The sequence below is a fragment of the Vicugna pacos genome, chromosome 15 (assembly GCF_048564905.1).
Source record: "Vicugna pacos chromosome 15, VicPac4, whole genome shotgun sequence".
NCBI classification, from domain to species: Eukaryota; Metazoa; Chordata; class Mammalia; order Artiodactyla; family Camelidae; genus Vicugna; species Vicugna pacos.
In genome coordinates this window covers 3,411,007-3,482,899 of record NC_133001.1, presented here as the reverse complement: position 1 = coordinate 3,482,899, position 71,893 = coordinate 3,411,007, and the positions used below count along the sequence as shown (strand labels likewise).

Here is a 71,893-nt window from a genome sequence, read left to right as displayed (position 1 = left end):
CCCCTCCTGTTGTTGCAGCTACCCTTGTTCAGACCCTTAATCACCTTCCTGATGGATTACAAGGTCAGACCCTCCACTGGTCATCGCCCTGCCTTTAGCTCACCCCTGCTCTGACTGGTCTTTCACATTGTTGCCTGAGGTATGTTTCTAAAGAAACACTTTCATTGTATCATTTTTTTCTGCATAGCTTTATTGAGATAGAATTCATGTACCATAATAGTCACCCTTTTACAGTGTATAGTTTAGTAGTTTTTAGTATATTCACAGAGTTGTGCAACCATCACCACAATCTAATTTTAGAACATGTTTAACACCTCAAAAATAGGAGGGAGGGTATAGCTCATGCTTAGCATGCACAAGGTCCTGGGTTCAATCCCCAGTACCTCCTCTAAAAATAAAAAAGTAAATAAACCTTATTACCTCCCCCAAAATAAATAAATAAATAAGTAAATCAAAAATAATCTCTGTACCCATTAGCAGACACTCTCCATTTTCCACTCCACCCCTTCGTGACCACTTTGCAACCACTTCACCCTTTAGACAACCACTAATCTATTTTTCATCTCTAGAGATTTGCCTATTTTGGACATGTCATATAAATGGAACCACGTAATGCTTGTCCTTTTGTGTCTGGCTCCTTTCACTTAGCATAATGTTTGCCAAGATTCACCCATGTTATAGCCAAATTATAATTCCGTGGCATGGATATACCCATCATATTACCTTGACAGTCCCCCACTGCCTGCAGGTTGACAGCTAGCTACCTTAGCCTGGCGCCCAGATCTTCCACAGTAAAAAGTTTGCATGCCAAACCATCTCATGCCCACCTATCTGGCCTCCCCCACTTCCAGTCCTTTTTCCATGTGATGTAATTCCATACCGTAGACAGAAGAATCTTCCTAAAGTGAAAAACTGACTTTGCTACACTGCTGCCTAGAAACTTCCAGGTGAGTATTCCATCGTATATATATATACACACACACACATACATACACATTGTGTGTGTGTGTGTGTGTGTATATATATATATATATATATAGTGTGTATATAAATGTATATGTGTGTGTGTATGTGTGTGTATATATATATATATATATATATATATATAGTGTGTGTGTATGTATACATATCACATCTTCTTTATCCAATAATAAAAAAAAGCTTCCAGGGGACTACATTGCTGATATGATTAACCCCCATGGTCTTTGTGTGGCCCAGTGGCTCTCTCCAGTTTCCTCTATGTGCAAACACACACACACACACACACGTGACCCATCATGTCCCACACAGAACATGACTTTTCACTCCTCTGTGCTTTGCACATACCTTTCCATCTGCCTTGCATGCCATTCCTCACTCTGCACTCCTCTCATCCCCAGATACCATAAAATGACACTTACTCTTCAAGGCTCTGTTCAAATATTCACCTTCTCTGAGAAGCCCTCCCTGGCTTCTTAGGCCGATAGCACTTTGTCCAGTTTGCTGTTTACCACTACCCTTAATGTTAAGTCAACCTTTGCTTACAGGCCCTTCTCTCATCCACTCCTCAAGAAAGTAGCTGTCCTTGGATTAAATACTATCTTTTCTAATCCTTGCGGCAACCCTATCTGGTAGTACTATCATGATTTCCACTTTAGAGGTAAGAAAACTGACGTTTGAAAAGGTAACATGTCCAAGGTGACAGGGCTTGAAGGAGCAGAATCAGGACTGAAACCAGGTCTAACCCATCCTGTTTACTGTACAGGTTTCAGATCCCATGACCTAAATGTTGAGGGATCCAAGCGGGCTTTGTGATTTAACCTCATTCTTAGTTTCATGTTCTATTCCCTACCCGCCTTTTCCTTTATTTTGATTTCCTTACCCTTTTATTTAAAATTGAAATTTATCTAGTGGTATTGCTCATGTATTTCTGGCCCTTCCTGGAAAAATATCGGCTATGTGTAACCGATAAACAGTGCACGTGGCCCCTGGTAATTCTCTCTCCGACCCCGCCCTCCCGCCTGGCAGGGACCAGGGCAGCGCCTCACCGATGAATGAGGGCTGGAAGAGGGTCTCGGGGCAGCGGAAGCGCTCGTTGCCGATGGTGATGACCTGCCCATCGGGCAGCTCGTAACTCTTCTCCAGAGAGGAAGAGGAGGCCGCTGTGGCCATCTCATTCTCAAAATCCAAGGCCACATAGCACAGCTTCTCCTTGATGTCACGCACGATTTCCCGCTCGGCTGGAAAGAGTAGGAACCACAGAGAGCAGATACTCAGTTCTGTTAGTTTGATTGTCCCACTGTGATGGCCATGAAAACATCCCGCTTACTTCTCCTTTGGACTCAGTCTCAGGATGAATGTTAATGCCTTCATTCCTCTTTCTAAAGTGGAAGTTCAAAATCTTGCTTCCCACGGAAATCTTTGCAAATGCTTTTCATCTTGCTCCCATCACTCTGCCCTGATGTAGCTGCAGCCTCCCTGAGGGCCTGGCAGGACACACTTCCCCTCTGGGTGGAGGCTTAGATGCCGGGATCATATAGAATCTAGGAAGACCCCTATTAAGCATTCTTCCTGCCCAGGGGGCTGCTTCCCCTTAGAAATTCAGGCTTTATTTATTCCATTTGTCCTCAGACAAACCATAAATGCCCCCTAAATAATGGAAGGCACCACCAAATCCTTACCACCATTCAGGCCCATAAAAACTTGCTCTGATCCTAGTGTGGACGTAGATAGAGGTGGCAGGTCCCCGGAGAGGGAGGGGGTGCTATGAAAAAGCACTTAAAGGAGGGCGAAGCTGAGTGCTTCTTAGGATAAGAAAGTGTAAGCCTTGTCCTTCTCCCCAGGGTGTCTTGGTCGGTAACATTCCTCCTTAAATAAGGCTGCCTTGACTACCTGGTCTTGTCCAGACAGTCCAGGGGCCCAACCCCAGACCAGGGCCTCCCTGTCTACCCTAAGGGAGTTCGGGGACTCAGGACCACTGACTTCTCGTTAGTCCTGAAAACCTCTGGTCCTAGATCACATGTGATTCTGAGCGCAAGTCCAGTCCAGAAGAAGCTGGATACCTGTGGTCACAAAGGAATAGCCCCTCTCTGTGAGGATCTTCATGAGGTAGTCAGTGAGGTCGCGGCCAGCCAGATCAAGGCGCATGATGGCGTGCGGCAGCGCGTAGCCCTCGTAGATAGGGACGTTGTGGGTGACGCCGTCCCCCGAATCCAGGACAATGCCTAAGGACAGAGGGGATAAGGACCTATGAAAACCTTTACGTTTCTTTCATCTGCCTCTTTGTGGGACCTGTTACCAAATGCAATTCTGCTACCATATTTTTCTTTAGCAGCTAGAAAATTCACCCACTGTGAGAATCATCACTCATATTTCTTTTGTGTACATCAATTTTTGTGTGTGTCAGTTTATTCTCCCCAGTGAGACTGTAGTCTTCTGGAAGACAAGTAAAATGTCTCCTCTTCCTCTGTTCCATGTCACAGAAGTGCACACTTGTCAACTGGCATCTAGGATGCACTTCCGCTAAGCAAGGCTGGATAAGTTGCGTATTCTTCAGGCATCAAACTAACACGTGTGCCCATGCAGTTAGAATGTTAGCTCTAAAACGACAGTAAAAACCAGCTTGAAAAAACAACATTCTCTACTGATGAACCTTTTAGTAAACCGAGAAGGGAAATAAGTTTTCTCAATATGATAAGAAATCCCTCTAGATCCAACAGCCACAGCATAATTGACGGGGGAAACACTACAATAGTGTTGTTGTATGATTACGATTGAATAATGTCCTGCATGTTCTAGCCAACGCAATAAGACAGAAAATAGAAATAACAGGTATTGTTATCAAGGGAAACAGAATTTTCATTGTTTGCAGACGATATGGTTGTATACCTAGAAGACCTCAGAGAATCAACTGAGAAATCGTCAGAGTTAATAAGAAGGTTCAGTAAGGGCCAGATCCCAAATAAATATCCAGAGACCAGTAGCTTACTCTTACACAAGGATGTTGATCACAGCATATTGTATTAAAAAAAAAAAAACCCTGGAGATAACCTAAAAGTTCAGCAATAGAGAAATGGTAAAATAATTAAATAAATCTTGGAACCAGCATACAATGAGTACCACGTGGCCATTAAACACAACATTCACAACATACAGCCAAGTGCAAAGAGCAGGATACCGAACTGTATATACTCTGTATTTCCCCATCACTGTCCTTATCACCTGCAGCAAAATTAGCTTTTACTTTTGTCTCTCCTCCACGAGGCTGTCAGCTCTGTAACAGCTGGGTCTGTCTCGTTTGCCAGTGTGTGCCCACGGCCTGATGCAGTGTTTGGCATGTGGTAGGGAGTAAGGGAAAAAATATTTGCTGAACGAATGAATAAAAGGGCAAACCAATGAATACGTGAATGAACGTTTAAATGATGTTCATGGAAGTGGTCAAGTCCCTATTAAAAATTGCTCTGTTTCCCTGAGCACCTGTCTATACCGAGGCTGCATCCTACTTACACACCCACCATCACGGGTTCTGCCGCTGCTGCTTCACGAGCAGAAACATTCCAATACTGCTGGGAAGTGTGTATGAGCTCCAGACTGACTGCGGGGAGGGAAGTGGCCCTTGCCTAGTCATGGTTTGTTCCTGTAAACTCTTTCCGGCTATACTGGGTAGACTCACATCTGCATTCTACGTGGGTTTCCCTTCTGTTATCCCTAACCGAGGTCTTCCTTGGTAGCTGCCCCTTAGATTCTTCTGAACAGGAACCTCTGCAGAAGCCCAGCTCTCCCTTCCTGCCCCTCTAGTCAGAAAGGGAGCGGATTACAGCGCTACTCACCCGTTGTGCGGCCGGAAGCATAGAGGGAGAGCACGGCTTGAATGGCGACGTACATGGCGGGGACATTGAAGGTCTCAAACATGATCTGAAAGGACAATGCAGACGGGAAGACTGGCAGAAATCACAGCACCTCTTGGCCCACAGAATGGCTTGTGGTTTTGTTTAGAGCAGAACTGTGCCTATTTACCCCACTCCCACGTCCCACAGGGCTGGCATGGACTACACACGCAGCAGGTCCTCAAACAACTCTGCTGCATTGATGCACGAACGGGAGAAAGGGCCTGGCCAAGCATCCGTGTTGCATTCTTGTGTCAGTGCTCAAGTCTTCCCGGCCTCTTACCTGGGTCATCTTCTCCCTGTTGGCCTTGGGATTTAGGGGGGCCTCCGTGAGCAGGGTGGGGTGCTCCTCGGGTGCTACCCGCAGCTCATTGTAGAAGGAGTGGTGCCAGATCTGGGTGGGACAAAAGTCAGATGAGTCCAGCAGGCTCCCAGTGGGCTGGAAAATTCCAATGGACATGCCCAGGCTGGGAGAGTATGGTACAAATTTTCTCAGACTGGATTGGATCTGGAGAAGAGGCTTGTCAGTCCCGGAAATTTCTTTTTGTGGGGCGGGAGAGGTGGTAATTAGGTTTATTTATTTATTTATTTGAAGGGAGGAGCTGGGGATTGAACCAAGGACCTTGTGCATGCTAAGCATATGCTCTACCACTGAGCTATACCCTCCTCATCCTGGGAATTTCTGATTGACCTTTAGAGGCTATATTCCTTCTCAACAGGGCCCCAGACAGGACTCAGAATTGGGGCCAATAGACTTAGCATGTTGATTATTTCCACCTGAACTTGCCTCCTCTTTATTCTTCTCCCTTCTCGCTCCTGCTCTGTGCCCTGGGGGGCCAGGCCCATTGCAGCTCTCTGGTTCCTGGCTGTGTCTGGCTGATGGAAGATACCAGCAAGAGGCTGGAGAGTGAGAGGAGGGAGAAGGGAGGAGGGCAGGGGTCCTCCTGGCAGCGATGTGGCCGTCCCTGAGCACAGCTCCTCTTGGGCAGCCCCTCTTCAGGCTCCAGCTGTCACTGAGCCCTGGTGACGCTGCCCTTGCCCCATTCGGCCTTACAACCATAAGAGCTTCCTCTGTTGCTAGTACTTGGGTGCCTCCACATCCGTTCTGGTTCCCTAATCCTGCTGACACCTCTGTAAGTCGTCCTTCCTTAAATTAATTTCAAAACCCCAGCTCGGTGTCTATGATTTCCTGCTGAAACCTGACAGATATGCGTGAACTTTCACTTAGACTTTTCAGCTTGGATAATTCCTCGTCGTGGGGCGCTGCCCTGTGCATCACGGAATGTTCAGCAGCATCCCTGACTCCCACTCACTAGGTGCCAGTAGCATCTCTGGAGCTCGATGAGCGAAAATAATCTCCAGACATGGCCAAATGCCCGCTGGGAGGCCAAATCGCCCTGGCTGAGAATCACCGCTGCAGAGGAAGTGATTTCTTTGCTCTGTGCCCAGTTCCCTCTTCAGCGACCCAGAGGGATTCGGCAAAGAGTGGCAGGGACGTAGGACTTTGATTTCATCAGAGGTGGGGCACGGGGCCCTTTGAGTCCATTGTACCCGTGTATTCACGGACCCTCGCTTTGTGCTAGGATGGTGCTGAGTGTGATGAAGGCAGACAGGAATCAGACACGGCCCCGAGATCTTAGTTTCAAAGTCTGGAGAGGAGACAGGCAGTGGAAAAGACAAAATACAAAGACACATCCAGATTTAAGTGAAGGAAGAGGCAGGAGAAGTTCATTTTCTGGGAGATTTGAGTGGGCCCTGAAGGCAAAGGAAGGTCTGCAGAGACTGAGAAAGGCATCTTGAGAGCAAATGGCACAAGGGGAAGCCTGGACTGTGGAAGGCGCCCAGGAGACACACGAGAGATGGCAACAGGTCTCAGTCACGTGATGTCAGAATTTCCTCAGATGTGGGTCCCTGACGCTTTGTAACAGAATGACCTGGGACAGGTGTTACAGCTGCAGGTGCCTAGGCTGTATCCCAGACCCACGAATCGGAATCTCCGGGTGCTGGGACCAAGCGTCTGCACTTGATTTTCTTTCATTTTGGGGAGATTTTATAAAGTACTTGAAAGATTAAAGATGTTGACAATTTTAAAATCAGAGAAATATTTTTAAGAGGAATAAAAATTCCCCATATTTCCATCACCTACTAATGAACATTCTGGCCTTTTCCTTCTCCCTAAACTTTCATCTTTCTGTATTTTCAAATGTATTATTATTACCATTTATTTACTTTACATACTTTCACTTATTTGTTATTCACTCTTATTATACTTTTATGCTTGATTTTGTTTCCTGTCAGCTTTCAGTTAATATAACATAAATAACTTTCTTTCTCATGGAAAACATTTATTTTTAATAAATTGAACAAAAAATTATTTTTAAGAGTTATGCAACATTTTTCATATAGTTCACCATCATATATTTAATCACAGTGCTATTCAAGGTATCTGATTTTTGCTTATAAATAATCTTGTGATAGCCATCTTTGTGTATATTATATTTTCTTTTTTCTTTTCAGGATGTTTTCCAAAGAAAAAAGTTCTGAAAGTAGAATCAGTGGGCTAAAGAGGATGGCAATTGGAAAACCTTTCGATTTCTATTACCCACAAAGAGGCTAAATTGGTCTTTAGTTCAGAATATGAAGACACTTGTTTTATCCTTTCCTGCATTTAGTATTCTTACTCTTAAAATACGAAATAGATTGATAGGTAAAAATAACACCTAGTTTTTTTTATTTTGCATTTTAAAATAAGTTTTAAAAATAATTTTTCAAAGAAGTTTAAACTTTTCCAGACTGTCAGCTTTTGATAATTTCTTTTTGGCCAATTATCAGGTTATGTCCCTTGATTACTTCTCTGGTGGAGAGTTACTGTTTTTAATTATCAATTGACAGAAGCTGTTTATATTAATCCTCCATTGCATTTGTTGTGAACATTGAAAAAATTTTTGTTATTGAAGTAGTCATTTACAGTGTGTCAATTTCTGGTGTACAGCACAATGTCCCAATCATGGACACACATCCACGCATTTGGTGAACATTGTTTGTAATTTGTTGTTTGCCTTTTAAATTTGGTTTTATTTTTCATGTATCAACCAGAAGTTATGATATTTAAGAGATCATATCTGTCATTCCTTTTCTTTTTATAAAAATTATTTATTTATTTATTTATTTATTTATTTATTTATTTATTTATTTATTTATTTTTAGGTTTTCTCTTTTTCTGTTGTTTTTTGGGGGTGGATTCCATCAGTTTTTTAAAATTTATTTTCAAAAATTTTATTTATTTATTTATTTAAGGTTTTCTCTTGCTTTTTTGGGGTAGGGGGTAAGTAATTAGGTTTGTTTGTTTGTTTGTTTATTTATTTAACAGAGATACTGGGGATTAACCCAGAACGTAGTCCAGTCATGTGTGCTAAGCATGCCCTCTGCCACTGAGCTATATCCTCCCCCCTTTGTCATTCTTTTTCCCTATGACTTCTTTCACCGGAAGTTTAATAAATACTCGTACTTACTATATTGTATTCTTTATCATTTGAATTTTTATATTTAACTTTTATATTCAATTGATATTTGTTGGATGAAACGGTACGAGGTAAGTTCAATAAACAGATTCCCCATCCCCCAAATAACTCATCGGCTGTCAGAGAACAGTTCATTAAATAATCCTTTTCTCCCATCTGGTGTTGGAAGTTTCACTTACCATGTATTTCCTTTTTACCACTGTACTAGTACCAAATCGTTTGATTTTTTGTAACTCTACATTATATCTTAATGTTTGGATGTGGCAAGTCTCCTCTCATAGTTTTTCTTATTCACTTTACTCTCATAGATTTTGCCTTATTTATTTCCCCATCCTTTATGATTATCGTGCATAATTAAAACTTGTGATATTTTTGGTCAAACTCACAGAAGCAGAGAGCAGAGTGCTGGTTTCCAGGAGCTGGGGGAAGGGAAAGTGTGAAGTTGGTCAAGGGGTCCAGAGTTTCAGTTATGTAGGTGAGTAAATTCTGGTGAGCTTGGTGACTCTAGGTAACGATGCTGTCCTGTACACTTGAAATTTGCTAAGAGGGTAAATCCCAAGTGCTCTCAGTACAAGAAAAAAAAAAACAACTATGTGAGGTAGTAGACACGTTAATTAGCTTGAATATGGTGACTGTTACATAATGTATACACGTATCAAACCATCAAGTTGTGTACCTTGAATACATACAATTTTAAACATTGTGGGATTTTTATTAGAATGGCAATGAGACTATAAATTAATTTGAGAAGATTTGATAGCTTTACCCTATTTGGTTTTTCTTTTAAGGCACATAATATATTTTTAGGGCTTCCTTTAAAGAGTTCATATTACTATGATGAACAAAACACTTTGTCTGTTGTTTTTGAGTTAGATAGATTGTTTGATATTGTTCAATATATATGAATAATATGTACCATTTATTGAGCATTAAGTATGTTCCATGCTTTGGGGTTATATTAAGTATTTGACCAGCTCAACCTCCAAAGCACCCAAAGAGGAAAGTATTTTTATCTCCACAAATAAGGAAGCCGAGGCTCAGAGGGGGGGATTTGCTCCCAGATCTCCTCGCCACTCACTCCAGGGTCTGTGCTCTTAACAGTGAAGCAAAAGCTATTGTATTTTACCAATTTATCTCACATCCCAAGTTTACTGAATCTAAGATTTAGAGAAAAGTAAATGTGAAGCATAGATTTCAAACCAACTTTTCTTTATTCCCTGTTGCAATCTGCTCAGTAAGCTCTGTATCACATTTCAAAAAGCAGTCATTGCAGAAACAAGAACTCTCAGACAACCGTCAGCAGAAATTATCAAAAGAATATCAGAAAGGCTCTATTAGTATTTTGCACACATGATTTTGTTCAACACAAGCTGCCATTTAAAAATTATCCCTCTAACAAAGGAGGCAAGAATGGAATACAATGGAATAAAGACAGTCTCTTCAGCAAATGGTGTTGGGAAAACTGGACAGATGCATGTAAAGCAATGAAGCTAGAACACTCCCTTATGCCATACACAAAAATAAACTCAACATGGATCAAAGACTTAAACATAAGACAAGATACAATAAACCTCCTAGAAGAAAATATAGGCAAAACATTATCTTACATACATCTCAAAAATGTTCTCCTAGAACAGTCTACTCAAGCACTGGAAATAAAAGCAAAAAGAAACAAATGGGACCTAATGAAACTTACAAGCTTCTGCACAGCAAGGGAAACCATAAGTAAAACAAAACAACAACCTACGGAATGGGAGAACATTTTTGCAAATGAAACCAACAAAGGCTTGTTCTCCAGAATATATAAGCAGCTCATATGACTTAATAAGAAAGAAACAAACAACCCAATCCAAAAATGGGCAGAAGACCTAAACAAGCAATTCTCCAAGGAAGAAATACAAATGATCAATAGGCACATGAAAAAATGCTCAATATCACTAATTATCAGAGAAATGCAAATCAAAACTACAATGAGGGATCACCTCACACCAGTCAGAATGGCCATCATTCAAAAGTCCACAAATGACAAATGCTGGAGAGGCTGTGAAGAAAAGGGAACCCTCCTACACTGCTGGTGGGAATGCAGTTTGGTGCAGCCACTGTGGAAAACAGTATGGAGATTCCTCAAAAGACTAGGAATAGACTTACCATATGACCCAGGAATCCCGCTCCTGGGCATATATCCAGAACCAACCCTACTTCAAAATGACACCTGCACCCCAGTGTTTAGCAGCACTATTTACAATAGCCAAGAAATGGAAACAGCCTAAATGTCCATCAACAGATGACTGGATAAAGAAGCTGTGGTATACTTATACAATGGAATACTATTCAGCCATAAAAACTGACAACATAACACCATTTGCAGCAACATGGATATTCCTGGAGAATGTCATTCTAAATGAAGTAAGCCAGAAAGAGAAAGAAAAATACCATATGAGATCGCTCATATGCAGAATCTAAAAAAAATAAATACAAAACAGAAACAGACTCATAGACAGAATACAAACTTGTGGTTGCCAAAGGGGTGGGGGGTAGGAAGGGACAGACTGAGATTCCAAAATGTAGAATAGATAAACAGCATTATACTGCATAGCACAGGGAAATATATACAAGATCTTGTGGTAGCTCACAGCGAAAAAAATGTGACAATGAATATATGTATATTCACGTATAATTGAAAAATTGTGCTCTACACTGAAATTTGACACAACATTGTAAAATGACTATAACTCAATTTAAAAAATGTTAAAAGTAAATAAATAAAAAAGTTACCCCCATACACACATCTTCTGACACACACAAAAACAACTTCTAGAAATCCCTAGAGATTCCAACTTAAAATTTTCACTAGAGAAGCATCATAATAATATAGCATCGATGCGCCACCTATCTGAGGTCATGATGGGGAAAATAAAAGGAAAAAGCTATTTGCTTTTCTAGAGGCAGCAGCATGTTTTAAAGAAGGATAAGCACTGGGCTGGAGTGAAAGATGCAGGAAAGGATGAAGCTGGGACTTAGGTGGGACCCAGTCCTCAGATGCCAGGCGGCGAGTTAGGAACCTACTGTTAGTGAGCAGCGCCTGAAGGGTCCGACCGAGGAGGTGAGTCTGTTTTCAGAAAGATAACTTTGCAGCAATGCAGAAAATGACTTGGGTGAGTGAGGCAGGAGACTGGGAAATCAGTCAGGAAGCCATTGCAATCGTCCAGTGAGAGATGTTGGCAGCCGAGGCTGAAGACAGGCCGTGGGGATGGCCAGGGAAAAAAGAAGGATGTGAGAAATATTTTAGAGCAAGAGTTAACAGGGCGGAGGCCTGCGGGATGTGAGGGTCGTGATGGCACACCGTCGTTAGCACGAGCTCGTTAGAGGGGGGTCCGCCCGTACCTTCTCCATGTCATCCCAGTTGGTGATGATGCCGTGCTCAATGGGGTATTTGAGAGTCAGGATCCCTCGCTTGCTCTGCGCCTCATCCCCCACGTAGCTGTCCTTCTGGCCCATTCCCACCATCACGCCCTGCAATGCAAAGGGGAGGGAAGGGGAGCGGAATTGGCTGAGGGCTCTACCTGGGGGGATTTAGGCATCGGAAGGTCTCCAAAGGAAGGTAAAGGCAGGAAAAATGCCCTGTTCCTCTGGAAACAGGACCAGAGACAAGGATGGGGCAGATAATGAGGATGTGGAAATGGCGGGAGAGACGGCAGAGGATTTCTGCGGGCCGGTCTCCCTTCTCTCCCCTAAAACAGCGTCGTTTTCTGAGCGAGAACAGGTAGCATCCATCCACGTCGTCCTCGTACCTTACCTTACTTCACGCGCACGCACGTGCGTATGCACGCACGCACGCACACACGCACGCACGCACACACGCACGCACATACGCACGCACGCACGCACGCACGCACAGCCCGGCAGAGACTCCACGTCGGACGCAGTGCTTCCTCCCAGCAGCTCACAGCCTCAGGCCCTGCTGAGCACACACCTGGTGGCGAGGGCGCCCCACGATGGAAGGGAAGACAGCCCGGGGGGCGTCATCTCCTGCGAAGCCAGCCTTGCACAGGCCGGAGCCGTTGTCACACACGAGCGCGGTGGTTTCCTCTTCACACATGGTGAGTGTGGCCGAGTGAATCGGGGGCTGGAGCGCCTTGGGGGACTGGGGAGGAGAGAGAGCCGGCCACTTGTCAGAATCATGTTGGAGAGTTTTCTTGGCTTTGGGGCCTGACTGTTGGCAACCAATAGTTCCGGGAGGGACCAGGGTGGCCCTGGCCCCTCACTCTGTGGCATTGGGACCTCTCACCTCCACCCTGCCATTTGGGGCAGAATTGTGTGCCCCCTAATTTCTGTGTTGAAGTCCTAACCTCCAGTAGCCCAGAGAGTGACTGTATTTGGGGATAGGGCCTTTAAAACGGTAATTAAATTAAAATGAGGTCATTTCCCAATATGACTGATGTCAAATATGCCTAATTCAATAGAACTAAATTGGAACACAGACACACAGAGAGAAAGGAAAAGACCATGTGAAAACACAGTAAGAAGACAGTCTTCTACTGGCCAAGGAGAGAGACCTCGGAAGAAACCAGCCCTGCTGACACCTTGATCTCAGACTTCTGGCCTCCAGAACTGTGGAAAAAATAAATTTCTGTTGTTAAGCCACCCAGACTGTGCTCTTTTGTCATGGCAGCCCCAGCAAATGGATCCACCTGCCTCTTAAAGACTGAAGTGGTGATGAAGCTTCAATGCAATGCAGAGAATCTCTGCAAGACTTAAAGTTTAGAAAAGGGATTTAGAAATTGCAAAATACATAATTAAGAATTATTATTTAGTATGTAAAAGAACTCTTACATCAGTAAGAAAGAAATAAATAGCCCCAAAGGGGGAAAAAGAAAGACAAGAAATAGATAATTGACAGAAAAGGAAATACAAATATCCAACAATTACATGAAAAGTTGACCAGCCTCACTGCTTACCAGGAAGTGTGAATGAAATAAGATCATTTTCACCCATCGTATTGTTAAGATTCAGAGTTTTATCATAAGTGTTGGCAAAGGTGGGAAAACTAGCAGTCTGTAATCAGAGGAACAACCTGGTACTACCCGAAGGTGCCTTGAGGAATACTGTACAGAAGTTAAGAGAAGGGCCAGGCAGATCGACACGAAGTAGTACGGATAGATTTCTAAGCCACTCCACTGTGTGATCAAAAGCAAGCTGCAGAATAGAATGTTCAGCATAAAACCATCTCAGTTCTTTTTAAAGCCCCAAACAATATTTTGTATTTTCCCTACTTTTCTTTTTGTGGATGTGAACCCATAGGAAAAAGTTCTGGAAAAAAAAAACAAATCTAAGAATGAGTGTAATGATTACCTCTGGAGGTGGGAAGGGGACCGGGAGGGGAAGGGTCGTAATGTTAACATTTTTGACAAGGAGAGTGTATCCAGGTACAGTTTAGAATTAAAACCAATCCTATTATGTCATTAAGGACAAAAAGAGGCAGTAGTTACAGGTAAAATGTACACTAAGCATAGAAGCCCATTGAGGAGGAAGGGGGAGCCTGGGAGGAGAGAGGAAAGCCAGAGAATTCGTGCTGGGACTCACTGGCCCTGCCGCTTCAGAGGAAGTAAAACAGGAGTCTTTCCTCCAGTGCAGACCCCGGAATTGAAACGACTGCAGAGGGATGAGGGAATTAATTCTCCCAGCATCTGTGGCAGGTTTCTTTCTTTGGACAGGGGGAGGGGGAGGGTGTAAAAAGCCAGCACTTGGTGACCACAGGGCAGCAACAGAAGCTCGGGAGATGGTGTGGGGACTGCCTTCCGGCCTGGGAAGGCCCAGGCAGGCAGAATGGGAGTGGGAAGGGAAGAGCAGCAGGCAGGCCGACTGTGGGCGTCCAGAGAAGAGAGGCAGAAAAGATGCGGAAAGAGATGGCGGCTGCCGAGGATGGTGTGCCCAAGCATCACTCAGAACACGCAGGAGAAGAGAGCAGCGCCACCGAAACCTGGGACCCTGGTCTCCCACGGCCTTATGTGGAAGGTGGACAGCGAAGACCATGGCCAAAGCCAAGAGGAGACAGAGCCACAGGCCTGTGAATGATATTCAGTATTTTGCAGTATGGTGAAAAAGAATATGAAAATGAACATATATATATATATTCATGTATGACTGAAGCATTATGCTGTACACCAGAAACTGACACGACATTGTAAACTGACTAGACTTCTATAAAAACAGAGAGAGAGAGAGAGAAAGAAAGAAAGAAGAAAAAGAAGAAGAAAGGCTACCGAGAGACTGAGCAGAAGCTCTTTCACATAATTTTCAGACTAAAAGGAAGCCCTTCCCGGTGATATTCAAGCAGAGGGCACCCTAGCAAGGAGGCCCACTGTGACTTGTTGAATCCAGATCTGCTCTGTCCCTGTCGACCTTCACGAGTCCCCAAGGCCATGGAGATCAAGTCCCAGGTCTCAAACTCAGCCCACAAGGCCCAGCAAGATCTGGCCCCGCCTGTGTCTCCAGGCTCATCTCCCCTCTCGTACCCCTTGGCCTTCTCTCTCTGGCTGTGTGGGTTCTCTTAACTGTGTCATCTCCTCTCCCTTCTGGACCTTTAGACATGGGGTCTGGAACACCCCCCACCCCCGTTTGCTCCTCTGCCTCCTGTCACCTGTCAGTCCTCTGCATCAACACTGCATTTTCACGAGGCCTCTCTGGCCCACCCACCTCAGTTAGTGGCCCTTCTTCTTTGCCTCACAGCACCTCGAATGTGTCCCTGCAGCGATCATCTCTGCACAACGGGGCTCAGCTGTATTTCTGTAAAGGCAGGAGCTGGGTCTGCTCTTTTCTCCAGCGATTCATCGATATGCCTAACACCCTGGCACAGGGTGGGCCCTTAAACATTTGTTTAATCAATAGTGATTAAACTCATCCAAATGAATGAGTGAATGAATCAATGGATGTCAAGGAGCAGGATTTTCAGAATAACAGAAGTCGAACAAATCTGGGTAAGAGGATACCAAGGTCTGAGGTGAGGCAGCGACTGAAGGAAAGTATTTAGTTGCTCAAAACAATATCATCTCTCGTCTGAACAGTTTCTGGATTGCAGAGAAGCTCCCTCAGCTCCCACCGTGTTAGAAGACTGGAGACATGGAGAGATATCAGGAGGCAGAGATGGCAAATATTTTCCCAGTGTTCAAAAAGGAAAAGAAGGCAGTTGTCTAAAACCTCAGATAATCTTGATGTGAAAATTAGGCACATTTCCAGAAGGTGTTATCAAAGAAAGCATCATTAAAGAAACAGTGATCTTTTGTAATTGGTAAGAATCTACCAGGAACAAATGCTGGCAGAGGAACAGCCTCCCCTTTTTTCCCAGGACCACCAGGCTGGAAATGCAGAAGGTGGGAGACACTGAGCTCAACTTGATCTCACCCTCTGACAAGTTCTCCCGTGATATCCCTAGTGATAAAGTCCCACGGGCTGAACAAAAAATCAGTTGGGCATATTTACAGCTGCCTGCGTTACTGTCATTGAAAGGTGTTCATGGATAGGTCAGTGTCAACCTGGAGGCATCAGTATGCCTCAGAGCTCCACTCTTGGTCCTTCCTCATGTGAAACTCTGATAAATGAGTTGGATGAAAATATAGAATACATGCTTAAATTTCCAGATAAAACAAATATGTTGGATGGAGGAATCAAAGTCCAAGATCTCACAAAGCAGAAGGAAATGGGCGGAATGCAATACAATTAAATTTAATAGGATAAATGTGAGGGTCTGGATGTGAGTCTAGATAACCAGACTGTGAAAGCTCTTGTTCGGCAGCTGTGAGCAGGACCTAGTGTGCTGTTGACAGTCCGCGATGTGCTGTAGCCAGGCCTAAAAGCTAACCCCACCTCTGGCTGGAGAACTGTGTCCCGTTCTCAGGGCCACCCTCGCAGGCAGAGGCGTGGGGAGGCGGGCTTGCGTTCACTGCTGACACATGTTGAATTGAACTGCTTTTCTGAAGGGAGATTCAAACATGCTTATCAAAAGCCTTAAAAATGTTGACTCCACAAAGACACTTGTGGGAATTTATCATTGGGAAAATACTCATCGGTGAGTGCAAAGATTGGGCCAGGAGTCAGTTTCTCACAGCTTTGTTTAAAATAATCAAAATCAGAAACAAACTGAATGTTGAAAAAAGTTATTGGATAATAAACAAATCATTTTGTAAACTAGTTGCCAGAAACCTCCATAAGATAGAGAGAATATTTAATGCAGTGGAAAATATGCAAGCCTCTTTGTTAGGTAAAACAGCAGTATGTTCCGTGGTTCATTTTCGGTAAAAATGTATTTTTAATTAAAAAAAAATAGGGGCCTCCCACATACATTATCTGTTTAATCCTCACAAAAGCCCTGAGGGAAGATATTTTTATTCCCATTTTACAGACAAGGAAACCAAGTCTCAAGGAAGAGAAAGGACTTAGCCCACGGGCTCCTGACTGGGAGAGCAGGGCTGGCCGGCCCAGAACAGGTTCCAAATCCAGGCCTACACCTTCCCCATCACCTCAGTGAAACTCTCACGACTTCTCCATGTTTGGTGTTTTGCTTCTGCCTCCCCGTCTCTCTAGGGCTGGTGGCAGCCAAAGCCCTAAAACAAAAGGGTCTGTGTTCTTTTCTCTCTCTGAGCCTCTGAGCCCCTCCTATGCCACGACGAGGTCTGGATCTATGTGTACAGCCTCCACGCCGGCGTTTAGCACACAGTGGGTGCTCAGTGAATGTTGGTTGACTGTCCCACCACCTTCCTGGCCCTCCCCCGGGTGGTCTGCTCTGCCCCTACAGGCCCCACGTCTCATGACAGCTCAGTCACGTGGGCCTGATTTAGACCCACCCAGGGACAGTGCTGTGCACAAGCTGGTCAGCAAAGAGCTATTTCCCTGTTCTAGCAGGGGGTCCGCCCCGAGTGGAAGAGCACCTCTAAAGCTAGAAGGCAGCTAGGAGGCAACGCTGCCCCCCGGTGGCTGCCTCCCTCTGGGGTCCCGTCAGCACCCCTCTCTCATGCCTTTCTGGCTTTCCGACGAGCCCTTTTGTCTCCACCTGAAGTTCCCTATGCATGGAAAGAAAGAGGGCTTTGGACTTGCTTTCCAGCTGCTGAGACAAGCCACAAAGCAGCTTCAAGCTGTCAACAATGCCATTCTACAGCACTTCAGGTGGATTTAAATCCGCTTTTTCGAAGTCGGAGCCAAATGAGAAGTGTGAGGGTGGGGTGCAGGCAGGGTGAGGGGTGCTCGCCTGGAGTGGAGCCTCGATGGGGACCCCAGCTGCCCCGGGGAGAAGGGTTTGACCACGGAGCCTGGCTCTCCTGGAATGTCTCTGGCGGGAGAAACTCTAAACCTCCCTCAGCCGCTGGCTGGTAATTTGCGGCTGGACTGGAGCGTGTCAGCTGAACCAGAGCCAAAGTCACTGCGGTTTCCTGGGTCACAACCACTTTGCACTCGCAGACAGCTGAGTGAACTGTGCTGGGCTCTTTAGCATGAACTGCATCTGGGCTTCGTTGAGGATTTCACGGAGTTGGAAACATAGCTCCCCTCTCCCCAGCAATAAGCAGGAAGAATGTGCTCTCTCACTTACCCCCCTGGATGCCCCCAAGCAAATAAGAGGATGGGATGAGAGCCAACCCCTCACTCTGAGGGAGCCGGATTTGGCTTCAGAGTCCCCTCCCACCCTCCTTTCTTTGCCCTTCTCCTGCCTCGGGGCGCCCTTTCCCCGGCCCCTCCCCGGTCTCCCACTTTGGCCTTCAGTTCCCTCCACTGTAAAACGGGAGCCGGTGGCATTTATCTCCCGGGATGATGGGTCAAACGAAATAATGGGAATGAAGTGCTTTATAAATTGTAAATCCCGGTCAGCACACTAACGCGTGTTTTTGTGCAGCCCAGGAGTTAGGACCTTTTTTTTTTAATGAAGTACCATCAGTTACAATGCGTCAATCTCCGGTGTACAGCATAATGTCCCCGTCGTGCATACATACATATATTCGTTTTCATATTATTTTTCATTAAAGGTTACTGTAAGATATTGAATACAGTTCCCTAAGAATGGTTTTGATATTTTTAAATGGTTGCAAAAAAATATTCTGTTCAAGAAAGCAATATGAAAATCAAGTTTCAGTGCCTGTAAAGAGCTTTATTGGCTCACAGCCACATTTACATACCGTCCATGGCTGCTAGGCTACAATGGCAGAGTTGAAGACTCACAAAACCTAAAATATTTACTAGCTTGGCCTCTACAGGACAAGTTTGCCAAGCCCTGTTGTGAAAGGCAGCAGAAATAATTCTTAGTATCTCTGTTACTCTTCTCCATTAGAACTTGCTCCCAGACGAAGTCGGTCACACTGGGAGGAGATGGGTGAGCCACGTCCCAAATCAATGATTATGATGATCAACTGGAAGGTTGAATTCATGCCAGCTCCCAAAGACATTTTCGTTTTAGTGGAAAGTTAAAGTCCGAAAAGGAAGGCCGCTCCGATGGTAAGATTTCAAATAACAGTGGGGGAAATATCTTGGGGTGAGGATGCAAATGACAGGTAGGCAGCCTATCACAATCTGCACGTGCACGTATATCCACGTGATGATTGCCCAGAAGCACTCCCACGGTGAAAAATACGTGCAGCATCTCTTATTAACTTCAGGGTATCTTGACTTGTTTGACATACACTAATTAAATTAGAAACAGCTTCTGCCTAGTAACATTTCTGATTCCCAGGGATCTGCCCTTGGAGCCTGCTCTTCTAACTTTTACCCCAACCACTCACTGTCTCCTCCTGCTTAGCTCCAGTCCCAGCCCCTGTCCTGAGCTCCAGAGCCACAGAGCCAACTGCCTGCGGGGCATCTCCACCCCACGGCCCCTTGACTCCACCCCTGGGACTGCTGCCCTCATCCCCGTCCTCTAACTGGACTGGCTTCTCAGAGAATCGCACCACTCACTGAGGATGGAGCCCAGTCCTAACACTGCGACTCTGCCCTCCTCCCTCCCCACCAAGACCCAAGCCCCCCTTGCCACCCGGCACCACCCACTTGGGGCCACTGCACACTGTGGTAGCAGTCTTGGCCCGTTCCTGTCCACTCTCCTCACAGCTGCCCGAGCAGTCCCTTCAGAGGGCAAGTTTCCTGCTGTCACCCTTCTCTAGTCCCCCATTGCCCAATCCTTTAGTTCAGTGTATAAAGCCCCAGTAATCTGGCCCTGCCCACCCTTCTGACCTTAGCTCTCCCTGCTTCCTGCCTTGAAATCTATATCTATAATCTAAGTGGAATTGAGCCACTTAAAGTGTCCCAAAGACCGTGCCTCCTCTGTCCTGGGACTACCCCTTCCTCCAGGAAGCCTTCCCTGATAACTTCTAGGCTGAGTGAGGGGCTCCTCCTGGGCTTCATCCCTCTCATATATTTATCTATTCCTCTCATCTGTCTCTCCCAGTGACTACAGAAGCCCCTACACTGTCCCTAAGGTGCAGCGACAGTGCCTGGCACATAAGCGCTCAATAAATGTTGCCGGAATGAACAAAGGAAAGGAGGAAAGAAATCTAGGCTCAAGGTCATGATGTCATACTGCCCACCTTGGTTTCCCAGGCCTGGCCTGTGAAATCTCTGCTCACCACAGTTTTCCTAATGCCCAAATAACTCTGTCACAGGAATCTCCGCCTCACTTCAGCCCAAGAGCCAGTCTCAAAGTCTAAACCCACTCAAGGAATAAAAGCAAGTGCTTAGAGCCTCCCTGTGCAAAGTGTGGTCCCAGACTTCAGCCTCAGCATCACCTGGGAGCTTATTCGAAATGGAAATTATCAGGCCCCACCCCAGTCTACTGAGTCAGAATCTGGGGTTAGAGGTCAGGCAAATTTTGAATTTTAACAGGTCTTCCAGGTGATTTTGCAAGTCTGAGCACTCAGGGCCAGGACCCGACATCACCGACCTGAGCTCTTGATACATGTGTTAGCTCACTGACTCCTTCCAACAGCACTGCCAGGTAGATCTTATTGCTATCGCTCCTCTTTTAAGGGTGAGGAAATTGAGGTTCTCAGTAACTTTGGTAGCTGGGCAGTCTGCCCCCCCCCACAGGGCCTGCACCACTGCACCAGCCAGCCTCGGCTGGCAGGAGATGTCAGCGGACTCTGATCGCAAATGGGGACACAGACTCGGTCCCATTTTCCTCTTAATTGTTTGTGTCCTTGTGTCTGTGTGTGTGGTGGGGGAGGACAGTGGCACTGGCGGGTGGTTTTATAGCTGGCGTGAGTCCTTTGGACAAGCTGCTTAACTTCTCTAGGCCTCAGTGTTCTCCTCAGAGAATGAATCAGATAGTTTCATGTTCCTTCCAGCCCTAAAACCACACAATGCCTCAGGACACTTGCCCCACCCTACTCCTGACTTTTTGCCTCCCCCAATGACCCTGGAGCCTTCAAGGCTGAGAAAACTCAGCCAAGCATGCATCAGAGGTCAGAGAAACCCACAGGGGTCAGAAGAAAATACTCTCCTATCCCCAACATGACATATCAGGGACCCAGGAATCATCGCTGGTTTGGATTCAAATACCCCGAGGAAAGCCATTCTTCTGAAGAGCATCTGCTGCTCTAAAACAACCTCCCAGACATTCTGTGCCAGGACAGAGGATATGAGGGTGTAGATCTGCACTGGCCCTGGTGAGCACCGTGAGTAGAGACCGCAGGTGACTATCCTTCCCACCACCCAGTTAGGGAGCAGGAAGCACCGGTCCAGGCTGTCCCTGCCCCAGGATGCCCCACGGCCAGAAATGCCTCTCCCTGGCAGGCAGCAGTGTGCTTGCAGGCACCACTGCACACCGAGGGCCTTGACGTGTGACCTGGGCCGGCGTCACGGAAGCCAGGCCAATCTGGAGGCGCCGCCTGCACCCAGGGGGCCAGGCGGCCCCAGAAAGGCAGACATGAGATGGCAGAAGCGGTGCAGTACTCACCGGGTGTATGAGAGGTCCTTCTCCCAGTGACTGAGGGCTGCTGTGTCTTTGGCATAAATACCAGAGCAATATAAAACCCCAGAGGCGGATCTTCTTTAAACAGAGTCCCTAAAAAGGCCAGCTGACGGTGTGTTAGCAATATTACCATATAAGGTGGTTTTTTCAATAAATCGGCCTTAGGGGTGGGGAAGGGGGTTGGGTAGAGTGAATTATCATTTGAGAAATGTATGCAAAAGGACTCAAGAGGCAACAGTCCCGGTGCTGGCAGATTTGTCCCTTCTGTGCTGCACTTGCATAAACAAAACTCGCACCAAGCCTTATAAGCTGCCCAGAGGGAGGCCAGATGCAGCTCTGCTTCCAGAGAGAGAACCATACCAAGAATGGCAGTGGGTCTCCTCCCTCCACACCTCCCCTCCCAGGCCCCGGGCCGGCCTGGGACACCCATGCAGTGTCCCCAGAGCGGGTGCAATTGTGCCAGGTCTGGTGCAAGACCAGGACAGCTGAAGGCTGAAGGGAAATGCCACCAGCACCTGGGAAAGCGATCCCGCGGGCCCTCCTCACCTGCGGCCCCTCACACAGCTCCTAGCCCCTGGGCTGCGGCACCTGGGGACCAGGAAACCATCAACTGCCTCCTGAACTTCACTGTTTCTGACCTTCCTCCTTTCCTTACTGGATTCCGTCCGTCAGTCCCTAAATATTGGGAATTACAGCCCAAGGCTGCTGCCAAGAAGGCTCACAGTGTGTGGAATTGTCCGTGTCCTGTGGTCCTTGCCCCTCTTATAATACATGTCCCCTTTCTGAGTAGCCGATCCATTTCCCAAACTAGCAGCTATCAGCTCTATGGCAATGACTTTCACTGCCATGTTCCTACAGTCCCAATGCCTCATGCCTGATCCAGATTAAAATTGCAGACTGCCTATTGGACATCCCCGCCCAGATGACCCTCCAAAATGGGACCCTTGTCCCCTCTGCTCGGTGCTACTATGTCTCCTGGGTTCCCTACTTCAGAGTCCTTCCCCTGCATCCTTCCAGCTAGGAACACAAGTCAGTCTAGACTCCCCGCTCTCCCTTGTGCTCCACACCCACGTGGGCACCTTTCTGGTGCCCCTCCCTTCCATCCCTGCTGGCCCTGCCCTGCTTCAGGCTCTCATCCTGTCCAGCACAGCTTCCTGACTGGCCTTCCTGACCCCGCCCCATCTTTAAACCCAGCTGTTCCCAAAGTATGGTCCCAGGCTGACCGGAAGACAGCAACAGCATGACGTGGGACATGTTAGAAATGCAGATTTTCACCTAGATGGATTGAATCAGAACCCCTGGGGATAGGGCGCAGCCATCTGCGCTTTACACACCTCCCCCACCCCGTCCAGGTAGTCAGGACACCTACCCCTCACTGGAGTATCTGCCTGTGCTGTCCTGGTCCCCCCCCCCCACCCTGTGACTCAGCCTGAGGGCTGGGAGGCGTGTGAGGGGCAGCAGGTGAGGAGGGCACAACGGGATTGCTGTCCCGGGTATGGGTGGCATTTGGCTTTTAGTTGTCCTGAGTTTGCCCCAGACTAGGAACAACTGCACCTGCTTTGGGGACACTGCATGAAGTTCTCGGTGGTTTGGGTTGTCCTGGAGCAATGACTCGGTGTCAGGCTGTCTTCCCCGTTCGCGAAGGACTGAAGCAGATGAAGGTGTGGGGAAGGAGCGGCCGCTGCTGAGAGGACCCGGAGGAAAGACTAGGGAGGGCTCTGCATGGTGGCTTGGGACTGTCCCCTGTGGAGAAGGGGCACTGTGGCCACCATGAGGTTTACTTACTAATCTTTTGACCACTGGCCTGAGTGCTCAGCACCGAGTCTAAATTCCAGGGCCCTCTGGGAAGCTTCCCTGAGTCTTTCAGGTCCCTGGAAAAACCCTCGCTGTGGATGGTGGGGGCAGGCCACTCAGCAGATGGAGTGGGAGCTGTCCAGCAGGGACAGAGAGCTGTCAGTCCTGGCCGGGGCGAGGCAGCTAAGAGCCGGCGCCCAGGCCGTGCGCTCCCCCTAGTCTCCCGCCCTGGGCAGGGACAGGGGGCAAGTCTCTCTGACCTGATCAGGGATCTAGTGGGGGCATTTTTTCCCCTTCACAGTGTCAAGGTTGGCTCCATTCTCTTCTAATCACTCAGCACTTTGGTCAGGGTGGATGCTCACACCTTGGTTGGCAAAGTCATCTTTTTTTTTTTTTTTAAATATTTTGTTTATTATTGCATTATTTTTTAATTCTTTTTGGCTTGGGGGGGAGGAGGTAATTACATTTATTTATTTTTCTAGAGGAGGTACTGGGGATTGAACCCATGACCTCATCCGTGCTAAGCATGCACTCTATCACTTGAGCCATGCCCTCTGCCCCCGGCAAAGTCATCTTATAGACAATAAAGAGCCTGTAATCAAAGGGACTGGTTGTGATTCAGGGTCCAAACAGTCCAGAGATCAGAGTTTATCTAAATAAACTGAAGCCCTCAGGATATGCTTAGAAAGGTGAAGACTGCCTTGACTCTGATAGAAATAGGTGGAGGACGCCAGAGGCCAAACCGGCTGCCAGAGGTACTCAGTTTTTTATAGTATGAGGAATTCCCACCCTTAATTAGTTATATCTTTGATATTTTCCTGATTTCAAAAATCATGCCAAAAAGTCAAAAAAAAATACAAAAATATGTATTTTAGAAAGCAAATGTCCCCTGCAATTTCATACAGACCTGAGTCAGAGAGGGCTTAGCTGCCCTTAACAGTATCATACGGATTCTTTCAGAATTTTTCCCCATGTTTTATTCCTCTTTCATATTACTCTATAAAAATGGGATTATGTTACAACATATGTTTTTACAGCTATTCTGAAATTTGTCATGCTCTCTTAATAATACCCTTGGATCTGTTCAAATTAGTTCATATAATTTTTAAAATCTTAACATAGTTTTCCACAGTGGGCTATATCGTAAGATTTTTAACCAATATCCTATGATGCAATCTTGAGTCATTTCCAATTTTCACTTATGCAAACATTGCTGCAATTAATAAAACTTCATATATTGTGCTTTGGTGCACGTGTGTGAGTATACCTGTGTGGAAAATTTTCTATTGTATGGTTTGCTTTATCTTTTTGAGTTCTAAGAGTTCTTGGAATAGTTCCTTGGTGATACCATTAGCCTTTCGTTTATCACAATAGCTGCAAATAGCCTCCCCTCCGCCCCCGCGGTTTAACATTGACTCTTTGGTTTTGTCTGGTGGCATTTGCCTTATTGGAGTTCAGTCAGATGTCTTTCCTTTTTGGTGTCTGTGTTTCATAATATCATTAGTTCGTTTATTTTCTATTTTATTTTTAATTGTGCTAAAATAGACATAACATAAGATTTACCATCTTAACCATTCTAAGTGTACAGTAGTATTAAGTATATTCACTTTGTTGTGCAAAACAGTCTCCAGAATGATTTCGTCTTGCAAAACTGAAACACAGCACCCAGTAAACCACAACTCCCTAGCCCCGCTGATAGCCATCTTTCTACTTTCTGTCTGGATTTGGCAACCCTGGGTACATCACGTACGTGGAATCATACGACACTTGTGTCTGTGTGTGACTGGCGTATTTCACTCAGCATGATGTCCTCAAGGTTCATCCATGTTGTAGCAGGTGTCAGAATGCCCTTTCTTTTTAAGGCTGAGTAGCATTCCATTGTACGTATGTACCACGATTTGCTTATCCATTCATCTGTTGAGAGACAGCTGGGTTATTTTCACCTCTTGGCTACTGTGAATAATGCTGCTTTAAACATGGGCATACCAACCTCTTTGAGATCCTGCTTTCAATTCTTTTGAGTGTATACTCGAAAGTGAAATTGCTGGACCACATGGCGATTCTGTTTTTAATTTTTTCAGGAACTGCCACACTGTATTCCACAGCAGCTACACCATTTTACATTCCCACCAACTGTACACAAGGGTTCCAATTTCTCCACTTCCTCACCAACATTATTGGAAAATAGCCATCCTTATAGGTGTGAGGTGGTATCTCATTGTGTAGTTTTAAAAAAATTAAATAGACTTTATTTTTTAGAGTAATTTAGGTTTATAGAAAAATTGAACTGAAAGTACAGAGATTTCCCATATATCCCTTCCCCCCACATATGCATAGCCTTCCCCGTAGCAACATCCCCAGCCAGAGTGGTACGTGTGTTAAAATTGATGAAACTACAATGACGTATCATTATCACCCAAAGTCCGTAGTTTACATTAGAGTTCACTTTTGGTGTTGTACATTCTATAGGTTTTGACAAATGTGTAGTATCATGTATCCATCATTACAGCATCATAAACGATAGAATCATTGTCCTAAAAAATCCTCTGTGCTCCACCCATTCACCCCTCCCCACCTTCCAACCCCTGGCAATCACTGATCTTTTTATAGTCTCCACAGTTTTGCTTTTTCGAGAACGCCATATAGTTTGCATTGTACAGTATGTAACCTTTTCAGACTGGCTTCTTTCACATCATATGCATTTAAGATTCCTTCATGTCTCTTGATGGTTCGATAGCTCATTTCTTTTTCAGTGGTGAAAAATATTCCATTGTCTGGATGTACCACAGTTTATCCATTCACCTACTGAAGGACATCTTGATGCTTCCAAGTTCGTCAATTTTGAATAAAGCTTCTCTAAACATCCTTGAGCAGGTTTTTGTGTGGATGTAAGTTTTCAACTCATTTGAGTAAATACCAGGATTGCAATTGCTCGATCATATGATGAGAGCATGTTTGGTTTTGTAAAACAATTACCAAACTGCTTTCCAAAGTGGCTGTACCATTTTGTAGAGTTCCTATTGCTTCACATCATTGTGGTTTTGATTTGCATTTGAGCACTTCTTTTTCCTGTCAAAAATTTTCTTGCACTTCACAGTTGTTGGTCTATTCAGTTCTTTGAGGGAAGGAAATAGCAAATATCATTTATTCAGGCCCTCTTTAAAATAAAATTTTGCCATTTTATTTTTGTCAAAATAGAAATTCATTCATTTTCTTCTCATTTAAAAGGAGTACTTATTCAAAACTTTTCAGGAAAAAAAAATATGAAGTAGAAAATAGAAGTCCCCACCATCCAGATAACCATTGTGAACTAAGCGCTTGGCAGACATTCTTCAATTCAAAGGCACAGCTATCCTACTGTACACACTGTACATACCTACACACTGTATATACTACAAAATGTATTTCATTTGTTAATTATCTTTCATTTGCTACTAGAACATCAGCTCTGGGGAGGCAACAAAAGGAACTGTTCTTTGCTTTTCTGCTCACTGCTGTATTCCCTATGACTAGAGGAGGTCCTGACACCTGTGGGTCCTTAAGAAATAGCTATTTGTTAAATGAAGAAATAAACAAGCCCCACTTTTATCACTTAACAAAATGTCTTGGAATTTTTCTTTTTCCTATGTCCTTAGATTTTCATCATCATCTATTTTATTGGCTGCACATATTTCAATGTACTTATCAAACTAGTCCTTTACTGACTGGCTGTATAAGTAATTTCCACTTTGTCACTGTTATAAACAATATTGTGATGAATACGCTGTTACTTATGTTTGTGTTGTGAGATTATCTCCTTAGATCATTCCAAAAGGAGAAATTTCTCGGTGAAGTAGGATGTACATTTTAATTATAAATCATTTTGCTAAGCCAGACCTTCAGAAAGTAATTGCAATTTATTCTCCCCCTCAGGCACAGGAGTGCTCACTTAGAATCTCGCTGGAGAGCATCAAACCTTTTAATCTTCACAACCTAATAGGTGAAAAATAGTGCTGGGTTTCAATTTGCATTTATCTGGTTATTAGTGAGTTATGCATCTTTTCTTATTTATTGTTAATTTGTATCTCTTCTTTTGTGAATTGTGTGTTTGAGTTGTTTACATTTCTACCAGGGTGCCAATCTTTTCTTATTGATTTACAATAACTCTATATATTTAAGATATTAATTAATATTTGTATGTTGTGAATGTTGCAAATATTTATTCTACATTTTCATTTCTTTAAAAATTATTTTCATGATATATTTTCCCAAATAGTTTTACTTTAAAATTTTTTAATTGAAGGATAACACACATAAAGAAAAGTACACAAATTTTAAGTGCTCAATGAGTATGTATACCCATACAATCACTACCCATATCAGGTTTCCATGTAACCTCTCCCAGTCAAAAATCCTCCCAAATTAAGCATTAGTGAAAATACTAGTTTTAACTTTGGACATAATAGTATCTGTTTATCATTCATGGTATGTATCTTTGGGCCATGTTTTAAAAAATGTCTTCCAGGGAAATATATACAAGATCTTGTGGTAGCTCACAGAGAAAAAAATGTGACAATGAATATGTATATGTTCATGTATAACTGAAAAATTGTGCTCTACACTGGAATTTGACACAACACTGTAAAATGATTATAAATCAATAAAAGATGTTAAGAAATAATGTCTTCTTCTTACAATTATGTAAATATTCACCTACAGTTTTTATTCTGGCACTTTTGTTATTTCATTTCTTATACTGAACTCTTTATTTCATCCAGCTGAAATTTATTCTAATGTAAACAAGAGGTAGGTATCAAACTCCCCTGTCTCCCCTGTTCCCTTAAGTCTATTACCCAAGACTATTTGTTAACTAGTCAGCATCATTTATCAACTAGTCAACATCATCTCCATGATTTAAAATACTCTCTCGTTCTATATTCTGTTCCCCCCATTTGCCTATTTCTGCACCAATATCTCACCATTTTAAATATAACTCTAGGTTTTAACATCTGCTGAAGTAAATATTGCATTGTCATTCTCTTTCAAACATTTCTTGGTTATTATTGTTCAGTTATTTTCTAGAAAAACTTGTAAAAAATCATTTTGTGAAATTCTCTTACCACATCCGCTGAAAAAGATGAGGTCCTAATTGGTTACACTGAAACTATGTATGAATTTAGAAAATGTTTATACCTTTACATTGTTGGACTTTCTGTTTATGTCTTTTCATTTATTCAGAACTTTCTTTATGTTCCTTAATAACATCTCCAAGTTTTCATCATATAGATCCTGCACAGTTCTGTTTTTCAAATTAGGTTTTTACATTTTTGGATGCTATTATATTAACATTTGTGTTATATTTTCTATGTGGTTACTGACATATAGGAAAATATACATTTTATTAGATACACATATACTATATTATTATACACACATATCTAATTATCTTGCTAAACTCTCTCATTCGTTTGAAGGGTTTTTTTTGAGCAGGTAATGTCATCTGAAAATAATATTTATTTCAAACAATACTTCTACTTTTTATTTAGTTTCTTATTTTTTATTACAGTATGTAGAACACTCAGAACAACGTTTAATGTTCTGCTCTTACAAACGGCATCCTGGTCTTTAATGAGAATGCCTGTAGTTCAATGTCCTTAACCACCCCCTATAACCCCACGGGTTCTGCTTCATTAAATCTGAGGTGGGACCCGGGCTGCTGAGTTCCGTTAGTTATACAGGTAGTACTGAAGCGTGCTCCCAGTACCCAGCGAGGACTGTACTCTAGTGCTTCCCTATTAAATATTGTTCGATATAATACACATTATTTTTCACGTGATGGAAGTATTGTTCCACTATAGGTTTACGAAGAGTTATTAATTAGGGGGTTAGATTTAATAAAATGTCTTTTCAGCATCTCAGTGATCCCCTCTCTTGGATAAAACATGAAAACACCTGTCTGAAGTCCCCAGAGAACTGCCAAAACAGACAGGACAAAAGAGACTGGATTTCTAGAGAGAGAAAACTCATTTGGGTGAGGCTGAAATTCTATGCCATTTTCCTCTTGAGACATCTTTCAGTGTTCAAGCAGCACAGAACAGAGGTCAAGAAATTGGGCAAGAAGAAGTAACTAAGAGAATGAGAAGCTTATCTGTACTTTGGGCAGACTTACGAGGCTAGGGAGAAAAATATTGGCGTTCAGAGCCCATCGTGGAGGAAGGGGTACCATCGAACGCTCCAGGCTCTCCAACGGGACCCGTGATGGTTAACATTGTGGGTTAACTTGGCTCGGCCACAATACCCAGATATTTGGTCAAATATTAACTGACGTTTTTGGGTGAAGGAATTTTTTAGATGAGATTAATATTGAAGTCAGTAGACTTTGGGTGATGCAAATTATCTTCTGTAGTGTGAGTGGGTCTCATCCATTCTGTCGATGGCCTTAACAGAAAAACACTGATCTTCCTGGGAGAGAAAATTCTGCCAGCAGACCACCTTCGGACTCAAACTGCAATTCCTCCCTGGGTCTGCAGCCTGCTGGCTGTAGGTACACACACACACACACACACACTCTAATCTACTTCTTTGGACAACTCTAACTAATGTAGGTACACACACATACACACACACACACACACACACACACTCTAATCTATTTCTTTGGACAACTCTAACTAATGTAGGTTCCATAAAAAAAAAACATGCTCTAGGGAATAAGAGCAAGCCAAAAATAGTCCAGGCCTCGCAAAGACTGCCTCCAGATTAAAATAAGTTCAATTCCAGGCTGGAATAAGGTGATCTCTACCTGCCAAAATTTTGAGTAAATCCTCTCCAGAGGAAGATAACACTATTAAAAGCCTCTACAAATATTTGTTCACAGTATCTGGCATTCAGTTGAAAAATTATCAGGAATACCAGGAAACAAGACTGAAAGAGAAAAAAGCAAACAATAAAAATAGATCACAGATGATCCATATTTTGGAAAAATACAAAAAAGAGATTTAGAATATGGTGAAAAGGTCTAACATGTATAATTGCAATCCTAGAAAAAGAAGAGCAAAAGAAAGAGACAAAAAAAAATTGAAAAATAATGTCAAGAAATTTCCAAAATGGATGAAATACAATTGAGCTACAGATTCAAGAAGTACTCTGTATCGCAAGTAGGATAAATACAAAGAAAATCACTCTTAGACACATCATAGTGGAACTAAGATAGAGCGTAATTTACAAGCAATTGGGGGAAAATGTTACCTTCAAAAGAACAGCAGTGAAACTGACAGCTGACTTTTCACAATGGAATGTTACCTTTAAAATGCTGAATGAAAATAGATGTGATTTATAATTATATAACCTATGAATCATCCTTATGCTTTATGGAGAATTCTTTAGGCAGAAGGAAAATTATCCCAGTAGGAGGCACAGAAATTCAGGAACAAATGGAGAACAATGAAAAGGGTTAGTATTGCATGAATATTGACTGTACAGAACAAAAATAATAATGTCTTGTGGGCTTTAAAATATATGTAAAATATACATAGAATTATAATACACAACAAAGTCGGGAGGGGATAAATGGGGCTGAAGTGTTCTAAGTTCCTCGTGTTGTCTTGGAAGGAGGGAAGTTACTGTTTTGCATGACATGTTAATAAGTCAAGGGTGAATGTTATAATATCTAGAGTAGTCTCTAAAAGGAAAAGGATGTATCACTACTAAGCTAAAAGAGGAGAAAACAACTAAGATAAAGAAAAAAGATACTCCATTAATTCAAAAGAAATCAAGTAAGGAGAACAATAGAAAGACAAAACAGGTGAGAAAAATAGAAAACAAATCGTAAGGTGGTAATCTGATGCCCAGATAGATCAGGAATCACATTAACTTAAATTGAGTAAATATTCCTATTTAAAGATTAAGATTGTTTGACTGGATAGTTAGTGATATTAAATTGACAACCTATTGCTTGTAAGAGATACACCTGAAATGCAAAGATTCAGTAGAAATAAAAGTAAGAAGCACTCCTCAAAAGAAATTTATACTAAGATCAAAGTAGGTCTTAGGGCAGTCATAAAGATAAAGAAACATTTTATAATATAAAAGGGTCAGGCCACCAGAGAATATAACAATTCCACATTTATGTGCACCTAATACACACACACACACACACACGCACGCACACACACACACACACACACACACACACACACAGAGTGGGAGCAAAAGTTGACCAAACAAAAAGGAGAAATAGACAAATTTGCAATCACACTGAGAGATTTTTTAACACTAAGAAAACTCTCAGTAACTGATAGAACAAAGAGATGAAAAATCAGGGAGGATTTAAGAGGATTCAAACAACAGGATTAAATCGTCTCTGTGTACTGAATGTTGAGCGAACATTTTTGTTTCCCTGGATAGTCACTATGGTCCCAGCTGCAAACAGCAAGCTCTAGGAGATGGCCAAAACACAGAGCCCAGCACCTCCCCCGGGCTCACCGAGGGGCAGCTTAGCCACCCTTCTTTCTGGGAGCAGCCCTGCCTCCAGACGCCTATGTGAGAAAACTACGGAGAGGAGACTGAACCGTCCCGGTTGGAGTTCTCAGCCTTGTGGGGAGGGCAGTATTATGGTGAGAAGGGACCCTCTCCTTTCTCTGTGAGGAGGGGAGGGCTGCAAGTAAGTAATGCCCTGCCAAGTAAGGGGTAAGGGGGATTCCCAGAGGAAGATCCAGGTGCCCACAACAGCTCCCCTTCCCCTTTTGGGCGTCTGCCAGTACAGCGGCTGTATTGATCAGCCCTGAGCGCATCTGAGACGAGGCAGACGGTGAAGTCTGTGGAGCAGACTGGACACCCCCCACTTGGAGTGTCCTCGCAGGTCCAGTGGGCACAGGGAAGGTGATTGGGACTGAGCCTTCTTGCCAATTACCTAACCCAAGAGAAAGGCTGTGGGTGTACCCCTGGAGGATGTGTCCCTAGATGGGGATAAGGGAGGGTGAAAGTGTTTGAACTAGACCAAATTCCCCACATGGAGAAAGTGTGGAGGGGCAGCTATAGCTCAGTGGTAAAGCATGTGCTTAGCATGCACAAAGTCCTGGGTTCAATCCCCAGTACCTCCATTTTAAAAATAAATAAGAATTGAAATAAATAAATAAACCTGATTACCTCTCCAAAAACAAAATCTTTTTTTTAAAAAGCGTGGAGTTGGAAGGGGAAGCAGCTTGTACCGAACATACAGAAAACCCTGCATGTGATTGCAATGAGAAAGCAAGTATTTGGACAGTCAGTGCTAAATGGAGAAATGACAGCCGAAGGAAGAACTCTGAAACCTACCAGTCAGCTGAGTAAAAACATACGTGCCTTTTCCTGCTAGCCCTCAGCGACGACCCCAGCTCTGGAGGAGCTAGAAATGGATTACACACCCCTCTCCACTTTCTACGAGCACTGAGCCTTGGGCTGGCCCGGAAGGTGCCAAGGATCCCCGTTCGTTCCTTCCCTTCCTTGTCATGGGGCAGTCCCCTCCCCCACTCCCACACTCATCCCTCCCCGGCAAGCCCTTGTGCTGCGGTGCCCCAGGCCATTATTCTCCTCCTGGGGGCACAGGGGGAGCTAGAGAGGAGGATGCGGGAAGGGGCACTGGAGGGCTTTCAAAGCAGAGCTGGTACAGCCTCCCTGCTGGATGGTTCTTCAAAGTCAGGCTCTACCTGACACTTCAGGCCTGCCCACCTGGAAGGGCGTCTTTTAAATGAAAGCAGGATGCCACCCTCCTTCATTCTGTGACTAGGGGGTGTGGTTTCCCTGGGAGAGGTCTCAGCGCACAGGGCCTCAGCTGAGCCTGGGCTGTTAGGATCCTCTGCCCATCTCTCTAGGGAGGCAAGGATGTTCCCCCCGAAAGCCCAGAGCCCCCAAAGGGCGACGTGGGGCGAACTACTGGCCTTAGGCCTTGTTGTTGTCGGTATTGTTGCTATGGTCAATAGCTGCCGTTTACCGAGTTGAGTCTGTGTGCTACAAATTGTGCTGGGCCCTGGGTGTGCATTCCTACATTTAAATGTATTTTTCCCATTTTATAGAGCTGAGGACTTTGAAGCAGGGGAGGGTAAGGCACTTACTGAAGTGACTTGGGCAGTAAGTGAGGAAGCCAGGAATCCATCCCAGATCAATTTAGCTTTGGAGCCGGCTCTTAACCTCAGTTCAACGCCCTCCCCTAGGGCTGAGGGCAAAAAATATATTTGCAATTTGGTACTAGCTGAGAACAAGTGCAAGCATCACGTATAGCGTTCTGAAAGGGAGGTTCTCCCGTAACAACATAATGCAAATAATTTAGAACCCATCAGTCTTAATTTTCAAAATGGTACCACAAATACAGCTCCTACATCTCCTGCCTTTGGTTAAAGAAGTCTTGGGTAGCCAGAATAACCTTTCATGGAGAAGTTGTGAAAAACCGAATTAGGAAAGCCACTCAGGACCTCATAAAAGTTAAGGTGTAGGATACATTTTTCACTGTCTTAAAAATATTTTACCCCAGTGGGAGGGGAGGAGAGATATAGGTGAGGGAGATGAAGAGGTACACATTTTCAGTTACAAAACAAGTATCACAGGTATGAAATACACCATGTGGGGAAAACAGTCAATGATCATGTAACGTCATCATATGTTGACAGGTGACCACTAGACTTACCATGAGGTTCATTTTGAGATGCACAGAAATATCAGATCACTCCGTTGTGTACCAGGAACTAACATAGTGCAGCTCAATTATACTTCAAAAACAAATAAACAAACTCATGGAAAAAGAGATCAGAGGTTACCAGAGGTGAGGGAGGGGGAATTGAATAAAGGTGATCGAAAGGTACAGACTTCCAGTTTTAAGTAAGTACTAGGGATGCAATGTACAACATGCTAATGAACACTGCTGTACGTTACAAATGAAAGTTGTTAGGAGAGTAACAACTCTCCTAAGTAACTCCTAAGAGTTCTCATCACAAGGGAAAAATACATTTTTTAAAAAACATTTCTTCAATCTAACACTCTCCCAAGTGAGCTATCTTGGCTGCCTTTTCTGTTTCCTTAATGTTGTTTCTATATGAGATGATGGATGTTCGCTAAACCTACTGTGGTCGTCATTTCATGTATGTAAGTTGAATCATTATGTTTAATACCTTAAACATATATTGCTGTCTGTCAATTATATTGCAATAAAACTGGGGAAATATTTTAGTTCAATAATATCTTGTGGTGAGAATGGAATCTGGCAACAAGGGCAGACTCTGGAAGAGGCTTTTGAGCGGTTATCCTGGGAAGTGAGCTTGCATGGGACCAAATGCTGAGTAACACCTAGGAAGTTCACTTCCTTGGCTCTCTTGAAACAAGATCAACAGCCCCAGTTTTTATAAACATGAGGCCAGTCTCTGACTGGAGCCCAGTTATGGTTCTCCGTTGCCCAGACAACAGTAAAACTTGAGCTTAAGTAGAGCATCCATAGGGACTTTTTGCCTTGAGTTCTTAATGGTCCTTCTGAATGATGGGCTCCAAACCCCAGTTTTATTTATTAATTGTGTTTATTATTCACTATTTTACTCCTCGGACTTAGTTCTGTCTAACTAGACCCAGAGTCCAGGTTCTTTTCCTTGAGTAAGGACAACTTGTGCCTCTCCTAGCTCAAATTAAAAGTCCATTTTTTAACCCAAACTCTATGCCAGCTCCTTAACAATTCATGTCAATCCAGGATTCTCAGATCAGCATTTGACATACGGAACCATCTGGTCTTTAAGCAGTAATTCCACCACCGGCCACTGCTATAATGTTTGCCTACAGTGGCAGGAATATTATCAAACTGCCTGCAACTTTTATTGATCTTTCCTCAGTCTAGGCCACAGACAAATTGATTCGCCACTGCTATCCTGCTTCACGGGCCAGAACGAGGGGGAACAACTTTCCTGAGGGCTGATCCAGGCTGAGTTCTGACACTAGTATTTTTCCACTTATTCAAAAAAAATCTGATACTATCTTTGGATGAGTTAGTTGCATAGCTTCTTGCTATAAAAAAAAAAAGGAAAAGGAGACATTCTTTTTCACTCTGATGATACATGGCTTTATTTTCCTGGACAAGGAATGGTCTGTATATGCAACAGACCCTACCAGCTAATTGCAACAGAAAGAAGGGCTACAGATCAAAATATCTAACACTAAGGCTATTTCCTGGGTAAGTAGTCCCATGTTATTGCCAAGTTCATAAATGAGGAGACAACCGCATTGTCCAAGTGTGATTCTCCAAATTTGCTGTACAGAAGCCCTTTGTGGTTACTGCAAGTCTCTTTTCTGCTGTAAAGTGGGAATCGATGTGCTAAGTGGGCGGCGGGCTCTCTTACTCCACCTTGATGAGCTCTATTAAAACAAAACAAAAACTGTCTTACTTAGCCCCCAGTGAAGAATGGCAGCTAAGCAGGGGGAGAGCATAGCTCAGTGGTAGAGCGTGTACTTAGCATGCACAAGGTCGTGGGTTCAATCCCCAGCACCTCCACTAAAATAATAAATAAGTAAATAAATAAAAACCTAATTACCTCCCCACCATTAAAAAAAAGAACGGCAGCTGATTTCCAGGCACTTGCCAAAGATCACAATTCCAAGTTCACTGTCACCACATATTAACTAAAATGTCACCAAAGAGAAACCTGGAGTTGTTTAGAATCCATGCAGTCCATCTGAGTCCAGATATGACAAAATACATCCGTAGGTTAAGCTGATTAACAGACAGCTAGGCATCTGAGCTGAACTACACGACCTGCCCCCACCCTCCGCGTTCCAGTAGAATTACTTTTACTAACTCTTGTGCGTCAGAGAGAGGCCATCTTTATATGGAAGAACGGAACCCTCTGTGCGCCGTTTGGGTTTATATACAGGTGTTTACATTATTTATGACATTACACATCACGTGGCCTACCCATGGTGGGAACGTAAGTGATTATGTTTTGCTTTTTTTGCTCTATTACTGGATCCACTTTGCTGTAGCCTTGTAGTCTATATTTCTTTGTCCTTATGTTCAATTTATTTTCTCTTTGAAATATTTTACACATCCTGGAAAACCTTTCTAACTAGGTGTCTGGAGTATAACATGGGGCTTGGCACTTAGAAGGCACACAGTAAATATTTGTTGAAAGAATTAAAAGTGAAATACAAAAAAAAAGAACTATTATAAATAGAGTATAAATTAAGATGAAAACTTGGGTTTCTCCCTCACTTGGGTTCCTTCAATACTCCTGCATAGAGCTGGTGCTCATTCTGTGTACAGTCATCTATTACGAAGAAATTGCTCTTGTGCTATTTCACGGGAGTATGGTTTCTTTTTCTTACTCCATTATTTCCTCCTTGGAGACAGAGAGTATAGGATTTACTTCCTGTGTATTTTGAAGAGGGCTCTGCACACAGTAGGTGCTCAATAAATGCAAATTAAATAGAAGAATTATCCATGGCCTGAAAGTGTGACCCACCTTTTGGGGAGTGAAAGGGTTACTAACCCATAGTCCAGCTGCTTTTATCTAAAGCCAGCAGCACTGGTGTTTCCATTTGTATTTCATTAGCTTGCTCATCTTGGGTCTTTTTGCCCACAGTGGTGATGGCAGGCCCTAGCTTTTTCTCCTGGGCACATATCATAGGTATCTGTTGCTTTTGCTGCCCAGCAACCATTCTTCCCTTAATGCTATCATGACTTTCCTTTGCAGAATGAATGTTCCCCCACACCCAGTGCATGTGGTTCAGATGGGTTTGGACACACAGCCCAGGTCTGGCCAATAAGAGCATCCCATCCCCTGGGGCACAGTGATGGGTATGAGGATGAAGTCATGACCAAAGTCATAACCCAATGACTCAGTTCCAGGACTTGTTGGAACTGTTGGACACAGAAGTTCTCTTTTTCCTGCTGGATTTACCAAGATGATAGGATATAAACCTATAGCTGTCAAAGCTACCATACTGGAAAAACCTAACTGAATGAACACTGAGTACGTAAGAGCCAAGAGATGAACACAAAATGAGTGCCCTGATGACGCTGTGCCTGAACAGTCTGAATTGAATTTTCTGTCAGTACAATGAAAAGAATTCAAAGCAGCACAGAATTCTGTTCTCATCACATGGCCTCTTCCTAGACCACACTGAAGCCCCAAAGGCCGTATAGGAGGCTGTGTGCTTACAGAGCAACACAGGGACTGGAAACTAAAGTATCTGTGTGATCCTATCCTGAGTCTACCATGGTTCAAAGAAAAATAGCGTAAAACTCCTAAGCCAGGGGAAAGGGGTAGAATGTGAAGCTGGGTGAAAGAAGTTATAGACACAGATGCTTAAGTAGGGAGGGCAGGGGGTCAAGCGCTGTCCAAGGTGGGAAGGGGGTCAGTGCTATGCATGGTAGGAACCGGACTTTGATGGAATTGTGCGTTGGTATTTGGAATTGGCTTTCTTAAGGCAAAGTGAAATGAAGACAGGAGACAGAGGCGTAGGGAACCTAACTGCAGGGGATAATTGAGGAAAATTTAAAAATAGTCTTCCTTGAGGTGATGTTTTCACTTCTTTCACCCACTGATAACCCATCACTGTTTACTCAACACGAGTAACATCCTACATTCTCACTCAGGCCCAGGAAAAAAGCTAGGAATCACCCTTGGGCCGCTGTGGGAGCTCTTTCTTGGAGGAGGTGAGATGGGGAGAAGGAACCCTCCCCTAGGAACTAAGCACAGAGGTCTGCTAACAAGCCCCGATGGGCACACAGGAGCGCTTCAGGCCACAGCCCAGAGTGTCTGTCTTCTTTAGGTCAATTCTCTCGGCTTTCCACCCTCCAGGTTTTGCCCAAAGCTCTCCGCTAGCCCTTGCAGCAGAGTTTATGTTGAACAGGCTCCAGGGGTGAGGTCATCCTCGTGGAAGCTTTCCATATATGACAAGCCTTTGCTGCTGTGCCCAAGAGTGTTCCTAAGGCCCTTTCACTGATGCTGTTCAAGAATAAGGTCTTGGCTGGATTCCCACACTGAAGGGGCAGTGGAGCTTTGGTTTCTGAAAATAGTAGGTATTGTCCTTTTTGCTCCATTATGAAAGAAAGCAATGTTCTCTGTAGAATATTTGGAAAATTCAGAAAAGTATAGAGGGGAAAGCAAGAGCAATCATGCCATCATTCTATCAATCACCTACAGAAAATTAATTTCAAAATGTTGTATTTCTTTCTCACAGTTTTATGAAGACATGTATCTGTATATATTTTAGGAAGGTGGTATTGCCCTGGGGTTGGGTGTGGGTTTGGAAGTGTGACACCACTCATTTGGAGTTCTGTGGCCTTCGGCACCTCCAAAAAAGAACTCCCGCAGTGGCCCAAGGGTTATTTCTGTCCTTTTCCTGGGCCTGAGGGGGAAAGTAGGATGTTACTTGTGTTGGAAAAGTAATGGGTTATTGGTGGATGAGAGAAGTGGAAACATCACCTAGACTAAAGGTAGTAAGACTATTCTTAGGTATTCCTCAGCCAGTCCCTGTAGTTAGCTTTCCTACCCCTCAGTCTCCTCTCTTCGCCTCACTTTGCCTTAAAAAAAGCCAGCGGCATCGTACCAAGCACAACTGCCGCAGAACACGGTCCGTGCTGTCTACAGCACTGCCTTGCCTCCTTGAACAATCAAGCTTGCTAATTCCTAATCTAGTCCTCTACCTGTACACTATTATTTTAACTTATAAGTTTATAGTAAGTTATCTGGTAATAAAATTTCTAACATTCTTCTTTCCATTTTTAAAAATGGTTATTTCACTTATTCCAGATTAATTTTAGAATGCTCTTTTCAAGTTAAAAAAATGAAATTTTTATAGACGTGCATTTAAATCTACGGATTAATTAAAGGAGAGTTAGCATCTTTGAAGTATTAAGTCTTCCCCTCATGGAATACAGCCTACCTGTCTTTGCATTTATTTTCTTCATATCCCTCTGTAAAGCTGAGTTTTCTTTATGTAAGTCCTGCACACTTCCTGTTAATTTTATTCAAGGTGCTTTATAGTTTTGGTTGCTAGGGTAACTGAGATTCTCCACCAGCATCCCCAATCACAACTGGCTATTGCCTGTATTGGAAAGCTGTTTTAGGCGTTTTACATTTATCTTTTAGTGGGCAAATGTGCTGCTCTCTCTTATTAGGTCTAACCGTTTTTTCAGGATTATCTTCAGGTTTTTAGGTAGATACTTCAGTTTTCAGCCAAAATCTCTGTCTCCTTTCCGATAGTAAACTCTTTATCCTGCTTCAGTACATTGGCTAGGTTATCCTTTCAGGACACTGTTACATAATAGTATTTAAAATGGGTCTGTCTTGTTTCTGCCAATAGTATTTCTTTATTAAGAATGATGCTGGGTATCGTTTCAGAAGACATATTTTATCATGACAATGAAGCTTCTTTCTTTCCTAATCTATTAAAGGAGCTTTAAAAATAAAGAATAAATGTTGATTCTCATCTTCAAATGCTTTTCTTATTCTCTGAGAGCGCCCTGGGTCTTTTTTTTTTCCCCTTTTGACCTACTTCTGTGATACATTATATTAGTGGATTTCTTTTATTGGGCCAACATTACCTTCTCAACAAACTCGCCAGATGCATCATGGGCTATAGGGTTGGGCAGACCTGGGCTGCCGTCCCAGCCCACCACTTACTAGCTAGGGGGTCAAGGACAGGTTCTAAACGGGGATGTGCAATAAACGCTGGCAGTCATGACACATTATTCCTCCACTATGTTGACGAATTTGTTAACGCTTTTATTTAGGAAATTTGTATCTGTATTGGAGATTGGCGTGAAATGTATGTGAATATAATTTAGTGAGTTGTGTTCACAAAAACGAACTATGTTGGTTTTCTTATTTCCCTGTGCTCTACGACACTTAAAACAGCAAGAGATATTTATATACTCATGTCCACGCAAGTACTATTCACAATAGCCAAGAGAGGCAACCCAAGTGTCAATCGGCAGATTAATGGATAAACAAAATGTGGTATATACATACAACGGAATATTATTCAGCCTTTAAAAGGAAGGAAGTTTTGACACATGCTACAGCATAGATGAGACTTGAGTACATTATGCTAAGTGAAGTAAATAAGCCAGTCACAAAAAGACAAAATGATTCCACTTACATGAGGTATCTAAAGAAGTCAAATTCATTGAGACAGAAAATAGAAGGGTGGTTGCCAGGGGCTGGGGGAAGCGGGGAAAGGGGAGTTGTGGTTTAATGGGTGCAGAGTTTCAGTTTTGGAAGATGAAAAAGTTCTGGAGATATGTTTCTCCACAATGTGAGTACACTTAACACTACTGAATTGTATACTTAAAAATGGTTAAGAAGGCAAATTTTATATTATGTGATTTTCTTACCACAATTAAAAAATGGCATGAGAGTTGCAAGTTTGAAAGAACTCATTCATAAAAGCATCTGGAGATAATACTGCACATGTTTTCCCATTTCTTCATTGACTGTTGGTCTTTCAAGTCTTCCACTTAAGACAAATTTTGATTTCATTCACATGTATAATTTTTTTTACTAGAAAATCATATATTTCATTGAGAAGCAAGTTCATTAGCCTAGTTAGTTACATGTAAGGCTTTCTGTTGTACCCCTTGGTTTGTTTCTAATTTTTTGTATATTTTTTCCTCTTTGACTACTTTATTGTTTTTTTCAAAGAAAGACATTATGAATTTATCTACCAAATCTCCTATTTTCAAATTCAGCAATATCTGCTTCAATATTTCTTTCTTTCCTTCTGGCTTTCCTAGCATATTCTGTTATGCTTTTTTTTAATTTGATCCAAATATTTAATTCATATCTTTTGACTCCTTCTTATTAAATAATTAAAGCATTTAAGGTTCTAAATTTCTTTCTGTGTACAATTCGTAGACAGTCTCGAAGCTTTAATTTGTGACACTGCAGTAGCATTCATCTCTAAATAAAGACAAATGGCTACATATGTAGTTTTAATTTTCTTACATGCTTTCTTTCTTATATGTTCTAAGAAGTAACCTCCTATGATTAGTTTGTTAATTTTAAAATTATACAATCTTTAAAATCATTAATCAAACTTTGGATAAGTCTGTGCATTTATTCCTATCTTACTGAGTGTCAGGCACTATTCTGGGAGCTGAGAATACAAGTGTGAACAAGACAAAAGTTGCTGTTTTCAGAATATACGTTAGATATATAAGCTAGAAATGAACAGGACGACTCTAGCTAATGAATGACAGTGCTGTACACAGTAAAGAAGGAGATGTGGTAGAGTGACGGGCTGGGCGTGTTTTAGATGGGGCTGTCAGGGAAGACCTCTGCTAACTGCCAGATCCCATGGGCTCATCTTGGTCCTTAGTCCAGAAAACCTCTCCTGAACCATTTGGTACCATTCATCTCCCCCTTTTAAAAATTGTTGCTTTCCTTGGTTTCTGTGACAAAGAGAGTGGTAACTTATCTTGTAACCACTGTCTCTTGGTTTCCTCCCACCTCTTGGACCTCTCCTTTCAGCCATTATTGTGGGCACATCTTCCCCTCCTGACAACCATCTGTCCTGGCAACCGGAAGCAGGGCTCAACTGCTGGCTCCCTCTGCTCTTGCTTGTATTCAGACCTCTGGCACAAGGTGACACTGGGGTGGCAGCTGAGGCCCAGGACACAATGTCTGAGTCAAGGCATTCTCACAAGGTGGAGGTTAGGGCACAGGCCCAGCTGGCTTCTAAGGACACTATTCCAAGGAAGGGCTGAGCGAAAACAAGGAAGGAAGTACCATGCTGACTGAAAGGCTCAACACAGTGCTAGAAAGCAAACATGGTCCCTACCTTTACATGACATGAGTGTACATAACGTTCAGAGACACGACTCACAGAAGACAATAAGAAAACACTACAAAAACCAGCCAAAAAACCACATTCCAACTTGTGGGAAACAGGCTATAAATGCCACTGGAGTTCAAAGAAGGAAGCCCTCAGAGTAAACTGACCAGTTTGAGAAGACACTGAAGGAGGCAGAACTTGAACCAAGCCCAAAGGAAAGCAGGATTAATCACCAAAGGACACGAAAGCCCATGGTTATTTGGTGCGACTTGGCTGGATTCTGGATCCAACAGGCACAATGAACGATTCTGGGCATATCCTGTAAGTGTAAGGCCCTGCTTCCAACCCCAAGTAGGCAAAGGTTAACAAACTATTCAACCCTGGAGGAAGGAGTGAAGACTTCTGTGAAGAGGATCAAAGTTCTCTTCCTCTTCTTTCACCTCAAGAAGTAGTTGGAAAACAAAAGTGGGAGGTTCAAACAAGAGTAGGAGGGACCTGATGGTGAGAGAGACTGTGAACTCTCTTTAGGTCCTGGCTCTGCTCTGGGTCTTAGGGAAAATGAGTAGAAATTTGGAATGTTTCTTCTGGCTCTTGAGGCTCTCAGTTTCTCAGCTCAGAAGATCAGGGCAGACCAGAAAAGATATCTGGAGCTGGGGCCCAGTCAGTGATTGAGGATGTGAAGCTCTAGCTGGAAGTTGGATGGGGCAGAGGTGGGGTAGGTGGAAGCAAAGGCACCTCAACTCTAACATTTTCAAAGATATAAATAACAAGTACTTGAAGTATTGACAGCATCTTATAGCTCTGAGTTGCACATGGAGTTCATTCTGTCCTCATTTGAGGTAGGCATATTAGGCTGGTCCCATTTTATAGATTTAAAGAAGTCTGGGGTGCTGACTTGCTGGTGAATGAACAGCTGGACCCAGAAGCAAAGTCTTAAATGTTCAACCTGGCACTTCCTTTCAAGAGGAGAATGTTCCAGTGGTCCTGATCCAACAGGCCTTCTCTGTGCCCCAAGCAAAGCTCCTCACAAGAAGAGCCTTGCCTCTGAAGTTCCACTCTGGGCTCACAGGTCTGAAAGATCCTTGAACAAACCTGTCTCCAAATCCAGGTGGGGTTAACACACTGAAATATGGCAGAGATGGGTAGGGAGGAACAATACCAACTGACAGACTGTTTTCTAGGGAACGACACCTGGTCTGGTCCTAAAACTGGTCTCAAAGTCCATGCGAAACAGACCAAAGTTGCAGGATTCACTGAGTCTTCAAGTCGGTAAAGCTTTGCTCTTAGCCGTCTCCATTCCTGTTAATCCCCACATGAAAAGTTTCTCCTTCTACTAGGGTAAATGAAACCCAGATGTGATCAACAGTCAAAGGGGACAGGCATTATGACTTTAAATTCTGGGGTGCCAAACGAAAGTTGAAACCCTTGCCTCTCTTGCAACAAATATCCACCATGACACGGGCCCCACTAGGGGATGCTTCTTCCGTGCTGCCTTTTAAGGTATCTGGTACCCAAGAGAGCATTATAAAGGCTTCAGTGGTTTCTTCTTCCTCTGGTGGCATTGAACTAGGAGTACCTGAGAGTAATCATCTGAAAAAACACAGCCCAAGCCTGGCCCCCAGCAAAGCAGCTTCACCAGGCCCTGCACCTTGCCCAGGGCACTTGGGAGGGCCTGTGCCTCTGAAGCCAACTGGGATACAACCAGAAACTGCTTCTCTCTCCTCACTCAGCCCAGACCAGCAAGCATGGCACTTGTGTGGCCTGGGAGAGTGGAAAGGCGTTCAGCAGCCCAGAAGTCAGTCTCTTCACTGAGCAGTTGTTAACCTTTCAATATCAGCGTCTGTCCTTGGGTTTTGTGGTCTGAGTCCCTTTTATTCACAATATTCCTTTCCCTACACCTCTGGCTTCTTTTCTCTCACTGGCCTCCCAGTCTCTGCTTCCTTGCGGGCTGGCTTGATACCACGTCTCTTCCACAGAGGTAGGGTGAAGTGAGACACTGAAGCTGGCCTGTGCAAAGTGCCTCTGCTGTGGCTAGACAGGTGTGAAGAGGGCTTCTGCAGACTGATTTCCTGCACCCGCCCATCCACTCACTGGGACTTCCTGTGCACAGGTGCAGAGGCAAGACAACGTGGCCATTCGGTACACAGTAGGTGATCAATGTGGTTGCAATCTATGATACAGTTCACTTTGGTTCAATGAACACTTGCTGAATGTCTATGATGTGCAGAGACATGACAGCTCACAATTCTTACGTATAAATGACAAGTACAGAGGTTTTCAACCCTGGCTGCACTTGAGACTCCGAGCAGATTGAAAGAAAAACCAAAACCAAAACAAAACCCAAACAATGTCTGAGATCCCATTCCAGAGAAAGGGATTTCACTGGGGGGTGGGGGGGTGGAGCCCGGGTACCAGCATTTTTTTAAAAGCTCCCCAGCTATTTGAACGTGTAGCCAGGGGTAAGAGCTTTATGTGGTCGTATGTAGAAAGTTTGGAATAAAGGTTACATTTAGACTTTAAGCAATACAAAGCTAATGCAGGTTTCTGAGCAAGAGGAAACATGAGGATGGTTGTAATGGGGGAAAATTCTCCGGACTATAGTGGGCAAAACAGACTGGGGTCAAGAAACACTAAAAACAGAGACCCAAACAAAGCCTTAGTGCACTAGTTCAAGTAAGAGATAAAAAGGTCCTAAACTAGGCTGTAGCCTTGAGAATGGAAAGGAAGGGTGAGTTTCCTGGAAAGAGCAGGGCCAGGCAACTGTAGGATTTTTAAGGGCAAGACGGAGCAGTGCCGGCTGCAGCAGGGGAAGGAGGGCAGTGACAGGGAAGCACCCTTTGCCTTGCCTGGACCCACCTAGCCCCACGTTCCCACAGACTCCAAAAGTGCAGGAGAAAGAACTTCTGGTGTCTTTGGAGTTAAGTCCATGAGAAGAACAAGGATACAGAGATCTGGTGCTTTCAGGGGCCAAGTTCACGGGCCACTAACCTAAGCAGTAAAGACTGAACATACTGAGGACAAAAAATTTAAAAACAAAACATTTGCAGATTTTTTTCCCCCAAAGAATTTTGATACAAAAAGAAATCATTCTCCTACCCAGGGCATTTACTCTTCAAACAATATTATTAATTTCCAGGCCACCTTAGAACACTAGGGTCAGCTCATAGAAAAAATACAGAATCAACTGCAGCTTCAGACATCTTCCTGGACGTCACCTAAGTCAGAAAAGAATAGCCAACACAATGAAATTAGTAGAGTGTGGTGGCATGGGAATACAATCCTTTATCTGGAGTGTAACCTGGCACTCCGAACAAAGGTGCCACTATCCTCAGCTGAAAGCTTTTAGGGCACAAGAAGGAAGTGAATGGGATGACCCACTTGAGAAAGCACCAAACAAACAGAGATGACTGCACATCCCTGGAAGACGGCAACGGGCAGAGAGAAAAGACTGAACAATTAAGAGTGAACCGGGACACACCTTCAATGCTGGTACATCTCAAATTCCACTTCCCTCTCACCTTTCTCCAAATAACCAGACCTTTTAGTTAACCTGTTTAGACCATGTTTGATCCAACATATCATTCTAGAGCACACACACACACTATATATATATATATGTATATGTATATATATATAAGTTAATTGTTATTTTATTGTAGAAGAAAAAATATCCTGAAATATTTGTTAAATAACAGTAATTCCTGACAAAATCATTCCTCAGGGTTTTCGAGCCTCACCACCTGGTCAGACATAGCGAGCTGTCTGTCTCTCAGCCTGGTAATAAGCTTCATTAATAGTGCCACAAACCACAGAAAAACCCAAAGATTTTCTAAATGGCTTCCGAATTTCTGCATAGATGCCCTTAATTAGTCCAAAGGTAAACAATAAACAAATAGGCAGAGAAATTAGAAGGATAGCTGAGAGAAAAAAATGTTAACAACGGGTGAATTTATAACAAAGGGTATATGAGTGCTCATTATAGCATTTTTTCAACTTGATTTTTTAGTTACAGGCAGACTGAAAAGTTGCTTCAGCATGATCGTGCTGTTTTCCAGACGTGCCTAAAAAACACATTCGAGTATTTCCTTTCAAACCAGAAATAGAAAATCAGTCCTCCCCCAGGTGATACTCACTTTCTATTCTGCCTAAACAAGCTTCCAGAGCTTTCTGGAAAGTTTAAATTAACGGGCTACAGTACACTGATACGGTGTTATAGTTCTTGGCAGGTGTTTGACTCAAAAGCTCATCGAAGGTCTGTGATGGTCACTGCTCTGTCCACAACAGTCGCATGGCTGCAGCTCTGCAGTAGGGAAAAAGGAAGAAAGGGAAAGTCCCGGAAAGTTCTGAAAGGTCATCTTTGAAAACTCCTTACTTACAATGCTCACTCTGGCCGGTGGTTCCCAGGCTGGCAGCCAGACGGCTACTCAAATGGCAGTTACGGTAAAGGGTCTGGGACTTATTACTTCTACCAATCCAGACCTGCAGACTGAATCAATGTAGGCCCAAGCACCTTCATTTGTTTCTCCACTGAATGTATATTCTGGAGTCATTCATAAAATACATACTTAAGAGAACTGCTGAACTCATTGCGGCTTTTGGGTAACTATGTCAGCCAGACAGTAAAGCACATCCACTGTCACGCGGGGAGTGCTCCCTTCTGACTGGCACACGGGGTCTCCACGACTGAAAGCCTGGGCTGTGCGGGGGGTTGTGCAGCCCGTTTCAACATCTTGGTACCTACACACTTACTACATTCCAAGGCAGACTAACCTATTCGTGACCAGATCTGTCAAAAAGTTCTTTCTCACTCTCAGCTGAAAACTGTCATTCCACAAGGTCTGAAGTTTTAGTTCTGAGAGTCACATGAAACACCGTTGATAGCTTTTCATAAAACAATTCTTCCAACACTTACAGATTCTCAGATCCCCTCTGGGGTTCTCTCCTAAACAACCCAGTTCCTTCTATGTGACAAGGTTCTAAGTCCCTTTTCCATACTGGTGACTTTTCAGTGAATCCAAAAGAAATAATAATATTCCATGACCTGCATGGAGTGAAGCAATACTATCACATTAGATTCGAGGGGGAAAGTGAAATGTGCTTAATCTTACCACAGTTGAAACTTTAATTCACAGAGTACCACTTGGGGAAAAAAAACTTCCTAAGAAAGTCATAAAAATCCCTGTTATCTAAGCAAAATTCCAAAAGCAAATATACTTTACCTATCTTAAACAGCTTTTTTCCTTTGAATTCAATCTCTTACTGAAGTGCAGACTTAGCAACTGATGTAGATAAAGACGAAAACCCAACATTTAATAAGCAAGCCACTGCACGTGGTACTTTCTGTGATTCCTTCATTTAACCCTGTCAATAACCCTATGAAGTGGGTATTATTATTATATCATCTCCATTTACAGATGAGAAAGCTGTGGTCCAGGAAGGTTAAGTAACTGGATCAGAGACACACAGTCCTTAATAAGCAGAGCTAAGATGCAAACCCCTCCCTGTCCCACACTGCTCCCCCCGAACGTCTACTAGGGAGATGTGGAAAAGCAAGTGACAAGGCTGATCTTCTACGAGGGTCAGAAAGGGCAACACGCCTCGTCAGCTCTGACTGCCCTCCCTGCTTGCAGCACAGCTCCGATTTCTTCTACGTGGATACCTACACAGAAGAGGGGCGGCTCCTTGCTGTGTGGATGAAAGCCCTTCTGGCGACAGGAAGAAATCTCTTCTAGTCCGTGGTCAGTTAGTCTAAAGAATCCAGTTCTGAAACAAGAAAAGGCAGGTCCAGAATCAAGCAAAGGCGTCCCCTCAACCACACACACACAGAGCAGGGCACAGCTCATTGTGAGACAGCTTCACAAGTGCGCCAGCTCACAGGCCTCTTCTCTGGGGAATGCATCAGAGTTAGAGAGCTCATCGCTTCCACCACGCTAGTTTTGCTGGGAGAATTCATAGTTAAAAACCAGGATTTAGAATAAAAAAGAAGTTAACTTTTGGACGTAGTTTATGGATTTTGGAATTCTCTAATCTGAAATCAATCTCTTGAAATTCCTACTGCTTCAAGTCAAACACTTCAAATTTCGTGTGTCCCTTTCTTAGAAAAGCACCTCGGTCATTGCTGTGACACTTTGTAAACCAGTAGACCAGGCTTATTAGGAATAGAGAGCTTAAGAGGAAGCCTTTGGAAAAAGCCAAACAATACCACAATCTATATATTTTATGGAGAACAAGGTCTTAAGAATGGAGACCTTTTCCTGAAGCTTTTCCCCTACTATCTCCTTGTGAAACCCTGAAACGCATCCTGTGTACTTACTCCTGGAACTTGGGGGAACAAACGATGGCTATCGACTCCGGCAGCATCATCTGGTAGGAGCAGTGAGTGTGCAGGTCAACACTGGAGAGGAAGGCAGTCTGTGTGGGATGAGTCTGGGAAGAGAAAAAAAGCCAGGGACCCCTTTAGTGAGAATACACAGCCAAGCCTGGTCCACGAAGGAAAGCAGAGCCAAATAATTCTCAGTAACTTACCATAATCTCCTTAAATACAAAGCCATTAGCAGCCCTGAGGAATAGATCTGAAGTTCCTAGTAAGTAATGAACTTCCTTCCCAGCATTGCAAACAAGTATAGCTTAACGTGAGTCTGTGAAGAGACTCAGTTTCTAACTGACCACCAGGACTTATCTGGCTCCTCACAAGCTCTCTCTACACAATGTCCTACTGGAACAGAAAGCACATGCTGCCCAGCACTTCAACGTGGTAGGCGTCACGGGCTGCACAAGCCACAGTCCGCTGAATGATTCTTCTTCTGGACATACATGTTAAAAGGTCAAGCATGAGTCTGGGGCTCAAAAGGCAAAAAAAGCCAAAGATATGAGAGAAAGACGGTGACTGGGATTTCAGTGGGGAGTTAAATCCACAAAGGACACTGTCTTATTTGGCAAAAGGACTAAGATATTGAAATTTGAGGGAAATCACCATCTAAATTCATTAAAGTTTATCTTTAGTTTATGTACTTTCTTATATGTGTTCTATGTCAAAGATAAAGGTTTTGAAAAAAAATCAAAACAGAACACGTATTTTCACACTAAACCATAAATCAGGCAAACTGTCTCTCAACCTGGCTATTCCTTAAGCCACCATCCCGTCTCTTTCCTTTCCTCTAGGGCTACACTCTTCAAAAAATTAGTGTATACTTCACTATCACGACAACCTCAATCTCCATTACTTCTATTACTTCTTAAACCCTTATAATCTACTCCCACCACTGCCTAAAAACCCCACTAAACTGAGTTCATCAATTATCTCATCAAATCCAACAGGCTCATTCAAGCCTTCATCATTCTGGAGCTCTCCGCAGCGTGGGACATAGTTTAACATCCTGAAGTTTCTTCTTAAAATGTTCCTCCTCCTCTGGCTTCGGTACCTTAATGTTAGCCTCACGCTTCTCTTACATCTCTCTGCTTCATGACTGACTATTCCCTGTGCTCCGCTAGGTGGCCTGTCCTTCAAGCTGTCAGGGAATCTCTTCTTGTTCTCTGCTCTCCTCCAGTTCCTAGGCTTCTAAGGTCAGCTCTACACAGAGGTTTCCCAGTTCCCTTTCCCACCTTGACCTTGTTCCCAAGTTTCAACTGCCTGATAGATACCCCCACTGTCTGACCAGTATCTTAAATTCAACAGACTCAGAACTGAAAACACCATTTGCCCCACTTTCAAGTAAGTTCTCCTACTGAAGCCTCTGTTTCTGCTTGTGAGATGATCACTGCCTGAAATCTCTAAGTCATCGCCTTTAATCATCATCCTCTCTTACTCACTCCCCACATGCTCTTATATCCTACATTTATCTCTTCCTTTCCAAATATGCTGCCATCACCCTAGCTCTCATCATTATGAGATGTTATTACCACACTAATCTCTTAAATGATCTCCCTGTCTCAACCTATGCACTAAAAAGCAGAACTATGCTGTCTGTCCCCCCCAAACCCTCCAGAACACTGTTCCTAATGTATCATGTTAAAGCTTATCCTCTACTGTTTCCTGATAGGAACCACAAACCCCAGCAAGCTGGACCACTCGATGCTCCACGAACGCAGTCTGCCTAGTCCAATGCTGTCCCCCCCATACGGAACTTCCCCCTGGCCCATCTTGTCAGAATTCTAGTAAATCACCCCAGGTGTCATCTCTCCCTCCTCTGAATTCCACAGTGCTGTTCGCACCTCTTGAGGCACTTGCCTCACATGAAGAGCTATGACTTGTCTATTTGTCAATCTTCCTTGTGAGACTAACATCATATCTTACTCAAGTTTGTATCCCCTGGCAGATAAATACAAGTTTTCTACCCCCATGTACTATAATGGAGGACACACAACAGAAGGCAAATATCTGTGAAAGGACACAGGGGCACGGGACAGCCTCACGGGTCAGTATTTCCCAAATTCTAACAGACAAGTACGTGCAATCTTCTCAAATCCAGAAATGAGCTGACTTGTTTGAATGCAACCCTGTCACACAACATGAAAAACAGCTTGGTCTATGAGAATGAGGGGTTGAAAAGGAACAGAAAGAAAAATTAAGAAGTAATCTCTAGAGTTGGGGAGAGTATAGCTCAAGTGGTAGAGCACTTGCCTAGCATACATGAGGTCCTGGGTTCAATCCCCAGTACCTCCTCTGAAAATAAATAAACAAATCTAATTACCTAACCCCCGCCAAAAAAATTTTTTTAAAAAAGAAGTAATCTTTAGAGATGGAATTATGGTTTACCTGAATATTACCAGAAGACTGTATACGATATACAGACACTTGAAAATCACCTATATTGGTGGCCCTTCTGATTTATATAAAGGTATATGCTGCTTTAAGAAAGACCAATGTAAACATCTGAATTAACTTCCTTGGCTCATTTAAAATGTTTTTATTTATATGCCTTTGAGGAACAGCATTCATATATAGTAAGGCATAACCTCTACAGTCAATGTCCACATATGTTCTAGGCTAGCATCCTATCCTCATTCACGTTCACAGGGAAACTGGGACTTTAGGGAAACAAGTTCACTTTTATTACCTTTTTTTAAAAATTAAAAAGCCCTAAGTAGTTTCCAGAAATCAATACTGGAGTGCAAGCAGTTAAGTATGCTAGAGAAGTCAAGTCTGCATCCAGCAGAGGGAAAAACAGTCAGCTAAATAATCTAGCTACAACTCACTTTGCTCCAAGAGAAAAGCAAGCAGTGTGTTTATAACATCATGCGAGAAGAGGAGACGACCCCTCGGAGAGCCCGGAGTTGCTTACATGAATCCAGCCCAGTGTGATGAGACCCTGCTGATCCTGTATGAGGAAAAGCTCCTCTTCGTTCTCCGTGTTGCAGTAATCGGACCCAGCACTTTGCTTGGGGATGAGAACGTGGGTAATGGTAAACTCATTCCTCATCTGTCAAATGAGAAAACAGCTCGTCACAGTCCCCTGGTGTTTAGGCAGCCCCCATCCGTCAGCATCTATACAAGGGAAAGCCCTTCCCCCGGGGTGCGTCTTCTTGGGAGGTGAGTCCTTCAAGTTAGCGGTTCACACCCCTGGCTGCCCACGCGCACTGCCTGGGGCACTCGGCAAAGCCACAGATGCTCACAGCCCTGTGGGAATTTCCTGCTGCAGCCAAACAGGTCTACTCGTGGTTCTTGAGAAGCTCTGGGTACAGCACCATTTCTCTTCCTTTGTTATGTCTAAAGTACTGTGTTTTACTGTTTCTCTAAGCCCTTCCCAACCTTTAAGGTTCAGTTTGAGTCTATTCCACTTTATTCACTAATTTATTCAGCAGTTTAAATGGGTTCTTTAAGCAACTCCATGTAATGATCCTTCCTTCCTCATAATTTGCAGTGTTTGGTTTTGTTTTGTTTTTAGTAAGTCAGCATGCTGCTTAGCTCTTGGTGTGCATCTCCCATCCCTCCTAAGTGCTCGGGTACTTTCTGTGTATACAGGCTATGTGCCTTACATAGTTCACGTTCCCAGGTCCTATCATAAAGCCGATGCTCAAAAACTGATAGACAGGATCTTCCTACCAAGTTTAGAATTAGGCATTTCCTAATACTAATATTAAAATCATCATTCCAATTCAAGGGACTCTGAAAAATCAATCAAATACAGGGTAAGCAAATTCAAGGTGACATTGCACTATGCTGTCCATGGCGCCTTTGGCAGAGGGATAGGCACAAAGGGTAACGGATCCTGGATATCTTCTCTGAGCGTCACAGGCCGAGAGGGAAGAAACAGTGTCAGCTCAGGAAAGCTTTTTTTTTTTTTTTACCAGTTTTCCACAGAGAATTCCACAGGTCTCTACTCCCCGGGCAGTGTTGGCACTGGCCAGCTGGAGAAACTGGGGGCAGAGCTTCCCAGGTACCACCACGTGGCGCAGTCCATTGATTGTGGGGGCTGTGATGGAGAAAGAAGGAAAGTCTGAGCCCTGGGGCAGAGCCTCCCCAAGCAGACCTCCGAGCAATGCCAGATCACTGGGGTCCCCCCAACTGTAAGAAGTAAATGGCAAAAAAAAAGGGGGGGCTGCAAAGTCTCTCCAACCTCTGGCCACAACCATTGGGAGTACGCTATTTCAAGAACAGAAAAGAGGCTTTAATCATTCAAGTTAAGACAAGGGTAAACTACCACTTAAAAGAAGCTTCTGAGCTGTTCAGGAATAACAGTGAGAGACAATCCTGCCGAGTACATGGGGAGAACCTGAAGGCCAGGCTTCAGAGTCCAGCACCCCTCGCCCACTCTTACACTGTCCTTTCAGGTGGATCTTTTGTAAAGCTGAATTCCTTAAATGACTACTTGAAAGACAATTCCTAACAAAAAGATTTATTCTAATAACCAAGGCATACTCAACATTTTTCTCAGATAGCTGTTCACTGGTGAGAGGAGGAAAGACTCAACAGTTTTTATGGCTAGACTGAATTATCCCTGACTACATACAATATTTACCTTGCGTAAGCTCCTTAAGGATTAGGAATGTTTGCAGGGCAAGCACAAGTCAGTAGCTCTCTTTTATCTTTTAAAAGGCAGTTGTTGAATTACAAAGTAGTACTATAAATGTCAAATTTCCTTTACAGAAGGTCAACAGTGGTCTCTAGTTCACTGGACATTTCAAATCTCTGTAGAACTCTTAAGAGCTGAAGGTCTGACTTTCAAGGATATTATTAGCTCTTCGGAAAATCGACCTGGCTCAGGTAAGTTATATGGCTTAAGCTAAGGCCACTATATAATACAGCTGTGATAGAACACAGCATGGTAATACTGATCGATGGATTTCTGTGACCAGAGCCTAATAAATGGGTCATGGAGGTAATTTTAGGCTGAATCCCCGAGAATGACACTCTGCTTGGCTGAAGCTGAGATGGAAGAGGACGTGAACAAATGGACTCACTACCTGCTGAGTTGCTCAGCGCTCCGGGTTTCAAGGACCTGTCCACTACAGGTGGCTTGGCAGGCCGTACAGTTGTATTACAGTCCGAAGGCTGCGTGGATATGACAGGCGCCATGGGGAGGACATCGAGGGGGGGCTTCTCCAAGTCAGGTATCAGTGGGCCACCCAGGCCAGGGTCCACCTTCTCAAACTCCTGTACAATTTTCAGTCGTTCTTTCTCGAGCTCCTGGTTCCGGATCATCTCCTCAAAGGCATGGAATTGTTCCTGCTCCAACTGTTGCTGCTTCTGCTGTGCAACCCTCTGTTTTTCCTTCTCCAGCTCTTGCTGGATGGCTACGTTCCGGGCGAATTCTTCCGCTTCCCTCTTCTACGAAGAAAGAACAGGAGTTAGGCTAACACTTTACACTCAGGGGATTTCACACCTTAGGAGGACGAGGCTTTCCAGCAGGGAGATTTCCCCAAATGCGCTTCTGCTGTAGCCTGATTTCCTGACACACAATTCATGCTTCCCTCAGTACCTCTACACCCACTCCTGCCTTTCTGAGAGTCCCTGTAAACCTATTCTTCAAGAACAGTTAAAGTCCCTATCCTCTCAAGACACTTTCCAATGACTCTAACTAATGCATTTTCTTCTCTACCAAAATCCCAATGCAACTTACTGTCTGCACCTCATAATCTGTGCCACACAATTTCATTCTCTAAGTGCGCCGCCTTGTATACATTGTTTCCCAAGTAAGGCTGTGAAATAGAACCAAATCCCAGCTTACACCTGCTCTGGTGGGAGTCTCTATTCAATTTTAACCCAAAATGAAGCCTCTGAAATTTTTCTGGTGGTCAGTACAATATAGAGTAGCATTTTAACAAGAAATATCAAGCAACAATCTGCTTCATGAAGGTTTTCACTCATTCGGTACCTTAGAAACACACTGCTGTGTACCTCCCTGCCAGGGTTCAGCATCAGAGTCCAGAAGAGAGCTAACACAGTGCCACGGAATACCGTGGGAGTGCCTGCAGTGTGTATTCTCATCTGCCACAGGCCACTGACACTGCCTTGGGAGTTTTTCCATGTGCTTTAACTGAGTCTTACAAACAAGAATCACTTGAAAATAGCTTGGAAAAACACCCCAATTATAATAAACAGGTATAACCTGTTTCAAATATAACCAAATGTGAATCAAATCTCCCCAAATTCGCTGAGCTAAAACCCCTCTGTTTTAGTGACAGTTTTCTTTGTTCTTAGGTTCTCACTCTAGACACAGCAGACAAGCAATAGATTTTCTGTCCCTCAAGTCATCTTCTTGGACAAGCAGGCTAAATCTGTACCAAAATCCTCAGCTTAAACACCTTTCTTGAGTTTCTGGCCTTTGTCCAAAAAAAATAAAACATTACATTAAAATCAAAGGATCTACTGAAATGTCATATCAGAATCCTAGGGCACACAGCCTAAGAAACCAAAATAATTTCCTTTTTTTTTTGCTGTTACATACTCACTTTTTCTTCATTATATTCTGCATATTCTTTGGTATATCGTTTTAACAGTTCTGCCTTCAGCTCTTCTGCTTTGGGAAATGCAATCTCCTTTAATTTCTGAGACACGAAATCAAAAACTGAGGGTTAGAATAATTCCCAGCTAATTAAGTAGAGAAGTAAAAAGACTTAAGTCAACTTGACAATGGCAACAATGTTCCTAAAAACATTTAAATAATTTAAATTTAAATTTAAGTTAATTTAAAATACCCCCTATACCATACCTGATACTTCATGACTGATCTAATGAAATGGCCTTATGTCCTATTTGCAGGTGTTGATGCTCAGATGCAGACACGGCTGCTACTTGTACCTAGCAGTTAGTCTGTGCCGCCGTGAAGCTTTTAGATGGCCATCAGTGAGTGTGAAGACTCACCTTTACTGTGTCTTTCTTTTCAGGGATGACAGCCGATTTGTAATCTCGATGCTTTGGTAGTTTCTCAATAAAGAGCCTAAGGGAACAGATCAGAATGACTGTGATGCAAAGAAAATGTCCAAATGTCCAAAAGACTCCGAAACAATGCAGCTCGCTGATCCCACTGCGACTACGTGATGGGTCTGCAGACATGCATGGCTAACAGGCACACCCTGACAGCCCACGTTCCCCACCCATCTCCAGCCCTGTAAGGACCAGCAGAGTGTTGTCCTCTTCTCCCAAATCAGGTGTGCCGCAGCAAACACTAGACTCCTACTACAGAAAAGATGGGGGGAAAAGCCTATCCTGTGCCCAAAAATAGACCTCTGAAGAAGATTCTTTTCTTGTTGGGACAGTGACAGGCTTCCAAAGGAAAAGGTTTCTGTCACAAATCATTCTTCAGAGAACGGTTTGGCAGCCAAGGGCAGGAGGCTAAGAGAAAAACCGTGTTCTTTTACTAGTCTTAGCTCTGTGTGACTTTTAATGTTGGCTTTTTTCTTTAGAACTCATATTATTTCCAAGAAGAATACTCCCTGCATCAGACTAAGCACTGAGATGCTTAGATAGTACATGTGCTGTATGTGTGTAACATGTGCGTGTTACACGTGTGATTGCATCATCATCTCTGAGGAAAAATGCTGAGAGAAACACGGCGCTAGATTTTCTCTTTCAGTTCTTGTCCTTGGCTGGAAAGCTCAGTGGGAAAAATAAACTGAATCAATTCATAGACCTCTAACATTTATGATGTCTATTTGGGGACAGTGAAAACAAGCAGAGATTCAGTAACTTGTCATAGTCAAAAGTGGCGAGTTCAGAATTTCAATGCCAGCAGGCCAGCTCCAGTGTCTACTCCCAGCCACTAGATCATACTGCCTCCTCATGGCTCCTGGGATGTCCAGAACTGTTGGAGGGGTTCTGAACAAAAATGTCTTTTAATTGAATTAAGTTGTAACAAACACAAACTGAGACCCAAAACAAATAAATTAAGGGTAGCTTGGCCACAGCCATGAAATACTATAATATAGTTGGGATTAAGTGACTCTCCTACTTTCTGCCCATGGGTAGGAGTAAATGAAGGGGGAAACCTCAGTAAAGGGAAAGAAGAAGATCCCCACCAAAGCAGATCCCTCAACAGATACGCTGTCCTCCTTCAGTTCTGTATTAGTCACGTGAAAATTTCATTTCAATCCAATTTGACAAGGCCTCTTGGGCAGGGATGAATTCCAAGCTAATTCTAAAAAAATCTTTCTTTGGGTTCATGAAAAATGTATAAAAGTTTCCCTGAAGTCCATACTTGAAACAAACACAGATTCATTTTCAACCATAAAGACCTGAAGAGGATATTAAGATAAATAAGACAAAGGTCTTGTGTTCAAGAGATCTGTAATTCAGGGACTGTGAAGACCAAGGTACGTGTTCACTACCTTCAACAGGCTGAGTGTTCTCAACTAATACTGCCATGCCATTTAAACACCATGCTTTATTTTCACTTACGCTCTCAGCCTGAAGAACTCTAAAGTTCCCGAGGGCCAGAGATTTCTGTGTCTCATGCTTCTTTGTTTATTCCTCTAAAGCCAGCACAGTGCCTTGTATGAAGAGGCACTGAATACACAGCTGATGAACAAAACTGTCCTAAAAAACTTGGATGAGCTGAGTGAAAAAACAAAGTGTAAAAAAGTATAATAATATATAACTTATGTGTAAGAAAGGGGAAAATTACACAGAGGCGTATCTTGGAGATATTGCAGGTTTGGTTGCAGACCACTGCAATAAAGCAAATGTTGCTATAAAGTGAGTCACAGAAATTTTTTGGTTTCCCAGTGCTTATAAAAGTATGCTTACACTATACTGTAGTCTATTTAGTGTGCAACAGCAGTATGTCTAAAAAAGAGCATACTTTAATTAAAATACTTTATTGCTGAAAAATGCTAACCATCATCTGACAATGCAAGGTTGCCACAAATCATCAATTTGTAAAAAATGCAGCACCTGCAAAGTGCAATAAAATGAAGTATGCCTGTATGTTTGTATACGTATTTACTTATTTTGCTTATAAATATATAAAGTAATGCAGGAAGTATATACAGAAACTAATAAAAGTAGAGGGCAGGGGAAATAGAGCAGATAATACAAGACTGAAAAGTGAAACTTTTCACCAAATATACCTTTTTTCTGTTATTCTGATTTTGAACCATGTAATGAAAACTAGTTTACAAGCAAAGATAAAACTCCCAGACCTGAACATGAATACCTTTCTCTTATTTCAGTAACTGCAGTCAATTTTCTGAATGGGGACATATGGGCAGAAGGGTCTCCTGAAAACAGAATGGGCAACATAACCCATTGCCTGTACTGGAGGCAAAAGGGCTTCGTGTTAGGACAGCAAGCTGTGGAGCCACTGTGTTTAGGTTCAAATTCTGACTTTAACCACTTACTAGCTGTGTGACCTCTGGCACCATCCTTCAGTTTCTCTCTCTCTCTCTCTCTATATATATATAAAAATTATAAATATGGAGACAAACTAAGACTACCTGAAAGGGTTGCTAAGACACTAAAAATTTTAAAAAACAAATAAATAAAGTGCTGAGCACAGTGCCTACCACATAGCCAATATCTACTATATGTTTATGTGATTGTTTTTACCAATAAACAAAAATGTAAGCAGGAAGAAAAGGTGAAGATGTTAACAGCAGGGTCAGAAATTTTCTAAGCAGAGACTAGCTGTGGCCCAGATGTATACTGTTCTCTGGGTTATATCTGGTTGCAGCCTAGAGAGAGGAAATATACCAAAGCAAACAAAGGTGCGTTGGCAAAAACACAAGCAAAACAACTCAACAGAACAACAGAAAAAGGGAGATACACAGAAAAGTAAATACAAAAGGTAAGTAACTATTTAAAACGGTACTCAACTTTACTTATAAATGAAGGAAATTCAAAACAGGATGAGATACCATTTTCATCTATCAGATTGGCAAAGACCTAAAAGTTGATTACAACCAGTGTAGGCAAGGGCAGAGAGAAATAGGTGTCCTTACACACTCTTAGCAGGACTATAATTTGATAACACCTTTCTTCTTAGGGGAGGCAGGGGAGTGGGAGATGAGCATTTAAAATTTTAAATGTCTACACCCTTTAAACTCACAATGCTACCTCTGTGAGTATAGCCTACACAATAACACAAAATATATGTATGACTATTCAATACCGAATTGTTTGCAAAAGTAGGGAAAACTGAAAACCTAAATGTCTATCAGCAGGGGATTATTTAATAAATTATGGTGTACCCAAATGTGAAAAACAACATAATCACTCACTCATTCATTCAACAAATATTTATTGAGCATCTACTACGTGGCCAGACATTACTGTGGGGATTTGGCAGTGAATGACTCAGTCACAGGTTCATTCCCATCAGAGTGTACATTACAGTGGAGGAACAGACAATAAACAGAAGAAAAAGTATACAGATAACCAATGCTAGGAAAAAGTCATTAATAGAGAAGGAGACAGGAAGGGACAGCGGAGGAACTGACATTTTAGATAGGGCAGCTAAGAAAGGCATCACTGAAAAGGTGGCATTTAAGTAAGGACTGGAAGAGTGAGCCATGAAGAAGTCTGGAATAAGACTGTTCCCGGCAGAGGAAAGAGCCCTAAGGCAAAATGAGATGGATCAGCATGTCCTGATTTCAGAAGATACAACTGTTAAGAAAGCAAGTCACAGAAAAGAATGTATTATACGATCTCAATCATGCTTTAAGAAAAAAAGATAAACACATGGGCTCACGTGCTTGCACAGGCATAAACACGTTCTTAATAAACACACAAACACAGAGGAAACGTAACGGTGATTACCTCTGGTGAATGGGAATTTTTTTCACTTTAATATTTTCCTTGCTGTATGGTTTGAAAAACATTTTTAATCAGGAACAGACATTAATTTTACATAAAAACAACTACTTCAAAAAGTCAAGCAGAAATTCTGTAACATGGATGTATTAAGGGCTCTAATTTCTTCCAATCTTAAAAGTTAGTTAGCCGAGTAAGCGTGATCACAGATGAAAACCCTCTGCGGTCCATAACCCCCAACCTGGGGGTCAGCATTTTCTATGCAGGTGACAGACCACTTCCAGAAAGCAGGTTTGTATTGCGGGAGGCTCACAGCAGACCGGAGTTGCCTAAGTCCTCTGTAACTCTCCTCTCTGTGGCCTAGTCAATGACCATAAAAAGCTGTGAAAGAATCCACTGCCTGGATTATTGTCTGTGCTCACCATGAAAATATGTACTGATTTAATATGCTGAGGCTCTTTCTTCTCTGGTGGGGTCTGCAAAAGGCAAAGCATTCCTAGAGCAGGGAAAGTCTCTGCGGGGGGAAATGTGCTTGAGATCATTAGGACACCTCACTACTTGAGGGAAAAGAACAAACATGCCTTTTAAGCTCCTGAATTAAAGTACCCACAAAAGGTCTAGCACAGTGACTCAGTCATGGGGGGAGGCAGAGGAGTGGTGAGGCAGAGGCCTACCCCTCTCCTTCCTCTCTCCTTAGTCATAATAATTGCCAAAGTGAGCTGTTCTTACTGACGGCAATAAACCAAGGAAAATGTGGTAGAAAAACAGACCAAGAATACTGAGCTAGAACTTTTTTTGTACCTCCCAGGCCTTGTCAGTTCACAGAATCAAAATTAGGGTCTTGAAGATATCTGCGAGAAAAATGAAGGTAGCTACATTTATTGATTCAGGGCAAGCCAATCCAACAAAGTCCCAAAGTAAACCCCAGATCTGACGAATTAAGTGAATGTGCTGCTACCTTCTGCCCTCCTCTCACTCGACTCTCCTCTGTGCCAGGCTCATCACGTTTAATGGTCCTGTGGGCAGAGCAGCTCACACAGGGACAGACTCCCTGCACAGGTCTTGTTAACACTGATATGCAGATCACTCAAAGAAATACCATATTACCGAAAAATATCAGTGCCTTAAGTTTCTGTGTAGTCTTAATCCTACTACCCTCTTGCCTATTTAGGGGTTTACTTCTACACTGATCGCTCTCTTTTCTGTACCATCAGCCTCTCCATCTCCACAGTATCCCTTCTATCAGCAGAAAAAAAAAAATATGCTCTAGAATCTCCCACCTTAAAATACACATACACACACAATCATGTACTCCCTGCCCGCCTTCAATTACTTTCTCAGGTTTCCACTTTACTTCCTATTCAAACTTCTCCAAAGAGTTTTCTCTGTCAGGGCTTGGCACACTATGGCTAGTAGGTCAAATCCAGCTTGCCATCTGTTTTTGTAAATAAAGTTTTACAGGAACATAGCCACACCCATTCACTCATGTATTATCTATGTCTTGCTTTCACACTACAGAGTGGAGGTTGCAACAGAGATTAAACTGCCTGCAAAGCCAAAAATATTTACTATCTGGCCCTTTTACAGAAAAAGTTTGCCAATCTCTGGACTATACTCAGGGTCTCTATTTTCTTATTGTCTGTTCACATTTCAATCCACTCCAATTTAGTGTCTCTTTAATCTTCCAGTGAAATTGCTTACCAAGATTACCAATCACATCATGACATCAAACCAAATCCTCACCCAGCTGACACAGTTGGCCACTGTCCTGAAAATACTGACCTCTTTTGGTTCCCATGACATCATTCTCTCCTGGACCTCCTCCTGCCTCCCGAATCTCCCTTCAAAGTCCCCTCTACTGGCCCCTCCCTCCACTAAGCAACCCTGGGGCTCCATCCTACGCTCCCTTTCTTCTCATGCTACAGTCTCATTAGCAAGGTTTCTTGATCTTATTGTCCTGGATCCTTCTGACATCTGATGAAGCCTCTGGATCCTTCTCAGAATAATTTTTTAAAGATACAAAATATGAAGGCGTACAAAAAAACCCAAATCTACTGTAATAGTTTTCAAAATATTAAAAATTATAATATGTGCTTATTTATGTATTATAAACACATTAAAAAACAGGATCTAGTTGTAGGTTTAACAATTGTGTACTGTATATACAATGGAATACTACTCAGCCATAAAAACCGACAACATAATGCCATTTGCAGCAACATGGATGCTCCTGGAGAATGTCATTCTAGGTGAAGTAAGCCAGAAAGAGGAAGAAAAATACCATATGAGATCGCTCATATGTGGAATCTAAAAAACAAAAACAAAAACAAACAAACAAACAAACAAAAACAAAGCGTAAATACAGGACAGAAATAGACTCATAGACAGAGAATACAGACTTGTGGTTGCCAGGGGGGTGGAGGGTGGGAAGCAATAGACTGGGATTTCAAAATTGTAGAACAGATAAACAAGATTACACTGTATAGCACAGGGAAATATACACAAAATGTTATGAAAACTCACAGAGAAAAAAATGTGACAATGAGTGTGTATATGTCCATGAATGACTGAAAAATTGTGCTGAACACTGGAATTTGACACAACACTGTAAAGTGATTATAAATCAATAAAAAATGTTAAAAAAATAATTGTGTACTGTAATTCTCAAGTGGTGATAAGAATAAATGCTATTTTGAGATACAGCAACAATTATAATGTAATATGAAAATACCCTGATTTCTATTGGTGACAAAATTATAAATATTAATACTACTGTGGTTTGAGGCTTACATTCAAAATTGAAGGAAATGCTAAATTTCAGTTAGAGATTAGTAAAAACAAGAAAAGTTTTTCCCAATCAAGTTCTTGGACCCTGAATTCTACCAGTGAATGAATCCCTGTGGGGTTCCCGGACTCCAGATTAAGAACCTCAGCACTAGAAGGTCTCAGCAGTTCTCATGGCTTCAGAACCAACTACCCGTTGAGGACTCCTGGGCTTGTATCTCCAACCCAGACCTCTCCTGAGCTCAGACTGCTACATCCAACCTCCTACTGCTCATCTCTACTTGGATATCTCACAGATACCTTAAGCTTAATACCTTAACACTTCAAAAAGCCAGGCCTCCCCTCTAGAATCTCCCCAATACCCAACCCCTTTTGGACACCACATCTCTCCATCTCAATAAATGGACCAACATCCTAAGTTACTCAAAGCAGTAACTGAGGTCAACCTTGATACCATCTTCTTTCCCAAATTACCAGGACGTTCCATGGACTCTATCTGCTCCCTTCCAGGCCACCATGCGCCTTCAAGCCACCAGTCTCTCTCTTGAACTGTTGTTAGGAGTTGCCTAACTAATCTCCCTGCCTTCTTTTAACACTCCCTCCACCATTTACCACCTAGCAGCCAAAATGTATATTTTTAAAATATAAGTAAGGTTAGGTCACAACCTCACTTAAAACTTCTCAGTGGCTTTCTACTGCTCTCAAGATAAAATGTAAAGTCCCTACCATGGTCTGTAAGATCCTGCAGGATTCAGCCACGCCTGCCTCCCCAACTTCCTCTGTAGCCCTTGTCCCTCTTCACCTGCTGTACTCCAAACACAATGACCTTTCGATCCCTAGACCACACTAAGGTCTTTCCTACCTAAGAGCTTCCAAAAACATAGTTGCATCTGTTCTAAATGGTATGCTTTAGGCTCTTGGAATGACCAGCTCTATAGCACCCTTCAAGTTTCAGTGTAAATCTTACTTTCTCAGATAGCTCTTATTCTATTTAATTTCCCTATTTCCTTGTTTTGGGGACTGTGTACTTATTTCTTTACTTGTGACTATCTTCTCCCATAACCATAATAAAGGGCCATTTTACTTATTATTTGTACAGTGTCAAGCAGTTAGTAGGTATACACAATACGTATTTGCTGAATGAATTTGGGTCCGCACCCTCAAAGCACTTTCTACGTGGGGCAAGAAGACCCAGAAAATACCTGGTAGAATGATTCCATGATTCTACTGAACTTCCTCAACTACCATTCTCTGAAGGAATTGTGCCTCTCATTCTGGGAGAGTTACGAGATTACTGGAAATATATAAGAAAGCTACTTCTGCCAGCAGCAGAGTACATGGAGAGAAGGACAGTAGCCAAAGAAACTCTTCAGGAAAATTAATTCGGTGCCCACTGTGCCTAGGAATGAAAAACTCATAACAGCAAAGAGAGGCAGAAATGTAATTATAATTGTATAAAACTTTATCAACATTGAGGACACATAACAAGGCATAATGACATGGATGGACTGTAAGATCTTGGAGGAAACAGGCACTACTTCTAAATGTTAAAAAAAAAAAAAAAGACAACAGCAGTCACTTTTACAACACGAATTCTAGGAAATCCACTCTTCACCTACGTTTTTTTAGAGCACTGGTCTCAGCTGGGGCAATTTTCTCTCTCAGGAAGCATTAGGGGATGTCTGGAGACATTTTTGGCTGTAACAACTTTAGGGGAAGGGGCTCTACTGGCATCTAGCAGGTAGAGACCAGAGATGCTGTTAAACACCCTATGGTGCACAGGACACTCCCTGCAACAAAGAATTATTCAGCCCAACATGTCAATAACACCAAAGCTGACAAACCCTGCTTTAGAGTAGTATGTGATCAAAACCTTCACATGATGTAACTGATAGGCATACATCACCTCCAGAAGAACAGAGAAGAAACAAATCAGAGTGACTGTCTCTGGGGAGGAGAACTGAGGGTTTGAGGGGAAACAGGAGTGGTAGCGAGATTTATTTTTAAATATATATACTTTTTTGCGCCTTCTGAATTCTGTATGACACATGCATGTTACCTATTCAAAAAACAATAAAAAATAACCAAAAAGTAGTGTGGCTCAAGACCACGATCTCAAAAGACCACCTTCAATTCATGAAACATTACCAAAAAGAAAAAGAAAAAAAAACAAAAATTAAAAACAAGTGCTCTGTTGTAGAACGAATCCTGAATTAAGAGTTAGAAAATCTGGGTTTTGTCTCTATAAACAATGGAACCAAGCCTACCACTAAACCTGAAGCCAATTTCCTCACAGGTGGCATGCGAGGACGATGTGCCTTACTTAATGTACACGGAACTGTGACGCTCAAATAAAATACTCTATGAAGTATTAAGAGCCATACAAATACAATGTGGTTACTATTATTATTTTAGGGTCTTGGTATTATGAAAGAATATGACTAGAAGTTATAAATGAGACCCTTTAACTAATTCCCTTCCTGAATTTGACACCATTTAATTATCACTGGGGTTTTTAGGAACTGTTCCCTGTTAACTGAACCGAAAATTTTGATTTTTGCTGCCTATCCTAAGGAGCTAAGCAACTTAAGAAAAAGTTTTTATGGTGAGCTACACAAACTGTAGGTGGTCAATACTTATTTGATGATTTGCATGATTATGATTAAGGTTAAGAAGAAAACACTTTTTCCTGAATCACTCAGTTTGCTACAAAATAAGCAGAGGTGAGGGATTTTAGCTCTGCTAAACCTCAACAATAATCCTAAGATTGGCTGTCTAAATAGAGAAAGGACAGGAAAAACACTCATCAACACAAAACATGCATAGTTTAAACACCATCTCTCTTGCCTAACAGCTGGGCCATGTGGGATAGGCCAAAGAGCTAGGTCTCTTACTCATGAAATGACTGAGTCATGAAAACAACACTTTCAATACTCATGTCTTTGAATGTCAAGGACAGCTAATGTGTAGGAGCTGCCAGCAACAATGATTAATGATGATGATGTTGTAAAGTTCTCTAGTTTTAGCAATTCTGAGCAGAAATAAATGAGCACAAGAACAGAATGAGTGAGGCATCAGTCACCGGAAAAACAGAGGAAATTGGGAGTGTCTTACGTGATGTACTTGTTATAGAGGATGAAGGCATGTTCAATGTTGCCTTCCTCACAGTAAATGGACGCCATTCGGATAATCTCAACTCCAGAGCGGAAGTACCGTCGGGGTGGAATGTCTTCATTTACCTCCACTGCGCTACCTATCTGGGAGAGAGCCCTCACCCGGTCTTCGGGTGGGAGGCTCACATCTCCATGGTCAGACATCAGGACCAAGAAGTTCTGAAACAGAAAAAACAGATGGCATCAACACCAAAGCCCCATCATCCCAGCGCAGCCTAGTACAGTGTTTATCCCACAAACCTCTACCTTATGAAGAAATTAAGAGAATACCATGTGTTGTGGCTCATATTAAGTAAGATTTCTTTCCCTTGAGAAGCCTGAGCCCCTCAAGGAAGCCCATATCACAATCATAAAAGGCTTGGCACACATGCAAAAACCCATAATCCCTGTGCCATAATTAGGTGGTACAAAGAGTATAACTATGAGCCACAAGGCGTTCAGCTCTACCCTTTGTGTTAACCACTCCCTGTCATTAGGTGGCCCTGCCCTTGGCATCACAAAAAGAGGGACAGTATCTTATATTTTTTCCACTATTTGTCCTTCCAGCGACCCACTTCCATCCACCTCAGTAGCTGACAGAGTGTACGCAATGAACTTTCCTGATGATTGTTAAATGACTTCAAGTTTCCTCATTTTAATTTAATCTGAGAGTAACTGACGTTTCTCTGTATCTTCCCACACTTGAGCACAAGGTTAGTTGGGAACTGACATGGGAATGAATGCTCATAAACCTAACTCTGCTCAAGAAACCACTCTTCTAGTCAGTCTACAACACCACACATCATTTCAGGGCAAGGAATTCAGAGCTAGAAAACATTTACTGAAATTTATCTTCAAAGACTAAGCACTCTTTGAATAACAAAAGGACACAAAGGTAACTTGAAATGCAAAAAACAAACCAACAAAAAACCTGGGAGTTTCCCTCCCCCCACCCCGAGTCTCAGTAATTCTACAATCTTTCTTGATATTGTTGCTGTTAAAATCAGATTCCAACTTTTAATCAGGTATCACTCTACATCATTTCCAAAAGGAATCGGAGTATTTACGGGGGGAGGGTATAGCTCAGTGGTAGAGTGCATGCTAAGCATGCACGAGGTCCTAGGTTCAATCCCCAGTGCCTCCATTAAAAAAAAAAATAAACAAACCTAATAACTACCTACCCCCCACAAAAAATTTTTTTTTAAAAATCTGGGTATTTGATTACATTACACTGAATTACAGCACACCCTAACCAGCATGCTGTAGAAAACACAAACTATCGTAGATTTTGGAATTCAAGGCCCTGTGTCAGCTGGCCCCGTTTTGTCCTTCCAGTCTTAAAACCTTACTAGTTCCCTGCAGAGATGTTTTTCTTCAGTCAGGATTGTTACCTGCCCAGAAATCCTCACATTTCAGTTTCATTGTCTACCCGCTGTTTTTGCTTTCCATTCCAACTCTTCCCTCAGAGATGGTCTTCTCTGGGCCAATTCCATCTCTAGGTCACACTTCCCTCCACCAAGTGTCTTCTCAAACACCCTCACTAGAGTGCAAAAGCTCTGAGGACTACCAGAGATGTAACGACACTTCATCTCTTGCAGGAGCATTTTCAGGGACTCAGAAAGCCGCTAGCATATCTAAAACCTCCCTAAGTTGCTTATTAAGTAAACTGAGGGCAGAGCCCATCAAAGCTAACTGAAGCATAGTAAGCTTGTTGCTTCTCAGTACCTCCCGGGAGATGATGATCTTTTGGTCGAGAATGCAAACCCCCTCCCGAGGCCAGCAAGCGGTGCCCGGGACTACAGGGCTGAGCAACACTCCAGAGAGGGGAGGTAGCATCCGCAAAAAAGGGGAGAAGGTGGGAAAGGAGGAGAAAGGAAGTAGCAGCAATAAGCGAAAGCGGCGTATACAGCGGAGAGGGATCTCTGGGAAACTGCGTAAGGCCCCCTTCTCAAAGGCACGCAAAGCCCAAGTTGTCAACACCGGGCAAAATTATCGAAGGTTTTCGGGTCTTTTGCGTGCGGTAGTTGGGGCCGCGCCGGCCCGGCTGGGGACGGGAGCCGGCAGGGGCCTCGCGCGCGGCGAGCCGGGCAGGAGGCGCGGGAAGGAGAAGGCCGCAGGCCCCACACTCACGGCGGCCGCTCGCCGTCACAGTCCGACCACCCTCAGCGTCCCCGGCGCCACCACACTCCTGGGACTCTTCCCCACCTGTCCCCGCGAACGACACCCGGAGCTTCCGGAAACGTCACGTCCGGCGCCCGCCCCGCCCCCTCCCTCTAATAGTAAAGAGCTGAGGACCCCAGGCGGCGGCTGGTGGGCGGGGCTAGAGCTGCCACCTGCTGTGGGTGGGTGGGAACCACCAATGAGGAGCGAGCTGGGCGCGGCCATTTTGGTAAAGGAAGATCAACGAGAAAGAAGTGGGAAGCAGGTGGGCAGAGGATCCGATGTCCAAGCTAACTTGTTTTTAGATTAGTACAGACACAGTAAACGGATCAGGACATTCCCTCCATACGAAAGTCTACCCAAGTTGTAATAAACATCCCTTAGAAAAGCCTCAAAAGTGTGCCATCAGATAAAATCTACCACATAAATCATACATTTATTGGAATTAGACTCTGGTAACGTCCATGCTTACCCCATGTCCTCACATTTATGGGTGCGTTAAATGTTTACGTTGTTACAGAACCAAACTTGGGTCCATTTGCCTGCCCAGTAAAGCCAATCTACTGACATAAGGTTGTGGGGAAGGAAAGTGCAGCCTTTGCTGCAGGGAGCCAAGCAAGTCTCCTGCTCCATTGCAATAGGTTATGTCAGTCCTAAAAGCCAATTTGTCCCAGTTCTTGGCAGAAAACTGTATGAACTTTACCAAAATTGGTTGCATATTGATCTCTATCCCCAGAAGCCTATCGATGTCCTATATACACTACTAAGAATGTATGAATAAATATCATTGGAAAACCACGAGGTAAGTTGTGTTTTTAGTTATATTTTTATTGCTAAATACATATTCTCAGGTCTTCTCTATGTGGAAATTTGCTTTCTCTGAATTTTCATTCACTTATTTTTTTAGAAATTACTCAACTCTCAGTGCTTCATTTCACCTTAATTTTGTTCACTGCCACATTCAAAAACTCAATGTCCAGTTCTGTTTTAAACCTTTGTGGCCAGAGAGGTAGGCCACATTGGACTCATTGGCTGTTAGGGTCCATTCAGGTTAGTGGCAAGGTTTTCAGAGGAGAAGTATTTGGGGAGATGAGCAGTCATTCTAGTGGTTTCCACTAGTAGGATCTAAAAGTAAATTTCATTTTGTAAACTTTAGCACACCACTTTAGCCTCTCAAGTTCTTTTTTGGATACTGGTTAAATCATTAACCTTTTTTTAGCATTATATTGCAACAAAATTTTACCTGTAAATTTGAAAAGCACGTTTTCTATAATTATTTCCTTTTCAAACCGAAAGATGTTCAAAGCTTCATTAAAGAAAGATTTCTTCAGCTTGTCACCAGAGATTTCTCTGTTTTCATGGGTTAACATTCTGTTGAGATTATAGAATTTGAGATTACCATCACATAGAAGCAGGTGCACATTTGTTTTAGGTTAGCAGTTAGTTCTTGGTCATCATGATATTCATTAAATGTTTTAACATTTATAACCTATTACAATACCTAATCTGAAGTTTGTTTAAAATGACATTTGAATTTGTCCCTTGCCTCAATGTATGCAGCCTTACAATGTTTTAAAAATATTAGTAGACTACTTAAGATTGTCTGGAAATATTATATCAATATACATGTGTTCTCAACCACTAAATAAATCAATGAATTTGCTTGCTTTTGATCGCTGCAAAATTTTCAAGTATTTTTCTACACATGATATTTCATAAATGAATGTGCTTGACAAGTGTTAAACTCTTTAAAGCTGAAAGTCAAACCCATTTGCTTTGGAGTCTGATTTGTATTACCCCATAATTTAATTGTGTTGTTCTGTTGCTTTCCAGAAGAGTATCTACAATTTCTTTAAACTCTAAAAATAGTTACCGTAATAAAAAACGTGATCTGCCTTACTGTATTGTTAACTTTAAAGTTCTGAATCTTATGAAAGAACTACTATTTTGATTTTGGTTAGGGATATCCTGGCAGATAGCCCCTCTATCACACTCACATAAATGCAGCATTCAAAGAGGAATTGCTAATGTGACTATCTGGGTAAACTTGCCAAGTTTTCTAAATCAGGGAAAAGAAAACTCCTTCTGAGAATTTCAGCTTGTTTGTGTTACTTTCTACACAAAACTGATGGCCTGAGTTATTACAGAATTGCTTTTTTTTTTGGCTAGGAAAGAACATAAGACTAATTTTTTAATGTCACATCACCAATAAAAAATATTGAAAATGAGTGTTTTATCTCAAAGGATCAAAGTGCAAAGCAATGGGGACACAAATATCTGTATGACACAGTTTCTGCCCCTGCAACCAGGACAAGGTGGTTATTGACACCAAATAGAGAATGGCATGAATATATGCACAGCCTCATTCCAAAAAGGTCCTGCAAGACTGCTAGTCATTCTGTCTCAGGAAACTTTGTATATCACCAATCTGAACCTTTATGCTTTGGTTTAAAAGTTCAACTCTGGGCACATTTTAACCTCCAAATTTTAGAAGCCTTCCTGTAAGTTTGTTGGTATGATGATACGATCTATCCTTCAAGGTCTAGCTTAACGCCCCCTGCACGGTGTTACCTCCTCCACCAGGCCAGTGTCCAGATCTCTAATTTCTCTCACTTTCTGTTGTGTATATTTCTCTTGGATTTCCCTGGAGTGATTCTGTGTGGGCATTGGGAAGCACTTATCAGATTCTTTCTCTACTACAAGCATAAATATGCATGTCAGTGCTAGGATCCTCTAGAAGGGGAGGAATGAAAGCCTTTTCTGACTTGCTCAGAGCTCTATTCCCAGTGCCCAGAACAGGTTGGGACCCCAGATGACACTCAGTGAAGATCATTGGATGTTCAAATGTTGTTATATAAATGCTGACCCTAAAATGAATTTCAGGGATGGATAGCCAATCATGGTGATAACTGAGATGAACAATGAAAAATAGTGGCCATTATACTCTTGGGACCAAATCTTCTCTACAGGACAGTAGAACTAGGAGCAGAATGTTCCAAAGCTAGGTGCCTTCATTCAATGAGCAAATTTTTATTAAGTGCCTGTCATGTTCATAGATCTGTGTCAGGCCATGAGTCTACAATAATGAAAAGAAAAACTCAGTTTCTGTTGTTTGAAGACCCTCATAGACGAGGGCTGAGAGTCATCAGAAGGAAAACAATCTTTTTTAATTTTTTTCATTTTTCAGTTTTATTAGGTTGAATTGTTACAATTTGACAGCACATATACAATGTACTGCATGTAAATACATATACACAATATACTGCAGATGTTTTTTAATTTTGCATATAAGTACTGTTCATTGTTTCTAAGAACGTTTAGAGCTTTGGTGTTTTAAACTTACATAGCTATCAAAGGAATAAAAGCCAACCACGAAATAAGAATAAATTCAAAAGGATATATACACCCTGCTATTAACAGCAACATTATTTATAATTGCTAAGATATGGAAGCATCCTAAGTGCACATCAATAGATGAATAGATAAAGAAGATGCAGCATATATATGTAATGGAATACAACTCACCCATAAAAAAGAAGGCTATTTTGCCATTTGCAGCCCTTCATTCACTTTTTTTTCCCACTCCCCAAACCAGAATGTTATAACTAGCATAAACATTTCCATTGCATCGAAAAGAACAATATATCTAGAAATAAACTTAACCAAGGAGGTTACCTATACTCTGAAAACTGTAAAACACAAACGAAGGGAATTGAAGATGATACAAAAAAAAGGAAAGATATCTTGTGATCTTGGATTGGAAGAATCAATATGATCAAAATGACTGTACTACCCAAAGCAATCTACAGATCCAGTGCAACCTCTGTCAAAGTACTCACGACGTTTTTCAGAGAACTAGAACAAACAATTCCAAAATTTATATGGAACCATAAAAGACCCTAAACTGCCAAAGCAATCTTTTGTAGGTCTTTTTTTTCTCTTCTTTTTGTTCTATTTTCTTATGGTTTGATGACTCGAGAAGTTCCTTTAACATTTGTTGTAAAGCTGGCTTGGCGGTGCTGAATTCTTTTGGCTTTTATTTATCTGTGAAGCTTTCGACTTCTCCTTCAAATCTGAATGAGAGCCTTGCTGGATAGAGTATTCTTGGTTGTAAGTTTTTCCCATTTATCACTTTAAATATATCTTGACACTCCCTTCTGGCCCAGAGTTTCTGCTGAAAAATCAGCTGATAACCTTGTGAGAGTTCCCTTGTATGTTATTTGTTGCTTTTCTCTTGATAATTTTAATATTTTCTCCTTATCCTTAATTTTTGTCAATTTGATTACTATGTGCCTTGGTGTGTTCTTCTTTAGGTTGATCCTGTGTGGTACTCTCTGCACTTCCAGGACTTAGGTGACTGTTTCCTTTCCCAAGCTGGGAAAGTTTTTGGTTATTATCTCTCCAAAAATTTTCTCAGGTCCTTTCTCTCTCTCTTCTCTTTCTGGAGCTCCTATAATGCAAATGTTAGAGTGTTTCATGTTGTCCCAGAGTTCTCTTAAACTAGCCTCATTTCTTTTCATTCTTTTTTCTTTTTTCTGTTCTGCAGTAGTGATTTCCACTCATCTGTCTTCTAACTCATTGATCCGTTCTTCTGCCTTATTTAGTCTATTCTTGGTTCCTTCTGGTGTGTTATTCATTTCAGTGACTTTATTCTTCAACTCTGGGTATTCTTTATACTTTCCAACTCTCTGCTAAAAACTTCGCTCTGTGCATCTATACTC

At 42.7% G+C, this 71,893-nt stretch overlaps 2 protein-coding genes across 3 annotated transcripts in view; both read right to left on the bottom strand.

Moving 5' to 3' along the window:
- Window positions 1–21,371, bottom strand: part of LOC140685624 (actin, gamma-enteric smooth muscle) — a 24,283-nt gene extending 2,912 nt beyond the window's left edge. The window contains exons 1-7 of the mRNA XM_072937468.1: window positions 21,312–21,371; window positions 12,360–12,530; window positions 11,771–11,899; window positions 5,149–5,259; window positions 4,809–4,893; window positions 3,042–3,203; window positions 2,028–2,219 (exon numbers count right to left, since the gene is read on the bottom strand). Of these exons, the coding sequence (XP_072793569.1) occupies window positions 2,028–2,219; window positions 3,042–3,203; window positions 4,809–4,893; window positions 5,149–5,259; window positions 11,771–11,899; window positions 12,360–12,485 (805 nt within the window). The 5' untranslated portion in view covers window positions 12,486–12,530; window positions 21,312–21,371. The remainder of the gene's footprint in view (window positions 1–2,027; window positions 2,220–3,041; window positions 3,204–4,808; window positions 4,894–5,148; window positions 5,260–11,770; window positions 11,900–12,359; window positions 12,531–21,311) is intronic.
- A 13,784-nt stretch (window positions 21,372–35,155) lies between these two features.
- LOC140685444 (STAM-binding protein-like) lies at window positions 35,156–67,250 on the bottom strand. 2 transcript variants are annotated; one of them, XR_012058874.1, is made up of 11 exons: window positions 67,143–67,242; window positions 64,975–65,192; window positions 55,192–55,267; window positions 54,780–54,875; window positions 53,292–53,655; window positions 52,176–52,300; window positions 51,170–51,307; window positions 48,202–48,314; window positions 47,552–47,651; window positions 46,022–46,188; window positions 35,156–35,465 (listed from the first exon to the last, which is right to left on the bottom strand). XR_012058874.1 is itself a non-coding variant. In XM_072937472.1 (10 exons), exons 2-10 carry the CDS (start codon window positions 65,175–65,177, stop codon window positions 46,132–46,134), a joined length of 1,272 nt encoding a protein of 423 aa, XP_072793573.1. In that variant the 5' UTR covers window positions 65,178–65,192; window positions 67,218–67,250; the 3' UTR covers window positions 39,818–46,131. The 2 variants fall into 2 exon arrangements, 1 of the variants encoding a protein (XP_072793573.1); XM_072937472.1 differs by lacking the exon at window positions 35,156–35,465 and having other exon boundaries at window positions 39,818–46,188; window positions 67,218–67,250.
- Window positions 67,251–71,893: the final 4,643 nt, after the last annotated feature.

What these genes read in the sequence shown, in the direction of transcription:
- LOC140685444 (XM_072937472.1), bottom strand. Translation starts at nt 65,177, where the DNA reads ATGTCTGACCATGGAGATGTGAGCCTCCCACCCGAAGACCGGGTGAGG. An exon ending in CAGAATATAATGAAGAAAAA is followed by an intron (nt 53,656 to 54,779) that starts GTGAGTATGTAA and finishes CTTTCTTCGTAG; the next exon opens with AAGAGGGAAGCGGAAGAATT. An exon ending in AGGAGCCGCCCCTCTTCTGT is followed by an intron (nt 46,189 to 47,551) that starts GTAGGTATCCAC and finishes TCCCTACTGCAG; the next exon opens with AGCTGCAGCCATGCGACTGT.